The 67,500-nt window shown below is 27.1% G+C and overlaps 4 protein-coding genes across 7 annotated transcripts in view; 2 read left to right on the top strand and 2 right to left on the bottom strand.

Moving 5' to 3' along the window:
• LOC100204569 (uncharacterized) overlaps positions 1-18,267 on the top strand; it is a 45,094-nt gene extending 26,827 nt beyond the window's left edge. The window contains exons 3-6 of the mRNA XM_065792167.1: positions 8,409-8,512; positions 8,626-8,683; positions 17,278-17,382; positions 17,463-18,267. Of these exons, the coding sequence (XP_065648239.1) occupies positions 8,409-8,512; positions 8,626-8,683; positions 17,278-17,382; positions 17,463-17,917 (722 nt within the window). The 3' untranslated portion in view covers positions 17,918-18,267. The remainder of the gene's footprint in view (positions 1-8,408; positions 8,513-8,625; positions 8,684-17,277; positions 17,383-17,462) is intronic.
• Positions 18,268-27,949: 9,682 nt separating this feature from the next.
• On the top strand, positions 27,950-48,340 carry LOC100211639 (uncharacterized). Of its 4 annotated transcripts, none has more exons than XM_065792166.1 (8): positions 27,950-28,062; positions 35,581-36,165; positions 41,610-41,764; positions 42,328-42,417; positions 42,738-42,838; positions 42,942-43,026; positions 47,170-47,274; positions 47,377-48,340. In XM_065792166.1, exons 2-8 carry the CDS (start codon positions 35,600-35,602, stop codon positions 47,862-47,864), a joined length of 1,590 nt encoding a protein of 529 aa, XP_065648238.1. In that variant the 5' UTR covers positions 27,950-28,062; positions 35,581-35,599; the 3' UTR covers positions 47,865-48,340. The 4 variants fall into 4 exon arrangements, with proteins under 4 accessions (XP_065648238.1, XP_065648235.1, XP_065648237.1 ...); XM_065792163.1 differs by lacking the exon at positions 27,950-28,062 and adding an exon at positions 31,295-31,535; XM_065792165.1 differs by lacking the exon at positions 27,950-28,062 and adding an exon at positions 32,160-32,402.
• Positions 48,341-48,949: 609 nt separating this feature from the next.
• Positions 48,950-56,634, bottom strand: LOC124808503 (histidine protein methyltransferase 1 homolog). The gene is made up of 2 exons (XM_065794193.1): positions 56,239-56,634; positions 48,950-49,840 (listed from the first exon to the last, which is right to left on the bottom strand). Exons 1-2 carry the CDS (start codon positions 56,593-56,595, stop codon positions 49,004-49,006), a joined length of 1,194 nt encoding a protein of 397 aa, XP_065650265.1. The 5' UTR covers positions 56,596-56,634; the 3' UTR covers positions 48,950-49,003.
• Positions 50,030-54,570, bottom strand: LOC105845142 (MAP3K12-binding inhibitory protein 1). Its single transcript, XM_065792161.1, has 2 exons — positions 53,491-54,570; positions 50,030-51,044 (listed from the first exon to the last, which is right to left on the bottom strand). The coding sequence occupies exons 1-2, from the start codon at positions 53,512-53,514 to the stop codon at positions 50,106-50,108; spliced, it is 963 nt and encodes a 320-aa protein (XP_065648233.1). The 5' UTR covers positions 53,515-54,570; the 3' UTR covers positions 50,030-50,105.
• Positions 56,635-67,500: the final 10,866 nt, after the last annotated feature.

The raw sequence follows: 67,500 nt of genomic DNA, 5'->3' as shown, positions 1-67,500 counted from the left end.
TTACTTTTAAAGGCTCTGTTAATAGTGATTTTTTAGCAAAATAGTCTAAATTTTCATACTAACGCTGTCTCCAAATAGCCTAAATCTTAATTAATGGCTTGTTTAAGAACAACTTCTTTAGTTAACATTTGTTTTCACCAATATTGAATAATGCTTGATGAACCTCCAAAGAATTTGTTAGTTGCTTCTCACTTGTTTTAACATGCAATATCATCATTTTATACCATACAATGTCACAAGTTGTCGTCATCAGCCAAGACAAATCATTAGAAGATATGCCCCAGACATGGCAACAGTATTCCATACAAGGACAGATTTGAGGTTTATAGAGTTAAAAAATAGAATCTGGAGTAAGAAAGTGTCAAGTACGATAAAGAGGTGCAACCTTTGCAAATGCTATTTTTGCCAAGAATTTGATATAGGGTGTCCAAAAAAGAGTAAAAGTTAATCCTAGAAGATGAATGGTAGAAGACTCATTGAGTACATTACCATTCATTAATATGGGAGGATTTATTTTATTGTGATAATGATTTGCTGAAAAAAATTGGGGTTTGCCTGAATAAAAAGTTCACCATTCACTGTGAGCCCCATGCTGTAGCAGAAGTGAAATCTTTTTCAAGCTCAAATGCCCCCACCAAGCAATTAGAGAGTGTTGGCTTCTTATCAAGACAAGAATAAATTGTAGTATCATCAGCAAACAATGCCACCTTAGATGTGAGAATATCTGGAAGATTGTTAATATAAATTAAAAAGATTTAAGGGCCAAGGAATGAACCTTGAGAAACCCTTGAAGTTACAGGATATGTAGAAAAGTGCTGTCCATTGAAAACAACTTTTATACTACAATTGGAAAAGAAGGATTCAATAATTTTAAAGATATTACTAGATACACCATAAAAAGAAAGCTTATGGAGAAAACCAGCATGCCAAACTTTATCAAAAGCTTAAGAAATGACATGAGCGATAGATTTATCTAATCCAAGATAAAACCTATTGGTTATTACTTTAAGTAAATCAGATGTAGGAGATTGAAGTCCATATTGATGATCAGAAAGTAAGTTAGATTCAAAACAAGAGATGAAGTGTTTGTTAATTAAAATTCAAAAACCTTGTTTATGATATGAAGAAGACTAATGAGACAGTAGTCAGACAAGTCAGATCGTTCTCTGAAATATTTGAAAATAGAGATAACAGATGCTCCTTTTCAGCAGGCTGGAAAACAAGAATCTGATAAGCACTTGTTAAATAGTTTTGAAAGTATAGAAGGCAGCTCCGTAGAGCACTGCAAGTTTATAACAGGTATTTTGTCCTGACCACAAGATGTGGAACAGTCTAAGCAGGAAATCACTTAAGATACAGAAGCTGGAGTGATACAAATATCAAGTGGATCGACCTATTTGTTGGCTATATCAGGTAGAACGCGACGAGTGGAATCGAGAGATGATGTTGATGAAAAGTTCTTCGCTAACAATTCAACTTTGTCTTTAGGTGAGGTGTTAAAAATTTGAACCATATAAGAGAGGTGGAATAACAGATTTTTCTTATTATTGATACTGTTAAAGGTTCTCCATAAGTCATGAGAGCCTAATTTGTGATGAAATATGAGATTTCATGATCTAAGAATAGCGGAATTTGGTGTAGAACAAAACCTTTTTACAATGGTTTCTAGCAATAGTAAACAGACGTCTATTTTCTGGAGAATGGTTTTGCTAATAGATATGAAAGTAATGGTTTCAATTGGAAATTGAGGCAGCACAATGTGTGGAAAACCATAGAGTAGAGCGAGGCTTGATTTCGAATCGTCAAGAAGGAATTAAAAATATCATGCCAGCCCGAATCCATGAAGTTATGTAAAAAGTACATTTGTCAGTTTTTTTTTGGTAGTTGTAAGAGTTACATTGATAGGACATTGATAGGGGGATTCTGATAATAAAACAGAATGGGTTAATAGTTGATCAGAAGCACCCAAGGGTGATTGTGGAGAAACTGAGCACTGACTAGGATCAGTTAGAAGTAGAGTAGGTAAAATTTGGGTTTTTAAATTAAAAGTCGGGTTTTTAATTAAAAGTCAGGTTGTCAAGAAAGTATTATGGAAAGTTGACTGTTTGTGTTAGAGATTGAGACAAGCAAAAGTTGTGGGCCTTAACGCCTGTAGAGTCACTGACACTAGAGCCAAATCATTCAGTGTGATTAGCATTAAAATCACTAACAACAATGATATTGGCTGATGACAATAGAGAGAGGACTTGGTCAATTTGATCAGAAATAACATCAAAAAAAGTGCAGTCTTGAGGAGAGGTATATAGAACAAAGAGATAGGCGATAGAGCGAAGTGGTGCTAAAAGTGAAAACACATAAAAAAATAGTCGGTGGTTTCAAAAATAGTTTCCCAAAAATGGGTGAATTTTTGCGAATGTAAATGCCCAGGCCAAGCATGTGACTATTGGAATCTTTACAAATTAATGAAAGATAACCATCAACACTAAGATCACAAGATGAGACAGCCGAACTCAAAGTAGTCTCACAAAGAGCAAGTTGGTCTTGTGAACTTTGCTAGAGATAAGACGCAACAGAAGTAAACTTTCTTCAAAGACCACAAACATTAGTGAATGATAGGTTTGGAGAACTTGGTGATGACGATAGTTTTTTGTGTTTTATAGTTTTTGGTACTTTAGTCATACCTAAAAGAATTTTTTATTTTTATTTTTTATAATTCACCTTCCCAAGGCCAAGAAGGCCACTACAGATGAGAAGGCTACTTGTGGTTATAACCTTCTCTCAACTCTCTAACTCCGAAACACGAACCTTGACGAACAAGGCCGCTGCACAGAGAAACAAGTTGGGCGCAGTACTACCAGGGATGTGGTGGGAATCGAACTCGGAACCTCTCGCTTATGAAGCGAGCGCTCTACCACTACACCACTACCACCTAAATTAATATTACTATTACAATAAAGAATCAATATAATCAAAAAATACTGATGTATTATGCTCTAAACAAATATTTGAGTTGTTTAATAAATATTTTACAAATGGCGGACTTCATCTTGCTAACAAAATTACACCAACCTATAATTCTTTTAAAATCTAAAACCATCAGATTAGGCAACATTGCATGGTTTTGACTTAACGTTTAAAGAATTTGAAACAGCTTTTTCGTGTTTAAAAAAGAATAAATCACTGGGATTTGATGATATACCCAGTAGTATACTTATTGAAAATAAAAAAAGTATTAGTAAACCGTTGTTTTATATAGTAAAACTTTGTTTTGATTAAGGGGTTTTTCCTGATGTACAAAAATTAGCAAAGGTATTTCCAATTTAAAAAAATAATGATCATTCTAATGTTTCCAACTACAGGCCTATATCAGTGCTTTCTGTATTTTCAAAAATATTCGAGCCTCTAATTTACAATAGAATTTGATCATTTTACTAAAAATGGATTTTTTTTTATTCAAAACAGTTTCAGAAAAATCATTCAACTTAACATGCTTGTATTGAATTAGTTGATCAAATAAATAATGGCTTTAACAAAAATAAATTTACTTTAAGTATATTTATCGTTCACTCAAAAGCTTTTGACACTGTTGATCATTGTATTTTCTTAGAAAAGTTGAAGCATTATGGAGTAACTAATAAGGTCTACAATTGGATTAAAAGTTATCTCACTGATAAAAAATGATATGTTCTAAATCAAGATGTGAAATACTTAAAATCATGTGCGGAGTAAATATATGTAAATACAGTTTGTCTAAAGTTATTTTACTTTTCCTTAACTCTTTGTTTTATTAACTATGCTAATATAACATGGCGTAGTACACAACCAACTAAACTTAAAAAAATTACTTAGTTTGCAAAAACATGCGTGTAGAATTATTTACGGGAAAAAAAGAGGAAGCATACTAAACCCTTAATGAGAAATATGAAAGTGGTGGGTGTAGATGAAATATATTTTTATCAGCACCTAATTTTCATGTATAGTTATAATAATTTATTTCTTAAGAACAAATCAAATTCCTTCAAACTGCCAAGGAAATTAAATAAATATACAAAATATTCAATAGCATATCCTGAACCTAAGTAATGGAATTCTTTTCAAAAAAAATAATGCAAATATGGTGAAATCATTAAACTCATTCAAGTTCCGAGCAAAAAAATACATTTTTAATTTTGTGGAATAATAATTCCAAAACCCTTTTGTAAATTTATTCAAATGAATTTTACTTATTATTCTTAGTAGTTACTAATGATATAATGGTCTTTTAATGTAAAATTTTTTAATCTTTGTGTATATGTTTGTATATATTTCTAAATCTTTAAATACCTAAATTTGAAATATAGTTATTGCAAAATATCAGTTGTAGTTGTAAAAATAATTTGTTTTCTGACTATATCTTTAGTTTATTTTATATAGTAAAACTTTGTTTTGATTAAGGGGTTTTTCCTGGTGTATATTTTATTATATTAAGGGGCTCTATAAAAAGATTGAAGTGATATTGCATCATCCATATCTTCTTTGAGTCCACATCTGTTTTTAAAATATTTTATTTACTGATATTTACCATGTAAAACTCATCTGTAATTTATTTTAACAGCGAAGTATAAAATAAAAAAAAGTCATTTTTAAATTTTTTAAAGAACTTGACTCAAAGCATAGATAGTAGTCATTACACTATTTCGTTGTCCAAGCAACTGCTTTATTACTATTAATAAACCCTAAGTTGTAAAAAGGGGGAAAAGGGGCTCTAAATGTGGCCTCGACAATGCACACCAAAAGTACAAACAGGGACACCATCCATGCGTAACATGGCTTTGTTAATACTCTGATATTTTACAGCTGTTGATGGAATCAGTCACTCTTAGAGATTATTAAGAGATAATAGAATGAGTTGCTTGTCATAAAAACAGAAACACAAGCAAAACCCTTGCAATGAGTCAAGAAGATCCAGCATTTAACATCCTAAACTGGAAACAATGTATTATAAATATATCTGCGTCAGCCTAATAGATGAAGAAGGAATGCGAGGCTGGTTAACAGATAGAATCTGTTTACCCCTTAAGTCTTTGCCTAGGAGGCCTTCTACAAGACAGTAGCCGGATGCGTTTAATATCTGCCCAAGATGAGTATTTTTATCGAGACACCATCTCTACCCTTTACTCAACCAAGATCCACAAGTCAGGGGGTGTTTTAAGTCAGAGTCGATTTCTCCTAGTCTTTGCATATCCTACACGGCAGCAGGATATGAAGCAAGTTGTACTGGGTTACATGTTACCAGTAACAGGATAATCGGACCTGACTTTAATGCTTTCACTTCAGCTATAATTACAAACTTTCAATTAAGTTATATATTTAATTGAAAGTTTACGTGAAACAAATGGATTTTACACTTTTTATGTTTTTTTGTTATATCGCATATAAAATAATTATTTGTTTTCAATATTGTATTGAATAATTTTTGTCTATAACAGTTTTATACTTTTTTATATTTGAAATTGTTTGCGTATAAACAAAACCAGTTGATTTTCTCAAGAAAAATGTGTGTGCATGCGTGCATGTTAAAAGGTAGGAATTCTAAACAGGTGATGAGAATTGTAAACTAATTTATAATGCTGTTGAATCAATTTACAGTGAAATAGGCAAAAGATTTTTAAAATTAATAAAAGAAAACCTTTTTATTTTGTGATAGAAAGAAAATAACTTAAAGAATAAAACTATTACTGCAATATGATGAATATGCTGATTAACCGAGTAAACAGGATTTTTATGGATGTATAGAAACATTACTTGCAAGTATGGTTCTATACAGATAATGACCTCGCCTAAGTTTAATCAACGCCGCATTGCAATAATTACAATGAAGCAATAAAGTTTAATTATTTAATTTACGAAGAACATATTAAAATCAAGGAAAGAAAAAATATTCATTCACTAGATTATACAAAACCTTTTTATTCAAGTATTAATCTGGAAATATTTTATGTAAAATGTTTTGGTGTAGAAACACTACATTTTTGTAAAAAATCTATACCAGTGGTGATAAAGAGGATATATTACTCAGTCCTATGTTACTTGGCATGTGTGAAATGATGATTTTTTTTTTGAAACTTTAATAAAAGCAACATTTAGTTTTATATAGAGAATGTTTAATCAATTGGATTTGTCAATAAAGCAGATTATTTGTCGTTATTTGTTTCTTTTTTGAAAATTTGTTTACAAATTCAACATTTTTGCAGTGTTTCTATACCATAGGTTTATTAGAAATTGCTATAACAAAACCCTCATGAGATAATTTGACAAAATAACATCATAGCATTAAAGAAGACACAAAAATATTTCGAAAAAAATATGTTTCACAAAATAAAACATTTGTAATGTATTTTGCAAAAGCGTATAAACCTTTACATCAACTTAAAACGAAGTAATTTTCGCAACAAAACATTTTCTAGTTAAAATTTACAAATACACAGTATAAAAAGAACCAAATATTTTTCTCTTTTTTCAAGAAGATTTTTGTTCTTAGTGAAACGAGTAAATTACTTTCCTAGTTTTTTAAGATTAGTGCTAGCCACATACTTAAATAAAAATTAAACTGATTCATAGTAAATTTAAACTTGATACCAACAAATATAGAAACATGACACAAATATCATATTTTTTGTTTTATCTTTAAAAAACTCTTATATTTTTAATTTATTTTGATGCTAAGAATGTAATTTAAAAAATTTCTGATCTATTAATGCAAAAACTATAACATTATCGTCAACTGTTGTGAAATAGGAATCTTCTGTAAAAATGTAGAGTTTCTATTCAGAAATTCATCTAATGATGATGATGATGGTGGTGATGATGATGATGATGATTATGTTGATCATAATGATGTTTATAAGTGCATATATATACAAAATCATACATAATTTCAACATAAATTTTGAAAAAAAAAAAAAAACTTAAGAATGTATAAATGTTTATGCAGCCCCGGTCACAAACCCGGCCCTGGCTATATTTTATCAAACCCGGCTCCGGCCAAATATCAACCCCGGTCGTTTACCATGTGACTGTTCCTAAGTGCTGCAAAAATTCTCTTCATCTTGTTTTCTTAAATCATATAATTTACAATCTTTCAAGTCGTTTATTAATAGTTATCTTGCTTTATAAATTTCATCTTTTCTTTTCCAGTAACAGAGCCGACGACATCGGGGGGCCGGGGAGAGACATGCCCTCTTTCCCTCCCTTACTTCATTTCTAAAGGACTTTTTTTTTCTTTTTCTTTTTTTTCTTTAAAGAAAATTTCAGATATAAAGGACTTTTTTGAAAAATTGATGATTGTGCCCCTCCATTTTATAACCTGTGTCATCAGCCCTAAGTAACCTTTGACTCTAATAGTGGTTGCTTGCAGCCTTGTTGGAAGTAAAGATGTTAAAAAAAATAAAAATCAACCAATATGGGCTTTACAAGTTAAAATTAAAATAAGATTTAAAAAAATAGTATTTATAACTCTGTTAATATAAAGGAAAATAGTTTTCATAAATATTTTATCATCTAGTTATTTTATCTAGTTATTTTAAATAAGATAATAACTTACCTGTTCATAAACATAACCTATTCATGGCACCTATGCAAGCATTATAATGCAGTTATTAGTTTTTAAATGCCCTATGCAACTCAATAGAATTTTGTTATGGTCCAAATAGAGCATTTATGAAAAATATTTTTTATTAGCATTCTTTTAAGAAATAACTGACCTAAAAACAAACTTGATCATTAAATGCAATCAATTTAATGAATCTAGAATTGCGGAAACAATTAAACTTGTTAAAAAGTATATTAGAAACTAGAGATAAAAAATATTATTAGTTAAAGCGTACAATGGTAACAGTTACCTAACCATTATCTCAATGAAAAAACAAATCTTAATTGAGATTTTTCAAAGATAAATATTTCATGATCAAGTTAAATTGTGTGTGTTTAGTCTTTGTTTTTTTTTCAAAAGCTAAACTTATATAAAATGTTATTAAAAATGATTTATATAATTTCTTATTTATATAATTTTTTGTACATAGTATCACTTGCTTAGTTTTTTAAGAGGTTTAAAGACTTTTTTAAATTTGAAAAAATGGTCAAGAAAGTAGTAATATTAAAAAAAGCAGTAAATAATATAGTAAATAATATTATTCTATAAAGTAGTAATAATAATAAAAATAGCAGTGATAATAATAGTATATATATATATATATATATATATATATATATATATATATATATATATATATATATATATATGTGTGTGTGTGTGTATATATATATATATATATATATATATATATATATATATATATATATATATATATATATATATATATATATATATATATATATATATATATATATATGTGAATTTTTTATTTAAGAATGTGACTGTCAATATATGAATCAAGTAAGTAATGGAGGACAGAAATTTTCTGAAACAGTTCTGAATCAGCTACCTAGTGAATCAAATATTAATAAATTTCAGGTAATGCTAAAAAGTTACATTTAAATAAAAATAAAAATAAAATAAAAAATTTTAATAAATAATAAAAGTTGTTTACACAAGTTTGTTGAAACTTTTTAAAACATTTTTCAAAGGTTGGAGAAAAAGGAGAACGAGGAATAAAAGGGGAAACAGGACCTTCTGGCAAGCCAGGTCTAATTTTTATCTTTATTTTATATACTTATATATTATGGATGTTTTTTTTTTCAGTTCTGTAGTATCCAGAAGCTCTAAACATGTTGGTTGACTTATGATATGCTTTAAAAAAAGTTAATGAAATTTAATGACTTGGAACTTATCATTTTTAAGCCCGGAGTCTTTGCTGGCATTATACCTAAGGACTCTTGGTTCAAAAAATGATTGTTCCTCTTACCTAAAAGTCTTAATTTTTTTCCCATTAGTAGTCCATATATTTTTAGAGCTCCTGGATATCAAAACCTATGAAGAAGTAATCTTTTTTTGACTTTCAAATCCGAAGTCCTTTTTAGGGATTCATGATATATATATTTATTTATATATATATATATATATATATATATATATATATATATATATATATTTATTTTTTTATCTATTTATTTATATATATATATATATATATATATATATATATATATATATATTTATACATATATTTATATATACATATATTTATATATACATATATTTATATATATATATATATATATTTATATATATATATATATTTATATATATGATCTTCCTATATTTATGAACAGTAATGTACTTGATGAGTCATCTACCCTTCATCTTCTAGGATTAACACTTACTTCCAATCTTTCTTGGAAACTGTATATCAAATCCATTGCAAAATTAGCATCTGCTAAAGTTGCATCTCTTTATTGAGCTTGACACTTTCTTACTTCGGATTCTATTCTCTATAAATCTCAAATCCGTCCCAGTATGGAATACTGTTATAATATCTGGGGCGGATCTTCTAATGATGCCCTTTCTCTTTTAGACAAAGTGCAAAAACGCATTGTAAACATAGTTGGACCTGCTCTTGCAACCAACCTCCGACCATTATCACATTGTCGTAATGCTGCTTCTCTTTCTCTTTTCTACAAATACTATAATGGGCACTGCTCTGAAGAGCTAGCATCTCTTGTGCCATCTACTAAAATTCATTCTCGTGTGACTCGTCATTTAATTAAGTCTCATCCTTTTTCTGTGACTGTTCCTAAGTGCTCAAAAAACTCTTGTCTAGTTTTTTTTCCTCGAACATCTGTTCTTTGGAACTGATGTTCGAGGTTTTCCTTCATCTTGCTCAACGTTTCCTTTATCTTGCTCGCATCAACGTTTCCTTCATCTCGCTTTCCTGATTCATATAATTTGCAATCTTTTAAGCTGTTATTGTTATCTTGCTCTACAAACTTCATCTTTTCTCTTCCAGTAACTTTCAACTCTTATAGTGGTTGCTTGCAGCCTTGTTGGAAGCAAAGATGTGAAATATATATATATATATATATATATATATATATATATATATATATATATATATATATATATATGTATAATATATATATATATATATATATATATATATATATATATATATATATTATCAACAATACTGTTAAAAATATTATCTATATTCTGATTATTGCAGTAACAGGAATTCGCATTTAGATAATATTTTTATAGATATTGATAGTAAAATATATTTTCAGTATATTATCAATATAATATATGCAAATCAATATAACTATAAATATTTATACAAGTACATTATCAATATAATCAAAATATATTGATAATATATATATATGTGTGTGTGTGTGTATATATATATATATATATATATATATATATATATATATATATATATATATATATATATATATATATATATATATATATATTTATATAACGGGTGATGCTGAAGTTATCGGACAAATCCTAATTTCATTATTTGAGCGTAATAATTAGTTTATGTGGTTTTATGCGTAGGCATAAACATTCTATAAAATATAAACTTTATTATTTGAAACACAATTATTTAAAATGAAGTTAAATGCAGCTGAACGAGAATCTTTTCGAAAGCGACTAAAAATGTTTTTTGTAAATAAACCTAATATTAAAAAAAAAAAAATCGTATATCATTTTGAAAAGGAAGGATTTGCTCGAAGTACAATATATGATAACCTAAAAAGACTTGAAACTGTTCAATCGTTTTCTGATAGAAAGCACCCTGGTTGTCCGACATCCTGGACTAGAGAAAAGAAAGCCGAATTAATGAGACTTGTCAACAATCGAAAAGGGTTCAGTCAGAGAAAAATAGGTATTAAATTCGGTGTAAATCAATCGACAATTAGTCGTCAGTTAAAAATAATGAATGTTAAATATAGAAAACGTGAAAAGACTTCAAAATACACTATAGAACAACAAATAAAGGCAAAGAAAAGAAGCAGGAAACTAGTTAACCAACTCTATAACACAAATCGCTTCTAGTCATCGATGACGAAAAATACATTTGTTTTGCAGGGGACAACATGCCTGGAAATTCTAGATACTACACAAACAACAAAAAGACATGCCCAGAAAGTGTTCGTTTTATAGGAAAAGAGAAATTTCCAAAAAAATTATAAATGTGGATAGCCATATCTGACCATGGTATGTCCGAGCCATTGTTTCGCACTTCCAAGGCTGTAGCGATCAATTCATCAATTTATATTAATGAATGTTTAGAAAAACGACTTCTTCCATTTATTCACAAGTATCATGGAGACTTTAACTATTTATTTTGGCCAGATTTAGCAAGTTCTCATTATCCTAAAGATTCTCTAAATTGGATGGACCAATATGTCTATTACGCTGATAAAGATTCCAATCCCCCAAATGTGCCTCAAGCACGACCAATTGAAAATTTTTGCGGACATTTGGCACAGAAGGTTTACGAGGGAGATTGGCAAGCTTCAACAGAGCAAGTTTTGATTGATCGCATTAAACTAAAACTACAAGAAATTGATTTAAACTTTTTACAGTCGCATATGAAAGGCGTCAGAGCAAAATTGAGATCAATTGCAGATGGTGGTGTTTTTTCATATAAAAAATAGTATGTTTTTATTAAAAGATAAATGCTTTATTTTAAAAAAATATAATAGTAGTTTGTTTTTTTATTTATAAATAAGTTATTGACGTTTTTATTTTTTCCGATAACTTCCTCATTACTTGATATATAAATATATATATATATATACACATGCACATATATACAGAGAGAGGTCAAGCCTTTTTAGGAGACATGTAATTGCTTATATGATCATATAATATTTTGTTTTGACGACTTGATTATGGCTCCTTGCATGTTTTAAGTTAAGCGCGTATAAAAAATGCGCTGAATAAATAAAAACTTGAACTAAAAAAATAAATAAATTTTAAACTGAAAATAAAATAAAAATAAAAAATAAAAAATTAAAGAAATAAAAATTAAAAAAAAATCTAAAACTAAACTAAAAAAGAAAAAAAATCTTAACTAATGGTGAAATGAATAAAAAATAAACCAGAAAAAATAAAAAGTTAACGCTTTTATTCTAATTTAAAAGTGTTTTACCATAAAGAATTTTAAAAATTTGAAGTTTCAAAGTTATTTAATCCAAGCTTAATTACTTGAAAACTTAATTATTTAAAAATTTGAAACTTTGATATTTCCTAATGTCTACAAAGCAAGTAAAACATTAAAATAAGTTATCTGTTTGTATGATTTGAACCCTCATAGAATGTCATGCCTCATTAATGATGCACTTAATCAACCTTAATACTACATCAACGTGGCAATATATGAAAAATTATAAGCTTTAATGTAATAATTGAAACACTTTTAAATTAAATTTAAAAAAATATATTAATTGAGATCTTATAAATTAAAAGTATATTAGTTTTATGCTTTTATTTTCTCTGGTTTATCCTTTACTTACTTTATTCATTTTCAGAATGCAGACAAGCATATTTGCCAAAAAATTGGCTCGAAAATCTAAAAACACCTCAGGTGCGATGCAAGAATAAAATTAACTTCTTCAAGTTTAAGAGATGCCAATAATTTTGTAGATTGTTGTTATATTTTGTAGATTGTCCTCTGAAACCTCCGCAATAGCATGAATATAATAATGTTGCACACCAGATTCTTCATTTATTTTAGATAAAGAATAATAATTTTTGGCTCATAAACATTAATGACCACTTTTAAGAAGTTTTGACCACCATCTATAAATATTCTTACCATTGTATTAAAGCTATCAATACTTCTTTCCTTAGTTAAAAATTTGATAGATTCTGTTGCATTGTTGACATGAATTATATTTCTAACAGCTCTTTGATCACTGTTTTATATTCATATAACAAGATTCAATGCATTCAATGGTTTTAATATTAATGCTTGGGTTCTACACAAGTAAAATTCCTGCGGAAAATAGAACATAATTTTTTAATTTTGTTTTTAAAGAGTTTTAGCACATTTGATATACATTTGATAGCTCCATATAAGTTTGGAATGAGATCTGATTTATTTTCTTTCTTTTCAACTTATTTTCATTATTTCAACTGAAATAGAGAGAAGATTTCTGTCTGAAGACAACATAAACTTTGAAATTATATAAGAAACAAAAATACACTGAATCAAACATTAATGTAACATTAAAAGAATACTTCAATTAATTTTATTTAAATTATAAAATCATAGTATTATTTATCCATACAAAGATTCAAACAGCAGAGCTCCCAGATTTTCTTAGTCACATTTAAAATATTCAACTCTGGCTTAACATTTTTCTGCATACATAATATTGAAGAGATTCATCTAATAGTACTTCAATTTACCTAAAATATGTTATTTATATATATATATATATATATATATATATATATATATATATATATATATATATATATATATATATGTATGTATGTATGTATGTATGTATGTATGTATGTAATGTATGTATGTATGTATGTATGTATGTATGTATGTATGTATATATATATATATATATATATATATATATATATATATATATATATATATATATATATATATAACAAAAAGTATAAATTAGTACCTTTGATAAAGTCTCTAACCATTTGGAAAGATATGCAGCCTCTTCTTTGTAGATTAAACAAGTTTCTATCGCAGTTGGAACAAACTACTGAAGGACAAAATTCAAAATCCAAAAGTTTACAAATTTTTTCAAATAGTAGGATTTAAAGATTTTGATCTGATATTTATCAATCAAACTGCACAACTACATAATTCAAAATCTGATACTATATTGGAAAATGATTATATCTGGTAAACTTATTTTGACCACCATAGGGTCAGCCTAATGGCCGACTTTATGTTGGTCAAAATAAGTTATATATTTACAAAAATTTAGAAGAAAAAAAGCAAAGAGTTTAAAGTTCTAATTTTTAAAATATACCTTTCAGATTTTTTCGACAACATTGTATTTACAAATGCATATTAAATCCAAAAATTAGGGCAGTCTATTTGGAGAACAGTGTACAAAGGAAAAATAAATTGGATTTCTCATATTTTTTAGATTAAGTAATACAAACAAAGCTTGAAAAGGTGTCAAAGGTTTAAGATGTTGTAATGTGATGCTGTTATGTATAAAGAGGGGAAAATATGCTTTGAATGAACATTTTAATAATATTAACTTTAACAACCAATGGTTATCCACTGAAAACAAACTGCTGAAAGCTGAAGCTGAAAGCCTCAAATCCAAATTGAATAACTTGCTTGTATCACCATGTGGACAAACATTAAGTATCTATTTCTGTCTGAACTTTTGATGAAGTATTTAAGGGGTAAATAGATTCTATCTGTTGACTAGATTTACACCCATTCTTCATCCATTACGTTTGCATAGATGTATTTACAATACATTGTTTCTAGTTTAGGATGTTGAATGCTGGATCTTTTTGACTCATTGCATGGGTTTGCTTGTGTCTCTGTTTTTATGACTAGGCAACTGACCTGAGCTTTGAGTCAAGTTCTTTAACCAATTTAAATAATGACTAAAGTATCAAAAACTATAAAACACAAAAAACCAGTTTCATCACCAAGTTCTTTAAGATTCTTTAACATTCACTAATATTTGTGGTCTTCAAAGTAACTTTTCTTCTGTTGCGTTTTAACTTTTGCAAACTTTACCAAACCTACTTGCTCTTAGTGAGACTAATTTGAGTTCAGCTATCTCATCTTGTGATCAAAGTATTGATGGTTATCTTTCTTTAATTTGTAAAGACTCCACTAGTCACATGCTTGGCCTAGGCATTTACATTCGTAAGAATTCACCTATTTGTCAGGAAATTAGGTTTGAATCCACAGACTATTCTTTTATGTGCTTTTGTTTAGCACCACTCTATCACTTTTCTCCTTCTATATTGCTCTCCATCTCAAGACTGCTCTCTTTTTGATGTTGTTTCTGATTAAATTGACCAAGCCCTTTCTCTTTATCTTTCAGCCAATATTGTTGTTGTTGGTGACTTTAATGCTCATCACAGTAAATGGCTTGGTTCTAGTGTCAGTGACTCTGCAGATGTTAAGGCCCACAAAACAACACAAATAGTTAACTTTCCAACTCGCTTTGTAGACAATCCGATTCATTTCACATCTCTACTCAACTTATATATTGTTTTTTGATCCTAGTCAGTGCTCTCAGTCGGTTTCTCAGTCAGTTTCTCAAGATTTGCTTTTAGGTGGTTCTGAGCATGGTTTGATCACTTTAAAACTGTTATCTCATTCTTCTTCATCATCAGAATCCCCCTATCATTGTACTTTTTACAACTACTTGTAATGGCCCTTGGGTAGTAATCTTTTGTCATCCTGCTGACAAATGTGATTCTTCTATAACTTCTTGAATTATTCCTCTCAACGATTCCAAGTCAAGCATCACTCTTCTCCATGGTTTTTATCTCATTATGCTGCTGTAATGTTCAATCGTAACCATTACTTCCATATCTATTGCCAAAACAATTCTCCAGAAAGTAGACAGTTTACTATTTCTAGAAACCATTGCAAAAATATTTCGTCTAGGACCATAGCTCGTTATTTTCAGGTCACAAAATCTCGTATTTTATTCAAAAGTTAAGCTCCAGATACTTCTGGAGAATCTTTAATTGTGTCTATAATAAGGGCAAATCTGTTATTCCTCCTCTTTTGCATGGCTCAAATTTTGTTAAGAACTTTTCATCAATCTTATCTCTTGATTCCACTAATCACATCCTACCTGATATAGCCAACAAACACGTTGATCAATTGTTTGGCATTCATATCACTCCAGCTTCTGTATCTAAAGTGATTTCCTGCTTAGGCTCTTCTACAGCTTGTAGTCCGAACAACATACCTGTTATAGTTTTGCAGAAGTGTTCTCCGAAGCTGTTGTCTATACTTTTAAAATTATTGAACAAGTGCTTATCAGAGTCTTGTTTTCCAGCCTGGTGGAAAGCACCATCTGTTATCGCTATTTTCAAAAGTTCTGGAGAGCGATCTGACTTATCTGATATAACTACCGTCCCATTAGTCTTCTTACTATCATAAGCAAGGTTTTTGAGTCTTAAATTAGCTAACACTTAATCTCTCATATTGAATTTAATAACTTACATTCTGATCATTAATATGGTTTTTGATCTTCTCATTTTACTGCTGATTTGTTAACGGTTATAACTGATAGGCTTTATTGTGCATTAGATAGATGTGGAGAGGTTAAGGCTGTTGTTCTCGAACTTTCGATAAAGTTTGGCATGTTGGTCTTCTCTATAAATTCTCTTTTTACGGTGTATTAGGTAGCATGTTTATTCAATGTTCCATCTTTGGCCCTATACTTTTTTTAACTTACATTAACAATCTCCCAGAAATTCTCACATCCAAGGTGGCATTATTCATTGACAATATCACCAGTTATTCTTGTCTTGATAAGAAGCCATCAGTCTCTGATTGCTTGAAGGAGGCATTTGAGCTTGAAAAGGATCTCACTTCTGTTACAGCATGGGGCTCTCAGTGGCTGGTTAACTTTAGCTCAAATAAGGTTTGATTTTTCTCAGCTAATCGTTATCACAACAATCTTCCTGTATTTATGAGCGGTAATGTACTTGATGAGTCATCTATTCTTTTTCTTCTAGGATTAACTCTTACTTCCGACCTTTTCTGTAAACCATATATCAAATCCATTGCAAAATTAGCATCTACTCTTCATCAAGCTTGCCAATTTTTTACTCCGGATTCTATTCTTTATCTCCATAAATCTCAAATCCGTCCTTGTATAGAATACTATTGCCATAACTGGAGCAGATCTTCGAATGATAACTTTTCTCTTTTAGACAAGTTGCAAAAACGCATTGTAAACGTAGTTAGACCTGCTCTTGCAGCCATCCTTCAACCATTTTCACTTCACCGTAATGTTGATTCTCTTTCTCTTTTCTAAAAATACTATAATGGGCGCTGCTCTCTATGGGCTCTGGGTGGGTGGGAAAAATTCTCCAAAAAATTAGCAAATGTCTCCTCCCGTGTATTAATTACCTTAGAGTAAAAAGACGTTTAAAGAGAAAAATTTGTCTGAGTTGTAAATCGAGTAAATTTAAACATTCAAATTAAAAAAAAAAAAACTAAAATTTTTAGTAAACCAACTTATCATATCAAGTCATTATTGTTCAGGTATATTAGATTTAAGACTTAATGTTTTAAAAATAGATTAAAAATCATCTTCATGGTTTGACAATTAATATTTTAGGTATTAACGGAACTTGTTTAAACTGCGCCTTTACTAAGTACCATATAACGTACACCCATTGGGGCAAATCATCGTGCCGGATCGATAGATCAACTATTTATAGTGGTAATTATAATTTTTTTTTTTTTAATTTACAAGTTTACTAAATTAGATTTAATATATCACTGGTTTATTTAATTTGAAAGGTTATATTGGTAGTCCTGCAAATATGGATGAAGGAGGAGGTTCGAATTACTTGTGCATGCCTGAATTGCCAAAATATTATAAAAACGATACCGTATCCAGTAAGAATTCACCTATATTTGGAGTGGAGTTTGAACTCGAGAAATCAAATATAATGGATTTGAAATATAAAGAAAAACATTTTAACGCACTTTGTTCAATATGTGACGTAAATGAAAGAACAAATTACCTTATGATACCAGCAGCATTTGAATGCCCTCCTAGTTGGCATAAAGAATATACCGGTTTCCTTATGGCTCAAAAAAAAAGTTTAATGCGGACACAATATATTTGTGTAGATCAAGAAGCAGACTTTATTAAAACCGTGGAAGACAGTGGAAAAGGTGGTTATTTACATCATGTTCGGTTTTCTTCTAAAATGGTCTGGGAAATAAACTGTGTGGTTTGTACAAACTAAAATGTTTTGATAATCCACAAATTGTTAACATTTTTTCAATTTTCGGAAAGAATAAATCATTTTTATCATTTCAGAAGAAGAGTTAAAAAGTCGTCATGATCGCGTTTTCTTAAACTATTAAAATTGAAAAGCAAAAGTTTTTCAAAAATCTCTTTAAGTTCATCCTAAAGAACAACAAGACATAAAAGTTGTCTCTTCAAGTCCATCCTAAAGTACTACAAATAGTACATTATAAGGACACTTTGTACCTTGTTCTAATTTGTTGCCATGAGACAGAAAACATTTATGCAAAAACTTATGTTAAATATGTATTAAAATATACAAAATAATATAAAGATTTTTTACATTTACTTTCTCTTCATATATAATTTATATAATTATATAGAGCATTTAATATATAATTTAATATATTCATATATATATTTTTTATTTTAATATTTAATTTAATATATTCATATATAATTTTTTTATTTTAATTTATAATTTAATATATATTTATATATAATTTTTTTTTCATATATAATTTTTTATTTATATATTTTCTTTTATAATATCTTTATAGTTATAATATCTTTATACAATTAAATATAGTATATGATTTATATAAGCTTTTTATAAATACTTAATTTTTGATATAATGCTTAAACATTGATCACTGGATCATTAATTTACTTTATTGTCTACGAATAATAAAAAAGTATTTCATATACAGTTTTTAAAACCAAAATGTCTGCAGATATTAGCCTCGACATTTTAAAAAGTTCTTAAATTTTTCCTATAAATAACCATGGCAGGCGAGACAAGACTTCTTATAAACGTGCAGGTAACAACTTTATGTATTCGTTATAGGTTTGCATTTAATTGTTTACTTCCATGTAGTACCAATTCAATTACAGTTAGTAGACTTATGAAAAGGACTACTTCATTCAGTAGTCTTGAAAATAATATCTTTTGTGCTCATAACTGTCCAACTAAACACAAAAAATATTAGTTCCAAATAAATTTCACTTTAAAAATATATGAATTTAGCTTTTAATAAAATGATTGATCAATAAAATTTTTAAACTCATCAGAATCAATCAAGTCAATTATAGGTTGTTCACTGTGGCGGATTTACCATATGCGAGGCCATAGGCAAGTTTTCTATTATATTAGTTGAGTTTTTAATTCTTGTGTTCTATTGCGTTTTGGATATTTATTAGAACGTAACGAAGCAAAAAACGCACATAGGTTTTAAATGTACATTAAGTATTTTTTTTATTTTGGATGAAGATGCACTAATAAGACTACTCAAAATGCGATACCATTTATTTTTTTCGCAGATTTTAGGACGATCGATTACATTGACTTAAAACTTAACCTTTCTGACTTTTTAAGACGCAAACTCATCAATTAAATCAGAACAGTCCAAGGACCGACTTATTTTATTTTCAATGGAAATTAAAGCTAATGCAGATAATGCAGTCTTGACACATAGTGGAACGTAAATAGTTTTTTATGAGTTTTAATTTGAAAATTTTTATGAGTTTTTAATTTGGTTTTTTACATCATTCATTACTTACATTATACCAAAAAATTGTAACTCGCTCACAATCATAACACATCATTTTTTATACCAACAACAATCATACTATATTGTCAGGAAAAATAAAAAGATCGTTAATGAAGACATTAAAGTGCTCACAAAAACAAAAATGGCATAGCGACGTCAAACAAATATAATACTACAGAAACCACTAATCTTTTCAATATAAAACCAAAAACGTACCAGGATTTTGTATATTAAAATGTACATAAAGAACTCAACTCATAAAATGCATAAAGACTCAAAGTCAGAAGGAAGGAACAAGCGTCCTCATGAAAACATTAATGTAAAATAATAAAAATAGTATGTAAATGTAATAAATTAGTAAAAGAAAAATCAGTCTTTGTTGTAAGTTCTGTAACGTCGAGTCTAATCAAAAGCCAGCGTAAGGAGTGAATATAAAAGCCACAACAATAATAAGGGAAGTGCCAGTCGTAAATCAAAGAACCCAAGATAGCTTTAACAGCAATGCAAGGAGAGTCTCCAACTTTAGACTTCACCAACTCACCAAGGATATTCCCAGGGAGGGGGCAGCCCCGCTTATGGGACTATTGTCAATAACTGTTAGCAAATGTAGCCATACTTCATCGAATCCACAATGGATAAAACACCTATACATGGAATAAAAACTGATCTATGGCTCAAAGAGAAACCGCTACAACAAATACCCGGAACCAGCATAACATCCCATCACTGCTCAGATTATGTCTTGTGCAACAGTAAAAATGTAAAGACAATATTATATAAAATAAATAAACAAACAAACAAAAAGTCATTCAGTTAGGAGGATGGAAAAAAAGAAAAAGCCTTTGAGACGTGTAGGTGTATATGGGCAAAGATATATTTGTCATTGTCAATGTATATGAGACTAGAAACCGCATACTCTTTTTATTTTTTTTTTATTTTTTTATTTTTAGGTGCCCCAAGAAGTCCTAACGGTCTTGTCACAGAGCACCGCGGAAGTGCATTTAACCGGGAAGTTCACGCCTCCTTCCTTACCGTGACGCGAAAATTTGTCCAGAGCTCGTTTCGAACCTGGATCTCATAAAGCAAGCGCTTTAACCACTGCGCCACGGCTGCACTACTCTTTCATATGGTTGCCAGGCATTATGTATAACGCAAAAATACTCTTTCATATGGTTGCCAGGCATTATGTATAACGCAAAAAAAAATTGCTACATACATAATAATAGATGTATATGTAAAGTTGAATATTTTATAAAAATACTGTTTATAAAAATACTGTACGCATACATTATATTGAATTTTAATAAATGAGTTTCGTTGTTTATATTTATTGTGCTAAGAAAATTTTTTTATATTACTTGTACTAAGAAAAAAAAAATGCGAGGCCACCTGAGCGCGAGGCCACCGGCAAATGCCTGCTTTGTCTGTGCTTAAAACCGCCGCTGGTTGTTCATAATCAAAATAAAATTTTATATAATTATTAGGCAATTTAAATAAAATTGTTCTCTTTCTAGATGATAATTCATAGCTTATTAATGAATGTTAATAAAAACTTACCTAATGCCCCTATGAACATTGGTTTGTCCAACAACCTGAGGATAAAAAAATTACTATAAGTAATTTCTACGATTGTTGGATACAAAACTGGATGACTGAGTACGGTGGCAATTTGCAAAATCCTAACAAATGTTTTTTAATAATGCAAACAGACCCAGAATATTTTAATGTTTTACGCATTGAAACTATAATGTTCATATCATGCAATAAATTAAAGCTCTCTAACTAAAGAAAAGCTATATTTTGGTTGGAGTAAGTAAAATTTATTTGAGTACCCGAAAATCATTTGAACTGTACATAAATATTTTATTGAAACTTTTGGAGTTGACCCCCTAACCAAAAGAATTTAAACTCCACTGGTTTGGATACATAATACATAATTTTGGATAAAGTCTTAAATCAGAATTTCAATGGGTATCTAAAGGTTTTTACTGTTTGCAACATATACTGAATACAATAGCTAACCTACCCAACAGCCAATATTTACACATCTATGTTATAATGCTCACACGATGAAGGAAATTAAAGCTGCTTTACAGCAAAGACCTTACAGAAAAGCTTTCGTTGGAATAGGTAGTGGTGTTACAGGAGATATTCTAAATAACGATACAGATTTTTACAGTTTTTTAAAAACTAAATACCAAACAAAAGTTTATGATGGAGCGTTTAGAACTATATCTTAAAAAATTTATATAGATATCCATGGATCAAATGATGCATGCAAATGACACATAATGTAAATGCTGCTGGAAAGTTGAAATTCGCTGGAGATTGCTATAACTAGTCAATTCAAGGCCTGTGGGTAGCTCTAGACAAAACCGAGGATTATTTTGTTTTAGAAAGAGTTGTTGCTTTAATGGGGTTTCAACCATTTAGAAGAAATGTAATGCGAACGCCAAGCCTAAAAAACTAATAGTTTCAGGTGTTTCTGTGAGCATTCGAAAAGATTTTGTAATAATATTGTTTACGCAAACGTCGGGTTTAGGTACTATTTCTTTTTCAGTAATTTTGATTTTCACTTTAAAAAAACGGTTGCTAATATTTTTGCAATTAAGTTTAATATTTAATAGTTTGATTTTTTTTTTCTAACATATTATTCCCAACCTTATTCCCAACTTCTCAAACTCTTCATTAAAAATATAACATTCTCCAACAGTAGATCACCCTATACTAAGTTTCTGTTGTTGTTCGCTTTATTTTGATCCATCCAAATAATTAATCTTTTTTATTTAAATTTGTTAAACTGTGGTTTTTTTGTAATTCGTCGTATCTTTCTTGTATGCTTACTTGTAATAAACTTAGATCTTCCCCAAACATTTTGAAAAACACAAATGAAAGCTATACTATTGTTAGCACATGTATATAGATAGCAATGGCTAAAGTTTTTATTTTGTCACAAAAAAAAAAAAAAGTTATTATTAATAACACAAAATTTGTTATTAATAACATAAAATTTGTTATTAATAACATAAAATTTGTTATTAATAACATAAAATTTGTTATTAATAACATAAAATTTGTTATTAATAACATAAAATTTGTTATTAATAACATAAAATTTGTTATTAATAACATAAAATTTGTTATTAATAACATAAAATTTGTTATTAATAACATAAAATTTGTTATTAATAACACAAAATTTGTTATTAATAACATAAAATTTGTTATTAATAACATAAAATTTGAGTTAACTAAACTCCCGGTTATTTGAATTACAACGTGGAATAATAATTCACTTCAAATAACCGAAATTTTGAATAATTGAAGATAATAATAATTACTTCAAAATGTTCAAAAAACTTTGGTATCAGAAAAAAGTAGGCGTTTGTAATAAAATGCTGCGTAAATTCTTTTATTGTAAAATAACAAAACCGTTGCAATTTTTTGAAAAAATTATGTATTCTCGTTTCTTTTTTATTTTCTCAGTTGTGTTTGCTTCTTTCAACTTCTTCAACTTCTTCAACTTTTCTTTTCAACTTCATTGATACGAGGCTTAGTGATCGTCTAATTTTGCCGCCAAAATTTGTTGTCAAAATAAGACCGTTTATGGGGGGCACAAGGTTTGGCTTTCTATAGTAATTTTTCATTACTAATTACAAAAATAACTCATTTACAAAAGGGTATAAGTAGACAATTTATGGGTATAAGTACGTTTTAAGAACTGATAATATTTACTACATTAAATATATAGGAAGAGGAAAAGCTGTTAACTAGGGATCTAACAAAGATGTGAAAATCTATTGTATTCTGCAAATCAGTTTTTTAACCAATATAACTTTAAAAAGACGCTAATAATACTTTATATTGTATAATTATTTTCTGAATCTGCATGAATAATCCTTTGAAAATATTAAGTATTTTATATCAGCTATTAATAAAAAAATAAGGAGATTATTGCAAAATTTATATAACAGATACAAGCTAATAAGATATAGTGATACTTTTAATTATTCAGATGCAAGTGTTTTACCAACCACCATAAGATCGATTTTTTGATCGGCTGTAAACTGATACAAATCCGTTTATCGTTAAAAAGAAATATTTTGTGCACTTTTTCCATTATATACTTGACAATGAAGTATGAAACTGTTTATTAAATAAAAAAAGTAAAAATAAAAAATAAAGAGTTTTAAGTATTAAGTATAAAATGTTTTAAAGTTAAAAAAATGTTTGTAAAAAAAAAAAAACGAATAGATAAGAATGTTAGTAAAATTAGATACTGTAGCGTGCAAAAGTAACCGGACAAGAGCATAGCTTGAGATAACTTTTGAATGAAAAGTCCAATTTCTTTCAAATTTTCACTGAATGTCAAAAAATTGATTACAAATCTAAAAACAAATGAATTTTTGCTAAATCTAAGCAATCTAATCTTAAAAGTTTAATTAATTAAAATTTCCGCGTGCAAAAGTATCCGGACAGAAAAAAAAAACTTGAATTAGATTTTTTTTTTTTTAAATTTTTAAATTGAAAATACTTCATTTTAAAGTAAATTGCTTTAGTGCTTTGTCGGGAAACCCTTAGCATTAATTACTGCTTGACAGTGACAAGGAATTAAGTCCACCAGTTTACAATCACAATAATTTTGATTTTTCGACATTCTTTTTTCAGAATATTTAATAAATCAAATTTACTTGCTGAATTTAAACCTGAAGTTCGTCAATCTATGTGTTTTCATAGATGTTCAATAGAATTAAGGTCAGGACTTTGCTATATCAATTCCATTAATTGAATTTTTTTATTTTTGAAAAAGTCTTTTATAAGGGTTGAAGTGTCTTTGGAGTCATTATCCTGCTTAAATATCCATCCTCGAGCCCTGAAAAATGTTCCACGCCAAAATCCTGTCTTGGTAAATGCTGAAATTAAAGAACTTTATAATGAAAAATGTGTTTTTGACACAATCAAACATTTTTTGAGGTCTGTAAATATACTTGGAAGATGTCCTACAAAGAAACTTTTTATTTATATAAAGAATCAAAAAGAACGCTTAAAATTTGCTAATGAACACTTGATTTGGGTAAGAAAACAGTGATTGAAAGTACTTTTTAGTGATGAATTTAAGTTTATGTTAATTGGATCTGATAATATTAGATATGTCCGTCGACCAAAAGGCCATAAAAACGATCCTAAATACCAGCTACGAACAGCACAGAAGTCGAAACGTTATGAACTGGGATAACTTAAATAGAGATTGTATCGGTCCTATCCATTTGATTGATGGCATAATGGACAAAAATATGTACAAATATATAGTTAAGAATGTTATGCTACCACATGCTAAAGATAAAATGCCTCAAGGAAGGATGTTTTAGAAGGACAATGACCCAAAGCACACTTCAACCCTTGTGATAAACTTTTTCAAAACTAATGAAATTCGATTAATTGAATAGCCTTAGCAAAGTCCTGACCTTAATTCTATTGAATGTCTATGTAAGCTCATTGATCGACAAATTTCAGGTCGAAAACTAACAAGTAAACGTGATTTATTGAATACTCTGAAAAAATAATGGGAAAAATTAAAATTATTGTGATTGTGAAGCTTGTGGACTCAATGATATGTCACTGTCAAGCAGTAAATAATGCTAAGGGCTTCCCGACAAAGTAGTAAAGCAATACTTTTAAATAAAGCATTTTCAATTTAAAAAATGTTTAAGAAAAACAACCTTATTCAAGTTTTTTTTTGTCCGAATACTTTTGCACGCGCATATTTTAATTAAATGAACTTTTAAGATTAAATTGCTTAGATTTAGTAAAAATTCTTTTGTTTTTAGATTTGATATCAATTTTTTGACATTTCAGTGAAAATTTGAAAGAAATTGGACTTTTCATTCAAAGTTATGCTCTTGTCCGGTTACTTTTGCACGCTACTGTATTTTGGTTTAAAAGTTTTAAAACCCAAGCAAATCTTATTTTATCTTTTTAAGCAAGAAAAAAGGTAAGCAAAATAACTTTTACTCGTTTGTGTTCAGCATTCAAATTAATTCAAGAAATTTTCTTACTTTATGTAAATTGTGTTTTATACTTGTATGAAATTTTTTTAATAATATTAAAAACTTACTCGGTTAAACTTAGTCTAAAAAAAAAATTAACCAAAATATTGCTAATTTATTGATAATCAAAGGAATTCAAATTTCCCAAGCAACTATATAGTATGTTGATCCAATATGGATTAACTATCTACTACCTTTTAGCTTTTAAAGTGCTGAATTAATTAAATTTGATAACAAAAAAAAGAGGATAAAAGAATTAGGAAAAAGAAAGTGAAAGTGTGACTTCTCGGAAAATGAAATTTCAAATATACCGAAAAGTTGTCAAAAAAAGTATGAAGTTAAGTCTTTTAAGCGAATAGATAAATAAAAAAAAAGGTATTATTATTGACGTTTTAACTATAAATCGTTATTTTAACAATATATTCAAGACAAAAATACACACAAATTTTTAATTTCAATTAGATTATCGAAAGAATGCAATTAGGTTATCGAATGCAATTAGATTATAGAATGCAATTAGATTATCGAAACTATGATAAAATTTGTTTTCCTTCAAAAAGAGTCTCCAAATGATTAAGAAGTTCAGAGAACAAGCCTTACTTATAATTAATCTTTTTCCTTCAAACTTATTTGAAATTTTTATATTTTAATTTTTTCTTTAGAGTTAAAGAGTTTTGTTAAAATTCATGGTGGTTTACCTTGTCAAGTTTTTCCAGTCTTATGCGCTCTTTAAATAAATACTCTACTAACACTTAGTTTGTTTTCGAAAATACTAAAAACTTGTTATTATTTCAAATTTTAAATTTACATTACGATATTCCTTCCGTTCTCAAGTTATTTCTTTTCAGTTGATCTTCTAATTTTCGCAACTTATTTTTCATCTAAACTTTCTTTGTAATTTCATGAACCTTTACAATACTGGCTAACATAAATACATTGATTCTAAAAATAAAATTGCATTTTAAACATTTAAAAAAAAAATTGGATTGGAATTAAATTACCGAACAATACAATAGTTAGAAATCTATAGAATGTTTGATCCGCTGTTTTATGCAGAAATTTCCAATTCATTGATGCAATAAAGTTTTGAAACTAAATCGTAATCATCTTTCTTATTGAGTATAGGTTCTAACCTACAACTTTCTACAACGTTCTAAAACTTTTTTTTGAGTGATGCTAAAGTGGTCTTTAATATCACTGCCTCGGATATCATTATGAGGCAAATTTAAAACAGAAATTTTTCACATTTCACATTAATGCTTGTTCATCAAATATTGTGTTTCCTCCTTTTTTTTTAAACTGTCTTCATATAAATTTCCATAGTCTTCCTCAAGACAAAACTATATTTTATTCCCTTATTTTTCTAGCATAGAGTAACAGTTTATATAAAGTAATATAAAATTATTATTGCTGACGACATAGATCCTTTTTATTCTATTTTTTTTTTTTTAAGCGTTTTTTTAAAACCATGAGCTTGTAATTTAAAAAGATTTCGAAGAATTAACTGGATCAACTTTAACATTATATCATTTAAACCAAAGAATTTGTTTAAATAAATAATCTTTAAGTTGATCCAGTTTTAACTAATTTTGTGATTTTGAGTTTCTTTGTATTGATATAATTTAGCGATATAAAATTTATGAAAAATAAGATTTTTTCATACACATAAATAGTAAATAAAAATAATAAGGAATTAATTTCAGTTAGTATTGCCCCAAACATAAATGCATAATAAATATACTGATTATTGAATTTATTGGGAATGAATAAGGAAAAACTAAAATTGAGTTAAAGTTATCTAAATTGATTTTTTAATTATTTAATACTTCAATACATAAAATGATGTTACAAACTAAAGAATTTTTTGCTGACTTGTTATAGTATTGCTTTCAATATGTCATAAAGAATTATACAATGGAGTTCAGGATAAACTCCATTGCATTGTTCTTGCTGACCCATACTCAAAAATAATGATTTATAAGTATTTAAATAGTTTGGCTAGATTTATTAGTTTGTGCATACAAAAATGAAAACTTCTTATTTGATAAATCCTTTTTTGATGCTTTACGGATTAAGAACATGCTTTGTAAAATAAAATGTGGTTTTTTAATTTTTTGATTAACCGATTTCTTTTAAACAAGTTACCAATTTGACACGTGGGTTTTGCTTTTTATTCGTTTTTAAGGAAATAAAATATTTATAATGTCAATCAATCAATAGTTATAATATATATTTTATATTAGAGGCATGACATCAATAAAAACCGCAACAATAGTTGCGGTTTTTATTGATGTCATGCCTCTAATATAAAATATAATAATATACAATACAAAAATGCCAAAAGCTACTTTCTTTTGCAGCATTGTGGATGATATATTAAACATCTATTCAAAAGCTTCATTTTCTTTATAGTGTTTTTTTTTTCTTTTTTAATTTTTTTTGGTGGTTTTTATTAGAAACATATTTCTATTTCATTTTACTTAATACTTACTAATATAAGTCTAGAAGCATTTTTCTGCGTATAAAGAGGTTTCAGTGATAAAAATGTAAGCTTTTCTATTGGTATTATTTTGTATGAATGTAAATATAGATCCTTTAAATGATGACTTTTTTTTTAATGACATCTAAAAAAAAATGACATCTTTATTTATTTATCCTAATATTAAAACTCTAACATTGTTACATTCTGGTTGAATCTAGAGTTTTTGAGATTTCGTGATTCAAACTAGAAAATATTTTTACACTTAGTACACTTTTATCATCCCAGTAAACGAACGACGTTTAAAAGACGTTTAAAAACGGGTAAATTTCCTCTAGACGTCTAAACGTTGTTGTTTAAACGTTTTAAAGCCGAAGTGTGTTTACTTAAATAAAACTTTTTCTTAAAAAGTTTACTTTTAAACACGAAGATCAATATAAAGTTTGAAAACTGCATGACTCTCTTAGCATACATAAAAACGAATAAAGTCAACAAGAAGTCCTGTTACTTCAAAAATACTTTTTATTTTTATACGAGTAGATAGTAATTGAATAGCGATGTAAGTTGTCAAGGTAACTCGACATCTTTATATATATATATATATATATATATATATATATATATATATATATATATATATATATATATATATATATATATATATATATATATATATATAATCAAAATATTATCAATCAAATGATAGGAATAAAATATACTCTTTCTTTTGAATAATGTTAAAATGCTCTGACTTGTAGAACTCTGTTTTGAAGTTCTGTGAAATGATCTCTGTTAAAGAAATATGTTTCGTATACACAAAAAAAATAACCGAACCAAGCTATTGAAAAACTTATTTATTACACTTATTTTTTATTTATTTATTTCTTATAATATATATATACTTAAATATATTTACTTTGTAAAGCTAAAAAAATATAAAATTGGGTGTAAAATTGTTTTTTTTATCAGTTGTGTACCTTTTAAACAACTGCATTTTAATCTTTTTATGGCTAGAAATATGATTTCAAAGTTTATTTAGTCATAGGTTCGGTTCGGCTTTAGGATTCATGATCAATTTTACTTGCAAAAAAATAGTTTTTTAAATTTTAATGCACGAGCCTAAAATTTATTTACTACTTTTCAACTACATTTTTTCTAAAAAAAATTATAGTTGAACAGTATTTGAACATTTTATAAAAGAGTTTCATTTAAAAAAAAACATACACACATTTCAGCTTAAAGCGTTTAAACAACGTCTTATAGACGTCTAGACATGATTTATGCGTTTTGGAGACTTCTTTTAAATGTTGTGTGTTTACCGGGATAATAAAAGTGTAAAAACACTTTTTTGTCCGAATCACGAAAACTCAAAAGCCCTACCCTGATAAAACATCGTTAGAGTTTTTCTTAGTAATAGGTAAAAGAGTATCCGATATATTTTTATAAATCCAATCATTTAAAAAAAAAATATTTCAAAAGTTTTTCATTTTACGTTTTTTAGTAAGTTCATAATAGGAGATAATAATAGAGATAATACGATACAATAATAGAGACAACAAAAGCAATAGGATTACTGTTTTAGTTGAATAAACCTATGGTATTAAATTAAGATAATGGATAAAACCTTTGTTTATTTATACCCAAGTGGATGCTGAATATAAAATGTTGAGTAGACACTTTTATTATTAAACCTATTTTTCTGACCTTTTATTGTTTTTTTAGTCGCATTTAAAATCCTAAAACTTTTCTATTTTGTGTTAAGGCGCTATTGAGACTAATTTTGTTGAATTCAACACTTTATTTTGCACCTACTGAGAAAGTATATCAATACACTCTTTTGCACCCACTGAGATATATGAAAGCACACTTTGGTGATGTAAGTAAAACATTTATGAATCGTACTAAACCTTCAAAATCAACAATCCATCAATAACATAAACAACGAGATCAAAGTTTTGAGCATTTATTTACACAGCTTTACCAGAGCTTGCAGCTTTAATGTTATATAGTTTATAGTTCATTTGTACGCAGTCTAATGATGTAAATGATGCATTAACAATTTACAATTTTTTATTTATTTGAATTTTGCACAAAACAAAGTAATTATTGCAGAAAAAAAAAGGAAAAACAAGATTCTTTCTAAATACTTATTAAAGAAAACTAAAAAGAAAATTTTTTTCCAAATAACTATTGAAAATGAAATGAAAAACTATAAATTTTATTAATGGAAATATAGAATTAAATATTTTGAAATGAAAGCATAAAATTTAATAAAGCGTCACCTTTGTAATAGGAAAACAAACTTTACCACCTAATTATCTAATCACGAGTATATCTAATGTCTTATATATTTTAGTCATTATAATCTCTACGTAATGAAAAAATATTTACCTTAATTACTAAGTGCGACTATGTAAACGGGGCTCAGTGATAAGACTTTATATATCTGCTTCTTGCTCCGACCATTTACACAACACGTTTACACGATCTTTTTATATATTTTATTATACCATTTCCGAACATTTGCACAATCTTTTTATTGGTGAATATTATGATACGGCAAAAAGTAAAAAAAAAGATAAACTGAATTATTTGCAAGTAAGTAAACTTATTGATCTAATAATAGAACTTTTCGCAAATGGGTGTGGTTAACAAAAAATGCATAGACAAAAGGGGCCCAATAAATCAATACTGCAATTTTTTTTTTTAAATCAATTAAGCATAATATATAAGATTATTTGGAAGCAAAAAAATTAGAAAACAAAATATTCATAAACATTTTTATAAATATAATTCTATATAAATATAAATAAAATAAAATTTGACTCGATAATGGGAGAAGGAGTACAATAGAGTAAACCACGTTTTAAAAAAAAAATTTACAAGTAAGTTGGTACAGCATAAAATCAATTTTTATTTCAATTTTGATTTTTAAATAAGTTTTATTCATATTTTAATTTGATTTAAAGATGTACGTCACGTGAATTTGATTACATCACGTGCGTGTGATTACATCACGTAAATGTGACTACATCGCGTAAATGTAATTACATCACGCAAATGAGATTACATCATATGTACTTTCTAATTAATGTTAATTATTCTTATATTGTTCTTAACTTGTTTACGTTTTATTCACCTTAATTATTTTTACTATTTTTCCATTAATATTCTTTGTTATTTATCGTCTTTATTATTTTGTCATTTGTTCTTTTTTTAACTTTTTCGCAAGGAAAAAAGCATCTGAATAATTTAATCAACCATTTTATTATCTGAATCATTCAAATAACTTTTCAACTAGCTCATTTTTTTATTTTCAAAAAACAAAATTTTTAACGGATTTAAAAGATTTTTGACAATCATTTTTATTGCTGATGATAATAATCTCACTTCTGGACACAATTTATGCAAATAACACTGCTAAATAAACGTCAATGATACCTGAAAAAACTCGCTACATGATGGGTTAAATCGCCATTTGATGGTGTATGTGGTGTTAACAGATTTGATGGTGTATGTGATGTTAACAGATTTAATGGTGTATGTGATGTTAACAGATTTATAAATTATAGTGCTGTAATAGCGTCAACATAATTCAAATTTTGACTATATTGTATGATCAACTCATTGACCTTAAACAACTCAAAAAAACAATCAATAAACAGAAGATGAGTCTTGTTTCAATTATTATAAATTTATAGATATTACTGGTTAATTGCTTCCAGTAATTCCAGTAAATCTTCGCATGTGAAATTTTGCAAATAGATGCGCATGTATTAGCAATAAAAAAAAGTGACACATGGGACAGACGGCGCAAAATTTTACTGACATAATATGTATAAGTAATAAGTTTTACGTAACATATTTTGATATACGTTTTGAGTCCTTTAAAAGTGATAAACAATATGTCACATATAGATTATCATTTTTAGAAGACTCAAAACGTATATCAAAATATATGTAACATAAAACTTATGTTAAGTAATTTAAAGTAAATGTAAAAAAAAATTAATTCTATATAAAATCTATTTTAATCTTGTAAGAAATAAATACGTAATGTAAAACTATAATTAAATACAAGGAAGTGAGGACGTTTACACTTGTGTTAAAAACCACAAATGACCGAATAGAAAATGAATTTCGCAAAGTTTCTAAAAAACAGCCACAAACTCAAAGTTTTGACAGTTTTATTATTGCCGACATAAAATATGTAAATTTCTTAAGTTTTTTTGTTAATTTTTTTTTTTTAACAGATGTTTGATGAGATATTAAAATAATTTTGTCGATAAATTAATTAAAAGCTTAAAAACATTATTTATACAAAATAAATGGATAAACATTAAATGTATTTAACTTGAAAAAAAAATAGAAACGAACATTAAATTTGAATCAAACCGGTAACTAGCAGTAAGTTTTTTTATTGTATTTTTTTTTTGCGTTAAACTTAGTGACAAAATAGACGTTAAAAGGTTGGTTTACTTTCAAAATGCTATAAAAAGTAAACAAAACTTTTGTTGTCTGTTTGTCGCAAGGGTTGATTGTTTAATCCCATAGTTAAGTGAAAGATCAGCGAATTGATCAGCGAATGAACAATCTAATTCAAAGTTTCGTTAAGATCTACAAAATACTATATACCTAAATCAACTGTTTGAAAAATATCATAAACGTAAAACTTATTAGTAGTAATTAGAAGGATTCTTTTTAATCCTAATTTGTTTTTCTTTATTAATAACGTTGTATCTGATAACTTATTGAATACAACGTTATCTAATAAGTTATTAGAAACAACGTTATCTAATAACTTATTTGATAACGTTGTATCTAATAAGTTATTAGATACAACGTTATCAATAAAAATAATTAGTAATAAGTACAAAACTAATGACGTAACGGGTTTTAAAGATTTATAAAAGCAATGAATGATTAACGCAAGATTAAATAAAGGTCTGTAAATGGAGACACAAGGTTCATTAAAAAGCATAAGTTCCAAAAATATACACAACATGCACACAATAGAAAGTTGTAAACTTTAAACATTCATAACTTTCAAAGGAATATTTTTTGATGCAAGACTTCAACTTATATCGTTTTTTAAAACAATCGCCGTAATCGTACTTTTACTTCATTAAAGATTTGATCTAACGTTTTAAAAAATATATATTAAAAATATATATTTAAAAAAAAATGTATATATATAAAATATATATTAAAAAATATATATTAAGTATAAATATATTTATACTTATTTGATTGTTAAGCATTTGAAAAACCATTTTCATGACGATTGGTAAAAATTTTATTGCTAAGCATTTGAAAAACAATTTTTGTGTCCATTAATTAAAGTTTTATTGCGGAATATTTGAAAAATAACTTTTGTGTTTAATAATGCAAGTTTTATTGCTAAAGATTTGAAAAACATTTTTTTGTTTACGTTAGTACAATCTCTATTGCGTAACATTTTAAAAACCGACTGGAACGTATAATTTCGAAAAAATTTCATTTCATTTTTAAAAATAGTTTTTTTTATTTACATTTAACTTTCCTATATTTATAATATAGGAAAGTTAAATGTTAATTATTAATACATTTCAAATGAATTATAAATAAATAAAAATATTTGTGTGTTTTATATTACTTATAAATTATTTTACTCATTTATCTCAAGGCAAAACTTTGGCATCGCAACATAAAACCTTAGACTATAAAGACAGCAAAATTATTTTTGCAATGTCTTTATTTAAAACTCAACAAAAAACATAAATAAAATATGACCAATCGTGAATAATTAGCCATAACTTATTTTTAATATTTTATTTTTGCTTTTTAATTTATTGCCTGCAAGGAACATGTTTTCCGAAATACAATGAAGTTTTATAACAAAAACTTTAGCTTTTCAATAAGAAAAGGGAAATACCGATGTTTTGTTGGACGGCCGTAATAAGTAGTTTTGCGTATTTTAACTTTGAATTAAACTTACGAATTATGATTATTATTTAGAATTATAAACATCTGAGACAACGACATTTGTCAATTAATTTAACATCAACGTGTTAAACGAAGTGCGAAGAAAGTTGTGACAGAACTTGCAAAAGTTCAAAATATTTTTAATTAATAAAAATGTGTTTTCGTGAATTATATTTTTACATTAAAATGTTTATAAATTAATATGTGGTTTGCTAAGGGGAAATTAAAAAGTAAAACTAAAATTTAAAAAAAAAACACATAACACCTGACAAAGACGATTTGTTAAAGTAAATCAATTTTAATTAAATTGGTCTCTTACAACCATAGCAGAAGGTAAGTTGTACATTTTTATAGTAATTGTCTCTTACGACCATAATAGAAGGTAAGTTATTTTTTAAACTTTTGACGTAATTTCAATCTTATTCATTAGTTTATAATTAACCAACTTGTTGTGTATTTAATTAAGCAATATATTTGTTGTGTATTTAATTAACCAATATATTTGTTGTGTATTCAGTATTAAGAAAAACTGACCTAGAAAAAGTCAAAGTCTTATGCAGGATATTTTTTATGTCTTGATAACACAAAAATGTTGTCAAGAAATGATAAACCCGCGTTCTGTGTGTATCACTTGAATTCAAGCTTTGTTACTTTCACTGAATCAAAATCTTCTGGAAAGCTTTATGTCTTGCACATAAAGCTGCTATTATTAAAAAAAAGTATTATTGCAACGGGTGTATACACCATTGCAACGGGTGTATACACCATTTATACACTCGTTGTAGTAATCAATAGACGCATAAATGGTAGTGTGACTGATATTCTGACAGTAATTTATCGATCATTATATTTTTACATAAAAAAAAAATTATTTTTATTTGAAAAAGGATTATAAATTTCAATTGAATTAGTACAAACTTATTTTGATATTTATGCTTAAAAACTGCAAAAAAATACAAAAGGTCTGAATGAGCATGCAGGGTTTTTGTGTTTGTCTTTGCAAGACGTTTATATGTTTTCCATTTTTGCAATACATCTTGTTTATAACACTAAGAATTGTTATAAAAATCAATAATGGTTTAAAAGAATATGTTAATTGGTAAGAACGAATCGTTCACGTTTGTCATCAATAATAATTTATTTTTAAAACTCTCGCTTTAAAAGAACTTTGTTTTTTAACTATTGAAAAACAAAGATCGAATGGAATCCTGAGATATTAAAAAAGGCCTGGAATAGAATCCTGAGTTATTATTAAAATCTAATTATAAGCAAACTCAAAACTATTGTAAATACTCATTACAAGTTGGTATTTCGGATGGATAAAGTTTTGTAAAGTGCTTTGTGAACGAGCCGACGTTTTTATAAACGTAAAGTAATTTTAAATTTTCGGTATAATTGTTTGGTAGTAGAAATCACTGAGAATTCATCACAAATAAGCGGTTTACTGCTGAGTTCAAATCTAACGTATATTGCCGGATTATTTATATGACTTTATTTTATCTAACTGCCTTCACGCAGTTTACGCTATCTTGACTTTTTTGACAAAATCTTTCTTGACAAAATTTTTATCATTGACAGAGTTTTGATTTCTCTGTTAAAGTCCTAATGTTTTCCATTTTAGAAAAATTACAGTTTTTTATATGGAGTTAGAGGAACTAATGTCAAACCGAACACTTCTTGAAAAAATGACTGAAGCCGATATTCATACAAACAGTTTTAGGATGCCACCAAAAAATCAAGTTATTCAACAAAACAATATAAAACCGAAAGATATGTGTATCAGTTATAAAAAATCAAATTTGTATGCTGTTGCGACAACAGAAACACAATGTGAAGAGTTAGAAGTCGACAAAAGTCGATGTTGCAAACCGCCGACTAAATTAAAAAGGTTATTTAAAATAATGTGGGTAATAATTCTTTTGTGCTACATACTTGTGATGCCAATTGTGTTATATGATATATACTCAAAATTATTAGCAACTAAAGCTCAAATCATAGTCCTGGAAAATAGTTTATGTGTCAATTTGAAAAACAAACATTTTCATGAAACAATAAAAAATCTTAACACATTTGACCGTGAACAGGAGGAAATATCCAAAAAATATCCTGCCAACAGTCTCCATCAAAGTTACGAGATTGAAGCGGAAAAGCGTCTCATGATACTTTCAAGGGATATTGGAAAAAAAATGGAGGAGTACGTGCAAAGGTTAGATTTTTATTAGTTTGTATTTTAGAACTTTTTGATGAAACAATTATTTATTATTCATACTGTTATTCCCTGCGTAACTATGGCGAGAGTAATGCAATACTTTTTTTGCTGTTTAAATGTTTTCTATTTTATCTTTTTTATTTTGTCTGACTTGTTTAATTTTTTCCTGATACCTCGGTTTGAATCACTTTTTAGCGCATTTAAGCTAAAAAGTCTAAAATAAATTTTTCAATAATTTTTTTTATAAACTAGTTTTTATAATAAAAAAATAAAAGCCCAACTAAAAAAAAAAATAAAAAAAAAAATAAAGTTGCCAAGAATCTTATTCAATAATTTTCATAGTTTGACATTATGCTTTTATTTTTTCTTGGTTTCTATAACTATGTAGAATTTGTTTTTATTCTTTTTGGTTTATTTTCTCTATAAAGTTTTTTTACGGGCGGCTTTAAAAAGTTCACTGACGGGTTTTTGTTTCGAATTTGCTATTAAACATATTACACGTTAGTAATTACAAAAGTTATAAAAACTAATTCCCCTTTAATATTGTGACTCGTCAAAAAATAAAAGATATTAGCGAAACATCAATGATTAAAGACCATTAAGATTCTTTGAGAATCCAGTATTTTGTAGGAGCCAAACAAAAAAAATTAACTTGATATAGTATAAAATCCTGGAAGAACCTCATAACCACATAGTCATGGAGATGGAAATCTAACTTTAAAAATCTTCTAGTTGCGTGCCAAGCGAAAATCACCTCGTACCGAGCCTGTAAGCACACATTAGTTCATGCATTAAGAGCTCACAAGTGTGATTAGTAAGCCTAGAGAGAGTGTTTATGAAAAACAGAAGTTGTGTAAAAATATAAAGTACAAAGAGTCTAAAAGTTAGAATGAAAAAGTCAGAAAGATAAAAAAAACACACAAACTTTTAAAAATGCAATGTTTGCTACATTTTATGTTATTACACTAATACTTATGTAATAATGTAGGTTTCATTGTGTAATGGTACTTTTAAAGCAGCCAATTACTGTTTGGGAGAATCGGTTGGGAACTTCCTATTAAATGCTCATCTGCGGTGCTCTGTGATAAGACCGTAAGGACTTCTTAGAACACCTAAAATAAAATTAAAACTGCAAAACCATAACCACCCAGCTATACGAATTGACTCTATTAGTTAATGGAATTTAAATTCAAGTTTTTTCATTTTATTTTTTGTAAGATTGACATTGATGTTACGTCGTTTTTTCCAAAACCGAATTTTATATTTAAAATTTTCGAATTTTATATTTAAAATTTTATATTTAAAATTTTCGATAGATTTTTATAGTTTAAAATTTTCGAACTGCCTATTTTAAATCAAAAACTTATATTTAACAAAGATTCTTTTAACCAGAAAGCCGTAAAAAGGTTTAATATTGTTTTCTTACTTTTATAATCTACATAAAACTTTAACTTTTGCGATATAGAAGTAGGTCCTAAAGCAATAATTTATTTTTATTTGAAATACAAAAACGAATGGATTAATTGATAAACGAGCTTTCTATAAATTTATCTTGATGAAAAATTTTGCTCTAGTTGCATTATGGTGAAACTGAAAATTTTACTCTAGCTGCATAAATGTCAAACGAAAAATTCATATCTGTGACTAATTTTGTTGATTGGTTTAGTATGATAGTAAATTTTTATTAATACAAAAAATATCAAAGTTAAAAAGAAAAGTTTTACAGTTCAAATCTTTTCCAAAAACGGTACGGTATAAGTGATATGATTTCAGATCAATAATCTCTATGGTAATAATAAATTATTCGGTAACTACGGCAATAGTAATTCGATTGTCTAAATATATTATTACTGAATATATTATTACTGATTTATCTAAATATATTATTTTCGAATAATAATATTTATGATTAGTGAATGTATAATAACATTAAGAACTTTGTCGAAGATTTTTTTTTTAATGTTTGTAAAATTTGTTTTTTTCTAATGTATTACTTATTATTTCTTTTACTTATTTTTTAGACGTTGACGTCAAAATGCAAATATTGTTGTGATATAATGTATTTACATACAAGTATTTTTTCACTTAAACCCGCGATTCCATTTCAAAATTAAATTGACGCAAATCCGTTTTAATGCAGAAAAATTATTTTTTCACTTATTACTACTATTATTATTATTATTTTTTTTGACTTAAATTTCTGTTTAACTCTTCTTTTGGTTGGTTTAAAAAATAGTTCGTCGCACTTCATTTTCTTTTTTTTTTTAATTAAAAACTGAACAAACTCAAACAACAACTCACAGATTTTTCTTTTTGCATACAAGAAACAAATCAACGACATTTGGATTCTTTGAAGTAAATAAGGTATTAGGATTTTGAACAGTTGTTTTTTGTTGCCAAGGTGACAAATACCAGTGCCCACAACATTTGACACAGTGTTTGACAGCATTCTGAGCAAAATGAATTTTCTTAATTTTAATGGAATTTTTTGAGTTTCTTCGTAAAAGAATTAATAAGTATTTTGCTATTAGTATCCCGTTTGCTTTAAACATTTACTTTTAATAGACCACTCTAGACAGCGAATATTAATTTGAACTACACTGCTCTATACAACAAATATTAACTTCTAGCACACTGCTCTATAGCAAAAAATTTACTTTTAGGTCACTGATCTATACAACTAAGAACACAATAGCAATTTTTATCCTCTTAATTCATTCTTTACAACTTTTTAACTAAAAATAAAGATTATTTAACCAAGTAGCCTTTACAGCTCTAATAAAAGCCTTATCTCTCTGTTTAATATATGGGTTTTTCTTGCAGCTTCCAAAAGTTCCAGTTAGATGAGTGGAGAGGAATAGTTCTGAATAAAAGAACTATTCCTCTCTAAAGATGGACATTTGTCTTTATTGACACAACATTATTATAGATAATAGAATATAGATCTATTTCATTATTGTAACAGATCTATCTCCAATTATTAGACAATCTATGTAGTTTATTGAGACTACTTTGCCTGAATTTTGAATTATTTTGTGCCGACTTTTTATAATTTTTTCAAATTTATTTTTATTTTTTTATAGTATTTGAATTTTATGCTATATTTTTCTATACTATGTTTTTATATCCAATGATAGTGTTGGTTTAATATAGTAATAGCCTCAAATAGTTATTAAGACTAATCCAAAGTAGTGTCCGTTATTGAGCAACATTTTTGCGTACTACTCAAGCTATGAATTTGCAGTAGCCGAATTTGATTGTAGAACAGTCCTGATTTTAATGTTTTAAGCTCTAACCAACTGAGATATCCAGCCACTATTATTAAGCCTCTAAATTTAAAAAAATTTAGTTTGAGACAGACACAACGTGATTTGCAAATTGGAGTAAAAATACATTTAAACCCTCCCCCCCCCTCCCCCAAAATGCCTCTGGTTAAGGGAAAATAAATACTCTAGATACAAAAAACATCAGTGCTAGTTTACAAGAGGAAAATGAACCTAATGCATCCACAAAGTATAGAATAGATGAAGAAAAAATATGTTATATTTTTTTAAAAGAAGGAATTTACCTAAAAATTGAAACTAAAATCTTGTTTCTAGTTTGCGTTTTTATAGTTTTAGCTGCAAAGAGACGTTACATACTGGCTCTAGCCAACATGTAATGTTGATGCTGGCTCTGGCCAGATAATTAACACAGTTGAGGAAGGAAACGTGAACTTCCAGGTTAAATGATATTTCTCGGTATTCTGTGATAAGAAAGCACAGTGGGATAGAGTGTGCCAAAATACCAAAAAATCAATGTCGCAATTGCACGGTAAAAATTTGTCATAATGGTGAAGACATGTTCATTAGAGGAAATATCTAGTTAAAAATACATTAATATTAATTTAAGCGTTATTTTATGCGGTTATTTACACGTTAATTTGACATGTGTTCCAAAACGCTATTTTGTATTTTTTATTTATCAACTTTCTTACGCTACTATTGTTTTAAATTAACTTTATTGACTTTCATTTTAAAATATATTATTTTGATTACCATTGTTTTTTTCTCTCGGACTTTTAAAAACAATTTAACGTAAGTGTAATCATTAGTTTTGATGCATCGAAAACAGACAGTTTTCGATATACTTTTTGCTACTAACCTTTGCTATTTAGGTATCAGATAAACAATCCTCCAATATCCTCCAAACATTTGATTATGTAAATCTCATGCTAAATGTTTGTAAATAGCCATGCATCATAAATATTTTGTTGAGAAATACTGAACGTGTAAAAAAGATGTTTTGTACACAAAGAATACCTGCAAAATCTTTCATTACTGTTATAATATATAAGTTCTGTAAATATAAATCTAAAAAAGGTATTTTATGACAAATACATGCATTGAAAATATTTTTGATGTTTACACTGATAAAAGTTGTCTTGTCCATTAAAAATATTTCGTATTTTTCACCAAAATTTTTTTTTTTTTGATATTTTATTTAATATTATATAATTACATGTTTATTACTTTATTTATGCATTTTATATATAAATATAGCTATTCTAATAAAAAAAAACTAAGAAAATAATTTCGGCACTAAAACTTGATTTTGTTCTACTGTGGACCGGTAGGACTTTGTGAAGCACCTTAGTAACCACAGAAAAAGAAATTAAGATCTCACGTTTTCCGTAGCAGTCTTTAATTAAACTAAAAAGTAAAACATTCGTGTATCATTGTATTAACTTTAATGAATATCGCCGCGTGAAAGAGCATTCTATTTTTTCTAATTTCTTTGTATTGATTATTTAATGTTTATTTTAGTTTTGTTGTTGTTGTTGTTGTTGTTTTTATTGTTGTTGTTTTTGTTGTTGTTATTGAAAAAAAAAGCAAACCTAATGTAGTTTTCTAAACGTCGGTCATTAAAGTGTTAAAACATCGAACTATGTTAAAAATGCATTGACTGTGTACAAGTTGATTTGGGAATGTTTTTTTACCCTTTGCTTCCTGTTTAAAATATAGATGTTTGTCCTAATTAAAATATAGATGGTTTGAAAGTAACTAAAAAATATTGGTTTTGTTTCCTTGTAAAGGCACGCCTCGCATTACTTTTGATTACGCGCTGTCCCATATATAACTCTTTTTTATATTGTATGTTTTTTTTATACTTTACAGACGAATCAAAATGCATGTAAAATTTTCTTTAAATCAATTTTAAATTTTCAAAATTTTAATTTCGATTTTTATTTGTTTACGAAGGTTGTAAGAGCTATAAGATATTTATTTGTTTACGAAGGTTGTAAGAACTATAAGATATTTTATTTTTGAGCTTGTCTTAGAAATGCATTGTCGCTGCAAAGCAGTTATTCACAAACCGAAATTTTTTTAAACTAGCAAAACTTTAAGAGGTTAACAACCCTAACATATCATTAAACCCAAATATAAAACTTCTTTTTTTAGAATTAACTATTTGGAGCAAATAGAAACATGGTTCAATGAAACAAAACTCAATTTATCAAGACCAAATGCAAAAGATGAATGCGCTTGTCGCGGTTTCACTGGTATGCCGGGGAAACCAGGAGCAGTAGGCCTTCCAGGCCCACCTGGTCCACCGGGTAATAAGTTTTCACTGTGCATCTAAATGCATAACTTAATAAGTTTGAGTTATTTTATATTTTTATTTTAGTGTTTCATGATGTGTGCAATGTATTTTAGTGTCTGTAAGTTTTACGCAACGATTTTCAGTATTTAAATAATGTGTGCGGTGTTTTTCTGTGTTTTACAGTGCGGTAAAGTTTCGAATATTTTTCATCAATATGAAACACTTTATTTGTTTACTTATATAAACTAAATATATAAACTAACTAAATATATAAACTAACTAAATATGTAACTAACTAAATATATAATCTTTAAGTTCTTTTAAAAGACAATTAAATAGCATTAACCCGGTAGAAATTAAAATATTAACTTTAATATGTTAGTACCATCACTAAAAATTTATTTTTTACAAGATAAAATACAAAACTAATCAATAATATGAAAAAACTGTTTAAAAATTGCTCATTTTCCACCGGGAACATATCTAAAACAAACAAAGTAATCATTCTTTTTTTTCTACTTTAATTTCTTTTATTTATCATTTTTTAATTCATTTATCAAGTTTTGTTTATATTAGGTGTGGATGGTCAGCCTGGTGAACGAGGATTTTCAGGTCCAAGAGGACCTCCTGGTAGAATTGGCGAAAAAGGAGATACTGGCGACCCTGGTATATTTATGCTCCAATATATACTGATACTTAATGTATATTAATATTTAAATATTACTATGATATTTATATAATATAACATAAATATGATATTTAAAACATGTATAAATAAAGTATGATATTTAAAATATCATATATAAAATATAAATATGATACTTAAATATTAATTATGTTAATTATTTAAAAAATATTTTAGAATAAATAGTAACTTTTACTTTACATAAACCTGATAACATAACAGTCAACAATCTTATTAAATATCCATGTTACTTGCTATTTTAAACAATAAATGTAAATAATTTCTTTTTTTTTCGGAACAGGTGAATGTGACTGTCAATTTGTTTATAAAGGAAATCCTGGTAAGCAAGGTCCGCCAGGACCAATTGGACCTCCTGGTTTACCAGGAACTCGCGAGTCTCAGGTATTTTGTTAAATATGAATAAATTGATTATAACAAAAATTTGTTTTTTATATAATAAAAGTTTTACATAGAAAATAAGATTTGAAAAAATATTTACCTAAAGATTACAGAACGTGGAGAAAGAGGTGAACAAGGAGTTAAAGGAGACACTGGACCTCCAGGAGACGTTGGACCCCCAGGAAAACCAGGTAATTAATTTTTAATTATAACATTAATTATTTACAAGCAATAGTTTTTGAAACTACCGAAAATACACGCGTACGCATATATATATATATATATATATATATATATATATATATATATATATATATATATATATATATATATATATATATATATATTATTTTAGCAAAATTGTCAGGCATTTTTTAGTTTGCATGATGGGGCATGACTAACAATGCGTTTTCTGACTTTACAGAGTAACCACCGGGGGGGGGGGGGGCAGGGGAGCATAGCCCCCCAATAATTTTTAAAAAAATATTTTTTTTAAGGCCATGCCTTAAAAAAAATATTTTTTTTCAATTGAAGATTGTGGTTATGGTTCTGCTTTAACTTTATAAATCTATAGAAAATGTCAACTAACATACCCACTGCAGTTATTATGTGTTATGGAAAATTTACGAATTTTTTTAAATAAAAAGCATACTTTTAGTTCAATTTTTTTTGGAAGAAACTAAAAAATATTTTTCAAATATTTTTAAATATGATATATTAATTTTATTTACAATTAAAAGCGATTAAAAATTTCAAAACGGTTATTTAGGTTTAGCTATAATATTTAGCTTTGTAGTTAATGAATCATATTTTGATATAAAATGATGTAGTGTTAAACAAAGAGTAAACATTACATAATGGAATCAAATTTTTTAAACAAGTTTTATTTTATACATTATATTTTTAACCAGTTGAATATCGTAAGACTTGTTGAAGGTGGAAAGTAATGCTTAATTAAACTTTAACATCTGTTTTGTTGGTCATATCAAATGCATTTTACGAACTCTTATTTAAAAAAAAAAATTTGACATACGGCCAGTTAGATTTAAAAACCTAACTCTATTTTATTTAAAAGTCTAAGTTTATATTTTCAACGTAATTTCGATGTGGGCTACTCGATGTGGGCTACTTATTTTAAATTACATTTAGGAAACACTTATAAACGAGGATAGAAATCAAAAGAACTCGAATATATGATCTATTGAGAGAATAACTTTTTTCAGTTTATTTCTAAACCAGGAAAATTCTAACTTTCGAAAAAATCAAACTTTTTAAAAACTATTCGGTTCCAAAGAAATGTTCCGCGGTATGATGTAAGAGTTCTTCTAAAATTTGTATTTGAATAGTGTTGAAAAATAAGATAGTTATTTCTTAGATCTTATTTGTTTTTGGGCTTTGTTGCAAACACGTTTTGAAAATATATTGGGGTTAAGTTTATCTTACATTTGAATATAAAGCAATGAACATTAAAAACATTTAGTTGGTATAAGTTAAGAATAATCATTTCCAATAAAATAGGCTTAGCATGAGTATAACGATCTATAAATTTTACTAGATGCTTCTGTTGCCAATAAATAGAGTCTAATTGACTTTTAGCACTACCCCATAAAATATTGGCATAATTTAAAAAGCTCCAAGAGTAAATTGTGATTTTTCAAACGAATCTGCAATATTTCTAGTCAGATGAAGAACTGCGTGTTCAATAGAATTATTTTTTTTAAATCCATAATGGCTTGGATTTTTTATTTTATTTATAAAAAGATGATCATATATTTTATTATGAAAAATCCTTTTTAAAAATGTTTGAAAAATCAGAAAGTAAAGAAATTCGACGATAATTAGTAATATTTGATAATCCCCCCTCTCACCTTTTTAAATGCTGTAACCTTACTAATATCTTCAGTAGCTATCATTAGTTGGAAAATATAAATTGTTTCAGGAAATATTCCTTATTTCACTGTCAATTTAGGGGTCTTATAAATCGCGCTGATTAAATTAAAAAAAATTAAGCTTTGGATCAAAAAACCTTAAAAGTAGGCATCATCCGCCCAAATGTGTGGAGAATGTTTTTTTTAATGTGAATTCTAATATTTAAAAAAAGATTCTTCAAGTGTCTAAATTTTCGTTAAACATAATCTTTTGTTTAGAAATTATACCAAATTAAAATTTACATCGACTTATTTTGAGAAGTTACAGTTATATAACATTTAAACGATGATTTTTAAATAAAGCTCTAACAAAATGTGTTTCAGCCTTATTATAGGAAAAACTTAAAAAAGCATTTCCTTCACATTTAAATTTTTCAAATAAAACACAAAACATAGAAATATACCTAAAAATAATCAACTATGTTTATTAAATCTGAATATTATTAAGTATAATAATTATTAATTTTTAGATTTAGTTTATTATGTCATAATATTATTAAATATTGGAATATACATTAAATATCGGAATATTATAGTTTTTTCTAATTTTTTCACATATTTGTTTATGTGTAGTATAGGAAATGTCATCTGAAATTTCATTCCACCTGTGTTTATATTTCCCAGAGCAAGGTTTCATCATACTATGATAAGAGTAGGATGTTAGACTGTTTGCATATCCTATACAACCTCCTGGTTGTATAGGATATGCAAACAGTCTAACAAGTGGCTGGATGACAGGGAAATTGTTTTTAAAAGTTTTGAAATGCATAAAAAATTTGTTAAATGTTCAAAAAATGATCCAGTTTTATTCTTAAAAGACAATCGTGAAAGCCATCGTTCATTAAATGCCATCAATTATTGCTGTGAAAATGAAATGATAGTTTTAACATTTCCTCCCCACTGCACTCTTCGTATGCAACCTTTAGACGAGGCAGTTAATTATCCTGTTAAGCAAAAATTGTCAACGTGTCAGAATGATTGGCTTTTATCCAATCCAGTGAAAACAATAGCAATACATGGTTTAGTTGGCATATTGACACGAGCATATACCGCTACCTATATTGCCAGAAACATTATTTCTAGTTTTCCCACAACTAGAATATATCTTTTTCAAGAAATGCTTTTTGTGACAATGACTTCCTATGTGCTGAAGTAGCAAATTGTCATCTGACTGAAATATTTAGTATATCTAACTTTGAGGATCTTCGTAAAGTTGTTATACATCAAGTTTCTAGCACATCTGATGGCATAATTGTTAAAAGTTGAAGTGGTTGATGGTCTTAACGCAATGACGAAACTTAAAAAGTCCGAGAGAACAAGAAACTTTCAAAATTAAGCTAACATGAAAAATGCTTTAATCTATGTTGAATCAACTAACTTGAATTATTTGATTTTCATTACAGTATATTTCGTAAAATATCAACTTTCGAATTTATAAAGGTTTTTATAAACATTATATAAATTTTTATTTTATCTTATTAGCTTTAATAGTTTTACATGAGTCTTGTTTGATTGTTTAATTCTTCAATGCAATTATAACATTAGATTGTAAAACATAAGATTGTATTAGAAAAAAGTGGTCTAATTGTTTCCAATAAAAGTTGAGCATGATGAAGTTAAAAAATATAGTAATCCTTTATATCTTCAACTTCATATCTTAAACTTCAGTTGTATTCATTTGCTGGTAATAATTCAAAGCTGCCTCAGGTAGATTCAAAGCTACCCCATACTGGTGCATCTTTGAATATTTTTATTTATGTTGAAAACGTAAGAATACTGACTTTATTTTTAGCTTGAAAAACGAACAAACACTGCAATTTCATTTCTTAGTCATTGTTTTGGCTATTTAGAAAAAACAAAGTTTAAGAAATGAATAAAAGGTTTAAAAAATGTTCAACGCTGCCCCTTCTCTCCAATATATATATATATATATATATATATATATATATATATATATATATATATATATATATATATATATATATATATATATATATATATATATATATATATATATATATATATATATATATATAATTATGGGCTCTAATGCGTTTTATTAAACGCATTAGAGTCCAAAAATTTTTTTCTAAACAATAACATTTCATTCTTTGTTCTATGTTAAAACTTTTAACGAAACTTTTTTTCTAAAATTACTAAATTAGAAACCGTTCTATTTATTGTTCGAGACTGTTTTTAAGAAGAAGCCTTAATTCGAGACTGGTGACTTTATCACCAGTCTCGAATTAAGGCTTCTTCTTAAATTAAACTTCTGCATATAATATTACAAGTTTTAAGAAAAAAAGTTTGTGATGTTGTTAAAAATTTGTTAACAAAGTATTTAAAAGCTCTAATTTGAATAGCAGTTTTTGGTATCATATTTTTTCAGATATTCATATTATTTAGGCTTTAACGGAACTTGTTTAAGCTGCACGTTAGCTAAATACCATACAACGTACACTCATTGGGGTAAATCATCGTGCCGGGATGACAGATCAACAATTTATAGTGGTATTTATTCGTTTTGATTATAAACCTTATTTTACTTCAATAAACAATATTTAAATCAGATTGTATTGTGTTTTTGTCTATGTCTTTAATCTATATTTTAAGGTTATGTTGGAAGCTCATACCATAATTCAGACGGAGGAGGTTCAAACTACTTATGCTTGCCGGTGTTGCCCAAATACGATAAGCACGATAATGAATCTAATTCGAAGTCACGTGCTTTTATTTATGGAGTGGAGTTCGAACTTGGAGATTCAGACATATTTGATTCAAAATATACAGGACAATATTTTAACGCGCTCTGTTCAATGTGTGATGTAAAAGAACGTACGAATACTTTAATGATACCAGCTGTAACTGAATGTCCGGTTGGATGGTATAAAGAATATCAAGGCTTCCTTATGACTCAAAAAAAATATTTGCAACGTACAGAATATATATGTGTAGATCAAAAACCAGACTTTATTGAAGACACAAAAGATTGGGGAAAAGGTGGGTTTCTGCATTTCGTCGAGAGTAAATGTGGAGTTTTGCCATGTATAAATTCTTATAAAGATTCTTGGGAGCTAAGTTGTGTGGTGTGTACTAACTGATTAAGTATACATATTATTTACTTAATAAATAAACGACGGATATTTCCACATGCGTAACATAAATAAGTTTGACTGCCATTGACTTTTGAAGACGTCAAATTTATAATAAAGCTTGATTAAAAAGTATCATTCAAATAACGCAGTTACAAAAGTTTTCACTTTTTCACCCAACAGATTACGTAATCTACAAATAATGGAAACTTCAATTGCAACTTTTTTGCCGTATCAAAAAAAAGCTATCGTCAAATACCTCAGTATATTTGATAATTTATGGTTATGAGTGATTAAACGCTCACGTTTTAGTAGCGATAAACTCAAACGCTCGCGTTTTAGTAGTGATAAAATATTTAAAAATAAAATTTTTTATCTGGAATGCCTCTCGCATAGATTAAAGGAAAATTTATTACCTAATATTATATATATATATCAAACAATGACTTTAATGTTTTAAGAGAACTCAATTAGCGTGTTAAAAATTATTCTATTTTTTTTTTAGTTGATTTAAAAAGCTTTTATTTTTCTACTTAAGTATTTTTACTAAGAAGAAAGTTTTTTACTTATTCTTATGTTATAAGTAAATTAATGGAGATGATGACGGATACATAACAAAAAATTATTTCACTCGCGTGTCGAGTAATTTAATTTTTAAGCCAAGTCTTCATTTTTTTATTAAAATTAATTACGAGGGTATAATTTTAAAAAAACAACCCTTAGAATTAATTAGTTTTAAAGAAAATTCAATTTAAAATGATCCAAATTTCAACCGACCCTGACGATGCCTTTTTAATGAAAACTGTCAACTGTCAAAAATTGAATTATTTGGTAACAATATTACTAAAAAATGTAATACAACATGAGCTAACTTTTCGGAGAAATTTTCAATAGTGAAGCTTATTTCAAATAAGAATACTCTGTTGCGCCAAAAGTATTTCAGGGAACAATGTTAAAAGCAAAAACTAGATCAGATAAATAAAATCTTTTATTAATACCCCATGCAGATTAAAAAAGAATTTCAAGTCTATCTGAACTTGCAAGCATTCAAATACTTTGAAGAATGACCTAATTTAACAATTTTTTAGTGAAAGTTTTAATATTTTAATAATTTCTTAACAGACACCATCATTATTTTACAAGTTTTTTTATGAGAGTCTTGATATTTTAATAATTTCTCTGCAGACACCATCATTATTTGTGATAATCGTAGTTGCAAAAAACTTAGAATTGTTTCTTATAAACTGAATAAAGTCAAGGGTTCCTCCACCAACGCCAAAATAATGGGTTTTAGCAGCAAAATATGCAACACCATTAGGCGTTAGTTGCTCTTCCAAAACACGCAAAAGCTTCGGATAATACTCGACTGTATAAATAGTTTCCGAAGATAGAATTACATCAAATCTTTCTTTTTTTAGCTCTGAAAAGTAAACACACATATTATCCCAATCTCCAGAATAAAATTCAAATTGTAAGAAAGCCTCATCGCCACATTTAGCTAAAGACTGGTGCACAGACGGAAATGTAAACTCTTCGATAACTTCACTATTGTAATCTTGCAAACAGATTTTTTTTGCTCCAGAAAAAAAAGCAAAAACTCCTAATAAGCCAGAACCACAACCCAAATCTAGCACAGATTTGTTAAGAACACACTTTTTATGATCCTTTAGATATTCTAATAAATCAAAGGTGCATTCCCATACCTTGAAACCACCTTCGTACGTGCCTGCTTTTAAATCAGAAGATTCTAAGAGAGATTTTAGTTCTTTTTCTTCAACTCGATTTGATGCAATTAAAGGATTCAAATAGAATAATTGAATATCTCCAACTATTAAATCTTTAAAATCGTCAAACCTTTGTGAATACTCCTTATAAAGATGCTGTCGGCACTCTCGAAACATCCCATTAGTTGTTATTTTAGGCATATCTGTTTCCTGTTCTGACTCTCCAAAATTGAACTTAAAAGACATTATTTTAATTGAGTCTTAATTGAAAGTTACGAATTATAATTACGAATATATTCTAAATACAAATACACACACACACACACACACACACACACACACACACACACACACACACACACACACACACACACACACACACACACACACACACACACACACATATATATATATATATATAAAATATACGAATTATAAAAAAGTCAAATAACATCGACAGTAATAATTGTAAACGTAAAAAACAAAAATAGATAATATAAAAAGAAAAAAAATTTCTTATGAAAATCTACTGTTTGCGCAATTCTTCTGCTTGTTTGCGCAACTTTTCTCTTAACTCCTCAATACGCAGATCTATTAAAGTTGTATTCTCACTTTCATCAACCTGCTCCACTTTATTGTTTGCACTCTTTGAAGTATGTTCTTTTAGATGACTTATTGGTTTTATAGGTATTTGCTTGTTAAGGTTAAAATACTCAGGAGAAAGCGTTTCTAAATAAAGAACTTTTTCTTCAAGCTCTTTAATGCGAGCATAAATATCACAATCATCATTCATTATTTGATGCGAAGTTAAAACATAATTAAGATTATCGAGGCGTTCTCGAAGATCTGGAGGCAATTTGTAATATGGCAATGTCGATGATGGATGGGAAGGATGCCATGAACTTAAATTTTGGGTTTCGACTGTGCATTTTTCTTTTCGTTGGATGTCATTTGTAACTTTTTGTATTTTAACTAAACTTTTTTTACTTTGTCTGTTAACAAAAATGGCGTCAGTGCGTGCACAGGAATTAGCAGAATCTTCACCTTCGTGTATGCGGCAAAATTCACGTCGATTGAATGCATCACTTTCAGCTCTTTTGCGTTTCATAAACGCTTCAATACGGCGGTCTACTTCAGCCTTTTCACAAGTAACCTGAACAAATCTTTGATCAACCATTTCATGAATATGGTCTGTTTGTACATCTTTATCTCGTGTCGGTCGTACATTATCCATCCATTGTTTAATCTTCATTGGAAATACACCTGAATATTCTAATACGTTTTTTAAATCCTCTAATAAGGACCAAATTAAATTTACAACAATTTGGTCATTATCAGGTCTCGCACTCCCAAACAACGTATGAAGGGTTGGGACGTAGTTATGATCATCAGAAGTGCCGTCAAGTTTACAGATGAATTTTCGTATACAACCAATTAAATCATCTGATAAACTCATCTTGTACTGCTAAAACATAAAAACATAAATATTTCACAGAAATAATCAAAATACAACATTTTAAAAGTTTTTGTAAAATATAAAATAAAATTAATAAAATATTTTAAATAAATAACAATAATAAATATAATAAATACATAATAATTATTTGTAATATTAATAATATAATAAAATAAAATAAATAATATAATAAAATTATAATAAATAAAAAATAAAATAAAATTTATAAAATAAAATAGTTTTGCATATAATTACGTTGTTTGGGATCAGGGATGTGGGAATTGAAAAAAGATTTTGATTTTTTCCTTGTGGGCATAATACGTAATTAAGACGTTTAAAACACGTATTATTATGTTTTATAGACATCTAACACACCCACCCTAAAAGTGCCTATTGGGCCATTTACAAAGTTTAAAAAGTTTATTTAACAGTGTCTGGAAAAAAATTATTTATTCAATGATTTGAAAAAAATTTAATTACTTTTATATTATAATATACAGTTTATTATAATAAAAACATCTTCATAAGAACTTTTTACAAATCTCTTATAAACATATTTTAAAAGCATATATTTTAAAAGCGTATATTTTAAAAGCAATATATATATATATATATATATATATATATATATATATATATATATATATATTCTTATATACTAAATATTAGAAATATTAGGGTGGTTCAAAAAACAACATTAAAAAAAAATCTTTTTAACATGCACCTTATTTTGTTCTATATAACAGATTTAAAAGTTTAAAAAAAAAGTAATAATTTTAGGAGTGCAAAAAAATAATATCGATAGTTCTATTAGTAATTTCTTGAAATGCAGAGGTACTGGTGTTTCCCTTTATATACTAGAAACCTTGATAATAGACTGTTGGTCTATTTATTTTGGTAAGAAGCCTATCAATTAGTTATGTCAGTTAATTTTAAACTTTTTTTAAAACGTTTTTATTTTTTACATTTTTGCATAAAATGAAAAAAGGTATTTAACTGCTGACGCCAGTTAATTTTTAACTGTTTTTTATCATTTTATACAAAAATACAAGCTGATGATTCTGGTGACCACAAACTAATGAAAATTTCTTTTAATAAATTACTATTTTTATGGAGAGAATTTAACATTTTCTTAGCAACATAACATTCTTGAACAAAACTAAAGTCATATATACAAAGATAAATGTATGTATATATATGTGTGTGTTTTCACAAACACGCACATATATATACATACATTCATACAACCGACAAAGTTCTGTATTAAATCCAACAGAATATAGTTGTGTTGTATTCTGTTGGATTTAATACAGAACTTTGTTGGTTTAAGAGTGATCGATATACATAAAATAGATCAAAATATATTTTCATTTAAATGAAAATAATACGTCTTTTTATGGAACTTTAAGTTTCATGCCATTTCGGCAATCATTCAGCCATATATTATTTACGAAAAGGTTACACCTTTTTGAGGATGCCTGTTGTGATATCGATTTAATGCCTGCTTCCTTAAGTTTCCAGATCTCCTTAGAAAGTTTAGTGTTGTTTTTATATCTGACTAAGTTAAATGATTTAATGTGGTTTGCTGATCTTGAAGGAGTTTTCGCTAATACAAATATAAGATTTCTTAGCATGATTGACGTTATGTGGTGTTATAGTAGCCTTATAAACAATATTTTTAGTTAGGCATTGATTTCTAAAGGACACATAGCTCTATCTATACAGTCGCATTTTCTAATATTATCGGTATTTTTATTGCGCAAAATGTGTTGGTTGTGGAACTTAATAATGGTACTGATATTTGGCATGCAGCTGTAACTTATTTTGACGGTGTTTCTGTTAAAAATCTTGTGTAGCTTGTGATGTGCTGGAAAATGTAAATCGATTAAATTCAAGAAATTCCTAATTACGTAATAACCTTATTACTGAAAGGGGGATTAAACCATATGATGTTTCATTAGTGTCTATTAGTATCATGATTAGTTTTGTGTGAATTTAAATTAGGACGATATTGGATATTGTTGCTATGTCCAGACTTTATAAGGGCTTCTTTGTAAATAGGAGCAGAGTTTTTGAAAATTATTTTGCTGGAGGAGTTTACTGACAATCTTTGTTCAATAGAGGGCGGCAGCTGCTTTAAAATACTTGGTGGGTGATTAGAGCTGACATGGATATAGTTTAACAAACTTTCAGGTTTATGGTAACGTTTGAAGCTGCAGTCACTAAAATTTAATGTAACATCGAGATAATTCACTATTTTTATGTTACATTGAACAGAAATATTAAGGCTGTTACTTTTCAATATCTGAGTTATATGTTTTTTAACTTTTTCCATTTGTGGACTGCTAGCGTTTTTAATCACAGCCAACCCACCATCTCTATACAGCCCAAAATCGAACTTGATATAAAACTGAGAAATTTGGAAAAGAAGAAAAATTCCAACCAACTTACATACCTCGGCACCATCAAACACTCCCATGGTGATGTCAAATAAATCGCCTGATTTTTTTATCCATCTTCGTTATTGTTAAATAATAAGGATTTACGTGTGTGATGAATCAAAGATTTGTGCTAGTAAGCAATGGTAACATACTGTTCAGCAAAGCAAATAGAGTCAATAAAAAGCTTCTCGTGTATAGAAGAATAAAAGTCAACAATGTCAAAAATGAGGAATTTATAAAAATGTTTGTCTTTGATATTCTGGAACCATTTAATTACCCACTGTGTGTTACTCCACTGGTTGATGCATAAAATATTTCTTAGCTTGGTGTTTATATCAGATAAAATATGTTTACTAATTCTTCCTATTTCATTCTTTGCTGGGTTTATGAGACGAACCATAGGATTATTTAAAAAATTAGGTTTGTGATCTTTCAATGTGATGAAACAGTTTGATGATCCGTTTATTTGGATTTTGTTGAAAACATTGTGATGTTTTAATATAATTTTTCCTTCTTTATTAATCTGATCTTTTATTGTTGGATTGGTTTTTTTATAATTAGTTGTGATAGGGTTTGTCATCAATTTATTGTATTCATCTTCAGGCAGCTTGTATAAGTTTGACATCTTACCTGCATATGCGTAGATATATTTCGATTTTTGAATAGAGGAAACATTATTTTTAAATTTATTTTGGAAGTTGCATTGTATCTTCCTAAACTGGATATTTTTAATTATTTCAAATAAATCGTTTTCAAATGCATACATATCTTTAATCTGATGAGGACAATGCGGTGTGTTAATGTCATAAAATATAAAGCTTTCATTAATATTACCATTATCATTAGTATTGCTCACATCATTATGTTGTTTATTCATGTAGAAAAAACTTTCCATCTCATTCTTTTAATCAATATTTCGGTTTTTTCTAGTAATCGCAATTTGTATTCTTTATTAGATGGTATAGGTATGTTTTTAGTTGAATTATTCAAGGTTATTTTCTACATTTGTAAGTAACTTGAGAAGAGTGCTCAACAGTAGGAGAAAATATACTTATAGAGATGTGCTGTATTCTGTTGGATTTAATAGTGCTCTTTGTCGGTTTAAAAGTGATCAATATATATAAAATAGATCAAAATATATTAAATATTTAAATGAAAAAAACACCACTTTTTTATGAAAATTTAAGTTTCATGCTATTCGGCAATCATTCAGCCATATACTTAAGAAAAATAATCTATGGCTGAATGATTGCCAAATGGCATGAAAAGTCGTACTTTTTCATTTAAATATTTTAATACATATACATACATACATATATATATATATATATATATATATATATATATATATATATATATATATATATATGTATATTTATATATATATATATATATATATATACATAAATATATATATATATATATATAAATAAATATAAATATATATATATTTATGTATATTTATATACATAAATATATTTATAAATATACATATATATAAATAAATATATGTATATATTTGTGTATATATATATATTTATGCATTATATATATAAATATATGTATATATTTGTGTATATATATATGCATTATATATAAATATATATATATATTTATGCATAACTTTAAGTTTAATATATATATATATATATATATATATATATATATATATATATATATATATATATATATACATATATATATATATACATATATATATATATATATATATATATATATATATATATATATATATATATATATATATATATATATATATGTATATATATATATGTATATATATATATATATACATATATATATTTATGCATAACTTTAAGTTTAATATATATATATATATATATATATATATATATATATATATATATATATATATATATATATATATATATACATATATATTTATGCATAACTTTAAGTTTAATATATATATATATATATATATATATATATATATATATATATATATATATATATATGTATATATATATATATATATATATATATATATATATATATATATATATATATATATATATATATATATATATATATAATTTATTAAGGTACAAAAATAAAAACATCAGTTATAAGAAAAATGCACAAACATCAAACACGATTTAATTAAGACATAATAAAATCACAATATTAAATTTACACGCAAAATACAAAAATGGGAGCAGTGATAAATAAAAAAGTTATTACCAAGTAAAATAATTAAACTAAGAAAAACACAAAAAAATCATGAATATATACATAAAAATAAGTGAAATAAATATAATGAATATGAGAAATGTAATATATATATATATATATATATATATATATATATATATATATATATGTATATATTATATATATATATATATATATATATATATATATATATATATATATGTATATATATATATATATATATATATATATATATATATATATATATATATATATATATATATATATATATATATATATATATATATAAGTAATTTGTTTAAACATGAGAAAAAAATGAACAGCAATTTCTAAATTAAATATTTTTCTTAAATCTAAACCATATCATACAAATTCACATCACTATGATAACAATTGAATTGTATTTTGGAGATCACTATGATAACAATTTGATTATATATATATATATATATATATATATATATATATATATATATATATATATATATATATATATATATATATATGTACCATACTGTATCACATCTTAATATTTCTTTGCATTAAGATTCTGGAAAAAAACGGTTTATTATATGAATAAGATTTTCAAGTTCTTCTTCAGTTTTTAGACGTTCATCCAGCTCTTCAATAATAAGCTGCATTTCTATTATCGAAGTTGGTCTTAAATTAACCAACTGAAGTTTTTCAGCTTTTGTAAAATTATAATGCTGAATTGCATTCAAAAAATTTGTTACTTGATCATTATTTTGCGCTTTGCAAGGTGTTTTCTCTAAATACTTGAGAGTTTGATAAGCAACAGTTGCAGTGTTAGAATGTTTGTGTTCAACTAGTTTTTCTTTATCAAGAAGTTGAAAAACTTCCATATTACTAAGATATGCACAGTTTTCACTTACTATTTCCATGGTTAAATCAAAACTAAAATATTTACAAATAAAAATTAAACACAAAATTATCTGCATGACAGAAAATTATGAAGAACCAGTATAAATAAAAATTAAAATAATATTACATATATATATGTGTGTATATATATATATATATATATATATATATATATATATATATATATATATATATATACATATATATATATATATATTTATATATATATATATATATATATATATATATATATATATATATATATATATATATATATATATATATATATATATATATATATATATATATATATATATATATATATATATATATATATATATATATATATATATATATATATAAGATTTTTCTTTCAGGGGCAATTCAGATTCAGAAATTCCCTCAACTATTAATTATTCACATACTACTTATCAAATTTTTTTGCACATGGAAGCTAATGTGTTGTTGTTTGACTGTAATGAAATAAGTATTTATTATTGCTATTGGATTAAAATGAGTAAATAAATATTATACTTAAAAAAATTTTGAGATTTTTTTTAATATACCTTCATTGCCACTGATCCTCAGTTGGATTTATTTTGTGGTGATACGAGTGCAGACTTTATTTATTGAAAGAGAGCTGAGAGTGGAAAAAAGATAAATTTAAATCAAAATTGATTATTTGCTTTTTATTTGCTAATTAAAATCCATGCCAGTAGCAGAAAGATCTTAGGAGAAAATTTAAATGCAGTCAAGCTTTGATAGAAAAATTACATAGATCTCAAGAACATTAAACATTTCATAAAAAGAAAACTCTGCAGCGATCCATTGATGGAAAAATTAAATTAATTTGTCATTCAAAAAAACTATATAAACTTTTAAACCAAGAAAACTTGGTTATAATTGAAGACTAAGAAACCTACTGCAAAAATGACTTTCCACAATTGCCATGCCAGCACTATTTAAATATATTCTAACTGAGAAAAACGCTTTTGTGGTTTGAATAGTACACCACACATCATTGTAAAATTTTTAACAAAAAATTTTTATATAAAAGAATGTTTAAAGAAATGCCTTTTGCCATTTATTAACAAGAATGATATGCCCAAATATTTTAGCCTGATTTGGCTATAATTCACAACTCCAAGAAGTCTCTAGAATGGTATAAATCTAAATAAAATTAAATTTCTTTTTTTAAAATTAAATTTACCTGATCAAGGCTCTAAGAAACCACTTGAGATTTCCTCTCAATCCTTAACTCATAAATTCTCTCTCAGCACGTAACTCCAAATTACAAAACTTGTTAACCCTGTTTCTCCAAGCCTCTGTATGGAGAAACAGGTTAATCCTGGATTTTCCAGGAGCATAGAGATTAAAGAAGAATATATTTGAATTTCAAACCTCATGAAAATGTTCTATTGCTACTGCTGCATTTTATTCATCTACTACTGCATCCTAGGTAGAAAATAATGTAACATAGGTATACATCTGTGTCAGCCTATTAGTTTAAGAACAGATGAGGCTTGGCAACAGAACTTTTTAGCTTATCTGCAAAAGTCTCTGTAAGGAATTTCTAAAAGACAGTTACCTGGTGCAGTCAAAATATTCAGGAAAACAATTTTTTTTTGAAACATTATCTTAACTCTTTACAAAGACAAAAACTCCAAAGCATTTAATTATTTTAAATTGGAGTTTTGTCTGTAACTGTATATATATATATATATATATATATATATATATATATATATATATATATATATATATATATATATATATATATATATATATATATATATATATATATATACACACACATACAAATGATTTTAAAATGTATTCTACAAAATAGAGTGTTCAATGTTCTTAAAAGAACAAAGCAAAAATAAATTTGAAGAAAATCACTTAGTAAATATTATAGGTGCTGCAAAAATAATTGCCTGTGGAAATGTAAACTCCTTAATAAGGCTTAATTATTGTCTTAACAGTCTTCTATATGAAACTTCTCAAAAAACTTGACAAACTCCACCAAATTCAAAATAAGCTCGTATTGTTTGTCACTTTCCTTTTCATTGACAACCAGAAAATATGCTTCTGTAATAACTTAACAAAATTACAACTAAATTTCTTGCATATTTGTTCAGTTTCTAAAAAATTCTAACTTCAAAAATCAAACCTCCCCAAACCAAGATTGTCAGACACTTGCCAACTTGCACATTGTCAAGCAAGAACATTGCTTGGCACAAAATCTTTCTACACATCTATACCACGGACTTAAAACAATCCAACTAAAATGAATATGTAATTCATCATCATTAGAAACATTTAAAAAAAAACTTAACCTAAACAAATTCAAACAAGGATGAAGTGATTCAGAAGCACAAATAAACAAATGTTTATTAGTGCTTCTGAATCACTTCATCCTTTCCATGATTGTTGTCAAACTATGGCACTTAAATCTCTAATTATTATTATATATACTGTTAGTTGTTTATCACCAATTAGTTCACATTTTTTGCTGTAACTGGCTTGGTTATAATATATATATATATATATATATATATATATATATATATATATATATATATATATATATATATATATATATATATATATATATATATATATATATATATATATATATATATATATATTTACAGAGGATAACAAAAGTGTTTGTACAGTGAAATACTTTATACTTATCATCTTATTTAAGACACTTAAACATATTTATTAGTAAAAATTCTTGTTGAAATCGCTTTAACTGTTCTTATTTAATATATAACAAAAGAAATAATACTTAATTTAAAGAAAAGTCAAAAAATTAATAAATATGAAAAATTAGTTTTTTAATGTTACAAAAATCTTCATATGACCCTCTTATCTATTGTTTATTTTTAATTTACATTAGCTTTATATTTTCAATGTTTTTCTTTTCAGTGTAAATAAAATTGTCATTTCAAAACCCAATTGGACATTTTGTGTAATAAAAAATTGGCAATTTTGAAAATGAAGCCTACTAGAAAAGAGTTGCTAGAAGTGATGGAGAATCTTGTTGTTTCTCACTATCAAAATAGGAAATCACTATCATAGATAAAAGAAATGCTTTGTGTGCCAAAATCCACGGTTCAGTCTATCATAAAAAAATTTTCTACAGAGGGTTCTGTTCAAAATAAATCAAGAGCTGGCCACCCATAAGTTCTTTTGGAATGAACTAAGAATTGGTTGGTACAAAAAATCAAGATGCAGCCAAAGCTGAGCGCTCCTAAATTGACTAAGGATTGAGAACCTGAGCTAGGACAAACTGTAAGTGTGCAAACAGTGAGACAATGTTTAAAAAAACAAAATTTTCATGGAAGAGTAGCGAGAAAGAAGCCCTTCATTTCTAAGAAGAATCGAAAAGCACATTTAGAATTTGCTAAAAAGTATGTTTTGATGCCTAAAGAGTTCTGAGAGATTGTAATTTTTGCTGATTAGAGCAAGTTTAATTTGTTTGGATTAGATGGACATGTCATTGTTTGGATAAGACCAAATACAGAGTTAGAAGAGCAAAATATAGTAGCAACAGTCAAACATGTTGGGGGCAGTGTCATGGTTTGGGGCTGTATGGCGGCTTCTGGGGTTGGTAAATTGCATTTTATAGAAACTACCATGAACGCCCGTGTTTATATTGATGTCCTAAAACAAAACTTAAATCAAAGTGCTGAAAAATTGGGGTTGACTGGTGTATATAAGTACTACCAGGACAACAATCCAAAGCATAGTGCTTTGATACAGAGCTCTGGATGCTCTACAACTGTCCTGGAGTGATCAAAACACCAGCTCAATTTCCAGATCTCAACCCAATTAAGCATTTATGGTCAGAATTGGAAATTGAACTGCGTAAAATTCACTTCACTAACAACACAAATGAAAGAGGCCTTAGAAAGTGCATGGAATTGTTTAAGTCATGAAATCACAAAAAAACTGGTTCATTCTATGCCAGATCAATTGAGAGCTGTTATAAAAAGCAAGGGAAAAGCAAAACGTTATTGAAATTTGGTTTTTTGATACCTTTCTTAACACTTTTTTCTGTTTTTCTGAAAGATTTTTATATTGTACGAAAACTTTTGTAATATTTTAAACAAGACCTTTTTCATGTATCTAAGTTTTTCAAAGGAATTTTTTGAAAATATATTTATCTTTTAATGTTGCATTAATTTTGATCTATAAAATAAATTTTGTACATAATTCCACAAAAAGACCTGGAAAAATATATAAAAAATGACTAAATTTATTAAATAATTCACTGTACAATGACTTTTGCAACCCTCTGTTTATTATATATACAATACAATCAGATTACCATAACTTTGAATTAACGACATTGATTGATGTCATACATTAATTCTATTATATGCTGAATAATGATTCCACACATATCATATGTCATATGTACACACATAAGGAAATATATATATACATATATATATATATATATATATATATATATATATATATATATATATATATATATATATATATTATATATATATATTATATATATATATTATATATATATAAATATATATTATATATATATATATATATATATTTACTTGATATATATTAAGTAAATATATATATTACTTAAATATATTATATATATATATATATATATATATATATATATATATATATATATATATATATATATATATATATATATATATATATATATATATATATATAATATATATATATATATATAGGGCTACCATAGTCCTGATTTTTACGGAGGAGAGCCCAGCGCTAAACTAATTAAAATTAAAACTTTTATCGCGTTCTCCAGCGAAAAGATCAGGACAATGGCAGCCCTATATATATATATATTATATCGCAGTGGCTATGGGTAGCATATTTTGAAACCCTATACAGACTCAGAATAGGCAGAAATATGAGCAATCTGATTCGCTGATTTTGACAGAGAGGCTTTTGCGCGTATGTTGAAATCAAAACAAATGTCAAAAAACGTATTAAATAATAAAAGTGAATTTGAGTAATTTCATAAAAAACCAAATAACAATAGCAAAAAAAATTATGATTTTTCTATCCAATTTTGTGCAATATAGTACAAATACTTATACAAACCCTCACAACTCAAAACATCCGTGATTTTCAGAATTTTTTCTTAAAAATAAAGATTAAAAAAAATTAGTTTGTTTTTCTAATTCTAAGATATAAAAAAGACAACCATTGTAACAAACTATAAACCAGATGGTGAAACTTGACTATGCTGTGATTCTCATGCGATAGATTTTTTATAATCAATATTAATATCAATAGACTATTATTAACTTGGTATAATTTTTTTCAAATTAAGTTCTCATTTATCCAATCATTTAGCAAGAAAAGTATTTTGAAAAAATAGCCTAATTTCTTTTTAGAACTTTACACTTATTACTCTCATATATAAATTATATAGAACTTTACACTTATTACTCTCATATATAAATTATATAAAACACTAAAAAAATTTGAGAGTATTGCTTATTGGTTGTTGTAGCTAGCCCAGATGATTTGCAACACTCTTAAATTAAAAGCAATTGTAAGCAAGAGCAAATTTAGATATCCTTTGGTAATGTATAGCAATAAAAGATCACAAAGCATTGTAGCATAATAAGCTATTAGAAAAAATCTATAACCTGATGTCCACAAGTGTGTTTTGATATAGTAAACTGATTACCAAAAGCAATAACTCTCAACTTACCACACCTTTATAAAAAACTAAGTGTTAAAAGGTAGAAACAAGAAAGATTGCAAACATGCAAGTTCACATTGTTGTTTATTTCAATTTCAAAACTCAATACATGTTTGTTGATATATAGCTTTTAACCTGAATAAAATAGTCGTTATTGTATTCTATAATTAATATAAAATGTGTATCCTTTAATAGCAACTGATGGTAAATAATATTAAATAAAGCAGCAAACTTTGATAAATTTTATCTTAATCTTAATCTTAATATATATAAAGGGCAATGTGTGTGTGTGTTTGTTTGTTTGTTCTCTATAGAAATCCGAACCGCCGGACCAATCTCGATGAAATTTGGCATGGGGGTAGTCCTCGAGGGGAGAAGGTTCTTAGCTGGGTTTTGACCCCGTACCCCGACCCCCGGGTCAGGGGGGGTTTTGTGTACAGACCGGGGTCATTTTTGTGTACAGATATCAGGTAAGCCAGTTTAAATATTGGCCCGGGCAACGCCGGGTAACTCCAGCTAGTACCCTTATAAACCATTTTTAGAAAATTATTGTGTATTTAGTGTTTAAAAAAATGATTTTTGACTTTTGAGATTACTGACAAACTTTACAAAATACAAAAATTGTATAACTGACATATAACATTATACAATTTTTGTATTTTGTAAAGTTTGTCAGTAATCTCAAAAGTCAAAAATGATTTTTTTTTTTTTTTGGTTTTCTTTGGGTTTTTTTAATTATAGTTTGTCCAAACATGCAAAAATGTCTTATTCGGTGAATGTTTTGAATGTATTTCTTACCAAGGACGGATACAAAGATGGGAGTCTCTCCCCCCCCCCCCTCCATCTTAAGAATTATCAATCTTCAAAATATTATTGATAGAAATTAAAAAAAAAATAAAAATACAAAATATTATTTTGCAACATTTGAATTTTTGGCAAAAAAAAGTTAGTTATATACACATTTAATATATTTATTAGTAAACTAATTTATAAGCATTTTTTACGCTCTTCGCGTGCATCTTATTTTTGTTCAATGTGACTTATATGCTGAGCCCGTTCACAATCATTTAAAGTACCTTCAGCACTTTTGATTTTAAAAAATTTACACTAATTACACCTATCTGTTTTTCTTTGCCGGAAAGAATTATTGAACTTAGTTAGAAAAATGATCAAATGAAACAGTGGTTTTAGCTGAAAAAATCATTTTTTTGGTCATATAACCCCCTCCCCCCCCTAGAACAATGACCTGGATCCACCCCTGTTTTAGACATTATTTGGTTGTGTTCAAGTAAAACATTTTTTTTTCATGAAACAATTATATTAAGACATAAAAATAATTAAGAAAAGTACATGGGAGATGCACATGAATTACTAAACACAAAGAGTTGCCATATAATTTCTATCAATCTCAGGCATGTAGGGCATCATTTTTTTAATATCTTCATTCTTTTCTTTTGAAAGTAAGTGGCTTTTTTTTGGTCTGAATTGACAGTTTTGGTGCAGTTATGGGATATGCTGTAGATTTCTTTTTTCTTAATGATTGGGCACCTGCAAAAACTGAGGTGAAGCCGTCTGCATGTGTTGTTTTAAATGAAACAGTAAAAGGATGATTGGAATAGTATTTTAATTGCTTTACTTGAGTAAAGGGCACTTTGGTAAAGTTATAGCTTTTTTTTTTTGTGCCAAATATAGTTGTTGTAACGGAGTCGGAGTCGTTGTCGCTAAACAAAATTGCGACTCCGAGTCGGAGTTGCGATTTTGTTTAGCAACTACGACTCCGATTTCGTAAAAAATGTCAAGACTCCGACTCCACGACTACGACTCCACAGCCATGGTTATGATATTTAAAAAAACGTTTTCTCGTCAATTTTTTAATTTAAATTAAACATAGTGTAGTTTGATATATTTTATTTAAATTAGAATGTATTTCATTTTTAATTAAATATAATTTATGTTTCTCCTTGAAGTCCATTAAGTAGGGGAAAGAGGGCTAAATAGTTCCCCCTAGGGAAAAAAATTAATAAAAATAAAACTAAATGTAGGAAAAAGTTTATTTTTAGATAGAAACAAGCATTGATGAAACTAAAACAAACAATCATGATTTCAAGATGTAAATATTAAAATAAAGAGCACACTAATAAGAACTAAAAATAAACAAGGTGGTACTAATTACCCACAAGAAGGTTCAAATAGTACCACTAGTGAGGCTAATAAGTACCAAAGGGTATGAAGAAAAAAAAAGTTCAGCACTAATAATCTTAATATATATAAAGGGCAATGTGTGTGTGTTTGTTTGTTCTCTATAGAAATCCAAACCGCCGGACCGATCTCGATGAAATTTGGCATGGGGGTAGTCCTCGAGGGGGAGAAGGTTCTTAGCTGGGTTTTGACCCCGTACCCCGATCCCCGGGGTCAGGGGGGCCCAAAAATGGGCCCTCCTGACCCTGGGGTCAGAGGGGACCATCTTTTGGGCCCATTTTTGTGTACAGATATCAGGTAAGCCAGTTTAAATATTGGCCCGGGCAACGCCGGGTAACTCCAGCTAGCATATTTATAATGCTAATAATTTATTTTACATTATATACTCCAGAAGAGAAAGAAAATATGTCCGCTCTAAAAAAATTAGAAAAAAAATCTTAAATAAAATGTACTCCATATTTACAAATTTTAATTATAGTTTTATTATGTAATTTTTAATATAACCATTAAAAACAAGTGTTCTTTTTTTAAATTTCGGTGAATATCTCTTGTTTATTAATATAAAACAGAGATGCGTTATGTTTTATTTTGATGTAATATTAATAATTTTTTTGAAAACTTGCTTCTTCTTATTAAAGTTACGTAATAAAAAAATATATCAGCCTCCTCCAAACTATGGTTGAAACAAAGCATGAAAGCAAAATCTCTTCAGAGCTCATATATTGACATGGAACATGTAAGCTAGTTTTGCAATTAGTACAAATTTTCTTTTTTAAAAAACTCTAATTTTTAACCCTTTATAATAAACATGTAAATCAGTTTATAAATAAAGTTCTTCACCAGTAGTCACGAAAAACTGCATATACACTTTGTATGCAAAAGTGCTTCACTATTAGTCTCGTACAACATACTTATATATTTTAACTATGTATTTGAGAATGCTTTAAGGCCAAGAGCATATTTTAGGAGAAACACATTTGTAGATTTTTTCAAATTTTCTTTAACACATTTTTTTTTTCGTTTCTTAAAATTAACAATAGATAAAATCTTTATCACCAAGATAAACTTTATTGAAATTTTTACGAGTGAAAATTCTCTTGTACAAATAGATTTTGATACATTTTAAATACTCTGAAGAGTACTAAAATAAAATAAATATCCTGTGTTGATAGTAACACATGACTTGTATTGATAAACTTGGTATATCATACTTTGAAATTTATTTCAAAAATCTGTTTGTTTTGATTTTCATTATATTTTTCAACAAAATCGCACTTGCCTCTCTTTCAAAATCAGCGAATCAGATTGCTCATTTTTCTGCCTATTCTGAGCCTGTATAGGGTTTCAAAATATGCCTACGGGTACGTCTAGACGTATCTTTAATAAAAAAAGTTAGAGATACGTCCAAACTTTCGGACGCAGAGGGACATTTTATTAAATTTAATCTTTATAAATTCCTGAATAATCAAAGATACCCGTTAACAATGGCTTTAAATGTTGGTGACAGGTTGAATTCTTTAAAAGAATTAGAAGCAGCCATTAAGAACTATGAAATAGAATTTAGCGTTTCTTTATATAAACGAGAAAGTAGATCCATTGCATCTGCAAGAAAAAAAGGCATTAAGCGAACCTTAAACGACGATTTGTTGTTTTATAGCATGCATTATGCTTGCTAACATGGAGGGAAAAATTTTAAAAGTCGATCAAAAGGAAAGCGTCCAAATCAAAGGTATATGTTATTTAAAAAGATCTAAAGTACAAGTATTATAAATACTATCTTATATATGTTAAAGCAATCATATAATAGAATGTGGACAGGCTCAAAAATGAAACTTAAATTTGAAAAAATAAGTTCATTCTCTTATTTATTTAATTTTTTTTCTGATTTATTTTAATAATTTAAATAAATCAAAGGGTTTAAAAATTTATTATATAAAAAAGTTTAATTATTTGAAAAATCCTCATCGTTTCAAAATGAATATGTTTATATTAAGTAGACTAGTGAAACTTTAAACTTTCGTTTTTAAACTTTTTATGTCATAAAAAGATTATGTCATAAATGACTGTATTATATATTTTTTATTTCTTTCTTATTGATAGCACATTCCAGATAGATTGCCCATATGAAATCTGGATAAATGTATCCGACAACGGTTCACAACTATGCATACAAAAGTTGGTATTGAAGCACAACCATGTCGTTGACAAAGTCAGTATTTTACTTATTTTAGTTTGAATTATTTTTATTTGCTATTTGGAAGCTATTCTCTGTTAACTATTTTGCTAAACATTTCAATATTTTTTTACATATATATATATATATATATATATATATATATATATATATATATATATATATATATATATATATATATATATATATAATTATTTTTAAAATTAATGCAATGTTTTATTCTTGACATGTTTTGTAAAGTTTATTTACATTTTCAAAAGATTATTTTACAATAATAAAAAACTCTGAAAAAAATATTCAAAAATAGAAGTCTTTACAGAGAAATATTAACGGACAAAAAATTATACATAATTAACCAATATATTTATTACAAAATAACTCGGTAAATAACCAATCAAAATAACCTACTGTCAAAAAAATAAATAAATAACAAACTGACAGTAAAATTAAATAGATAAGTCTACAGCATAATGTAAAGTTTGTTTAATAAGTGAGGGACTTTCCTATTTAAAGTGGAGGGCTTCTTTTATCTTTAATTTGTGTTTGGTTGGGGCATTATTCAAAATCTCAAAAGAATCACTGTTAGCCAAATTTTTGCAATTAAGAGATAAATTTAAGTGTTTAAATATATGAGATTGTTGATCAATTTTAAGGTGCTCATTTATTCTAGTTGTCAAGTGTCTGAAGGTTTCTCCAATATAACTGGCATTATAGCCAGCACAAGAAAATTTATAGACAACATGAGATTTAAGCAGTTTAGAAAGTGACTTTTTTGTGGAAATTTATTATTTTGTA

This window comes from Hydra vulgaris, chromosome 03 (genome assembly GCF_038396675.1).
Source record: "Hydra vulgaris chromosome 03, alternate assembly HydraT2T_AEP".
Lineage (NCBI taxonomy): Eukaryota > Metazoa > Cnidaria > Hydrozoa > Anthoathecata > Hydridae > Hydra > Hydra vulgaris.
The sequence above is the reverse complement of the archived record's forward strand: the minus strand, read 5'-3'. Positions and strand labels throughout refer to the sequence as shown.

What these genes read in the sequence shown, in the direction of transcription:
- LOC100211639 (XM_065792163.1), top strand. Translation starts at nt 31,477, where the DNA reads ATGGTGTATGTGGTGTTAACAGATTTGATGGTGTATGTGATGTTAACA. An exon ending in ATGTTAACAGATTTAATGGT is followed by an intron (nt 31,536 to 35,580) that starts GTATGTGATGTT and finishes TTTCCATTTTAG; the next exon opens with AAAAATTACAGTTTTTTATA. An exon ending in AGGCCCACCTGGTCCACCGG is followed by an intron (nt 41,765 to 42,327) that starts GTAATAAGTTTT and finishes TGTTTATATTAG; the next exon opens with GTGTGGATGGTCAGCCTGGT.
- LOC105845142 (XM_065792161.1), bottom strand. Translation starts at nt 53,514, where the DNA reads ATGGGAGTGTTTGATGGTGCCGAG. An exon ending in GAGTGTTTGATGGTGCCGAG is followed by an intron (nt 51,045 to 53,490) that starts GTATGTAAGTTG and finishes TTTATGTTTTAG; the next exon opens with CAGTACAAGATGAGTTTATC.
- LOC124808503 (XM_065794193.1), bottom strand. Translation starts at nt 56,595, where the DNA reads ATGGAAATAGTAAGTGAAAACTGTGCATATCTTAGTAATATGGAAGTT. An exon ending in ACCGTTTTTTTCCAGAATCT is followed by an intron (nt 49,841 to 56,238) that starts TAATGCAAAGAA and finishes ACTTTCAATTAA; the next exon opens with GACTCAATTAAAATAATGTC.